The following is a 72,089-nucleotide window of genomic DNA, read 5'->3' on the forward strand; positions in this document are numbered from 1 at the left end:
AGTCCACACAGGTCTTCCCTGCCAGGGACTGTGGCAAAACTCAGGGTGGGGACGGTGGTGAAATCCTGCTAAAAGGGGTCACATAAGTCTGTGCCAAAGAAAAACGGAAAGGGAAACTCTTGGACCACCAGACATCCGCAGAGCAGAACCCCGGGGACTACAAGAAGTCAGTGGGGCAGGTGGCTGAAAGTGCAAGGTGCAAAAAGATGTCTCCCAACTCAAGGCATCGCAGACTCCCAGTCTCCGGGCCTTTGGGGCTGGGGCACTACGATTTACCCTTTGCCCTTCCTCAGATTTCATTGTGAAACCGGAGGGTAGTTCGGGTGACTTCAGCCGCTTTTGCCCGCCACCCGCTAGCAAAGCACGCGCCCAGCGGGGGGGGGGGGGGCGGAGCCTGGAGGATGGGTCAGGGCTTGCAAGGCGGGGCGGGACGGGCGCGGCACACGCACTTACAGCCGCCTAGTTCGGCCTTGGCAGCGGGGGGGGGGGGGGGGCGGGGGGGGGCTCAGCCAGTGGGCAGTGGCGGCGGAGACTCTTTAAATAGCACCAGGACTCAGCGCTGGGCTGGGAGTGGACTGCAGTGACAGCCGGCGGAGCGGCCCGGGTAGCGGAGGAGGTGAGTGCGCCCGCCGCGTGGAGCCTCAGCTGCTCCCGCTGCGGTGCGGGGTCTCGGTGGAGGCGCGGGGCTGAGGTTGCACCCCCGGGCTGATCCTCAGAGGCAGTGCGCAGTGGGGACGCGAGAACAGCTCGCCACTCCAGTAGATGCTCCTCTTTCCGGTCTCTGCTCTGCGGCCTCGCTTCCCAGGGCAGCCCGAGCTCCCAGGCCGCCCCTCTCACCGCCGCTTCCTGTGCTGGAGCCCGAGTTGCCAGCTCGCGGCTTCCCGCTGGTGGCGCGGGCGCGGGGCTGGTGCACCGCGTATCCGAGGGACGTGTGCTGCGAGACCGGCCCCTTGTTGGCGTGGCGGCGGGGACCGGCCCGGCCCACAGTAGGAGGCCCAGCCCAGGTGCGTGGAGGTGGCACTACCCGATCCGGGACCGTGTTCTCTCGGCCGCAGGCATCCCTTGTGCCCCTGGGGCAGGGTCTGTAGGGCGCGCTAGGACCACGCTGGGAGCTAGACTGGACCGGCGCCTGAGTGTGATGATGGCCCCTGCGCGGAATGCTCTCTGAAGGGTCAGAGGCAGCATCAAAAGCAGGTTGCCATATGTAGAAATTCTCGCGGTGTCTCCAGAGGAGTGTACATAGCCGTGATAGAATCATTGATTTAAGGCACTCTGGCCTTTTTTTTTTTTTTAATTAGGCAACAAAAGATGATCTCTATCACTTTATAGCATAGAGGGTCAGCTTTGGTAGATGACTTGAATGAAGGCGTGGATTAGAATCTAGAGACAGACTCCAACTAATCAGCATTGAATGTCAGGGCTTGCAAACCCTATCCGCACTCCACCCACGCTCAAGGTTATGGAGCCTAATTAAGAATAGCCATTATAAAAGTGCCCTTCAAGTGCCCTGGTTAAGACTTTTAAGCTGCATCTTGATGCATTAATATCCAAAATACTCCAACTATCAATCAGTACCATTTAGTTATTGACCTTTGATTAATTTGAGAGAAACTGGTTAAATTGCAGTTTCTGACACACCTTTCACAACTTAACCTGTGATTATTCCAAAGAAACCAAGTGTTGACTTAACACAAACAAGCAAAAAATCTACCAAAAACTTCTTTCAGGTGGACGTTGCCCAGAACTTAACTTTGAGTTAATGATCTGCAATGCCATGGGCTTGAGAAGGTCGAACTAAAAGGAACCCATCATTTTGGAGCATGAAAGGGCAGGATGATACAGTGGAAAACACAGGACCAGGTCTTGGGAGACATTCCTTCTTGTTTTGGCTCAATTGGGAAAATCCTTTCCTACCCTGAAACCAACTCCTCATTTATGAAAAGACTGCATTAGACTAAAATTTCATGAAAGAGCTAAAATTCTATGACTGGAAAAGGGAAAATCTTTCAAAGTAGTATAACTTATACCTCTCCTCTCAAAATAAGTTATGCATATTAAAAACTTCTGTTTTCTAAATTTACTGTAAATATAGAAGATTTAAAAAAAATCACCATTCCCTCATAATTATAAGCATTTTGACATGTTTCCTTCCTGTCTCTGTTATTCATATTTTGGCAGGATTTTTATTATTATTGTAGGCAGCCTGACTCAAAAGAAATCTCTGGGATTTTTAATTTTTGACATTTAAGAAGTGATATGTGACAAATGCAGGTAGGGAAAGGCCATCTATTTATACCATAATGGTACAGTTTTTATAGCTACCTGTTTGCTTCTGAGTCAAGTTCGGGGTAACTCAAAATGTATCAGCATGCCACAGTGTTTTACTTTGCGTCTAAGTCTTCCAGCATCTTTAGTTTTGATGTGACAGTGTTGTGGAATATGGCTGTGTGTCTAGGGGAGGAGCCTGGGAAAAGATCGGGTTCATTTATAGCTGGAGATTTCTCTTCTCTCCTAAATTTCCTCTCGGGAAAGGGCAAGTCTGTAGGAATACTATTAATTTCAAAGTTTATATTTGTAACTTCAAAGGAGCATTAGTTTCCAAGATCAGTTGAAGTTATTGAGCAACTTTGCATTTTAAAACAGATATCCATTATTCCTTTGCATTCACTGTCTCTTATAACCAAACTCTGTTATGTTAGAATCCATTAGCAATGTTTTATGGACAGTCTTGTTTGGATGATGAGTAATTTTGCCTGAAGAGTAATTTTCAGTGAACAAAGCTGATCTGAAGCTGCCCATGGTTGGGTACATGTTAGTTCTTCCAGGGGCTTCTGAGAACTTTAAAGCCCTGAAGTAGCAACTGAATGTGGGGTGAACTAGAAGGCAGAGGCAGTTTTACCAGTGTTTGTAATAGCAGCTCTGAGACTGTTGTGTCTATAAGATGCTGAATGTCAACTCCTAGGAAATTTTAGTTTGTTTAATCCTAGGGTGATATGTAATGGCAGAAGAGATAGTCATGGCAGAGTGAGTTATGTTAATTTTCCCCAGCTCTTGATATCCTGTCATGTGCAAGTTCTTAACAGTATTCAGTCAGTTGTAACCTTAGAGGAATCAAGAAGTGGGGGATGAAATATGATGGCTTCTTTCTTGATGTGTGGCTGGCTAAATGTCACCCTTGGACAGAAACTCACCTGGAGGTAGGAAAGGGCTCTGTGCCCCTGTGACATCTGCCTCCAAATGTATTTGCTGATTCCTAAATCTATGATTTCAAAACTGGTGGCCTGGGTAATTTCTTCAAGAATTATTTGCTGGTCTTCAAGTTTTAAATAAACACTTTGAAATTTATCTAAAGCCATTTTGCCCTCCCCAGTTGTACTTATTTATTTTTTATTATTATAAAAGTAATGGATGCTTATGATAGAAATTTGGGGAAGTAAAAAAAAATAAAAAGGTCTTCTAGAGATGAAGTACTATTATAACATTTAGTGTATTTCTCTTGTTTTTTTTCCTTAACAATTTTTTAAAAACTTAAAGCATACATTGTTAATCAAAGATAAAAATTTTTGCAATTTAATTTTAATAACCAAAGTTACATTGTGAACTCTTCCCTCATGTTGTTATGTACTATTTTTAAAAAATGAGTTTCAAAGATGACAGCATTGTATACTTTATGGAATATGCTTTAATTTATTTACTTCTCCTTGCTGGATATTGAGGAACAGCTATTTTTTTCAAGGCAGTTTACCAATATTTGTTAGTTTTTTAAAAAAATTAAATCAGGTTCTGCTTTAAATCTCTTGAAATTGACAATGATTTGAAAATTGTTTTATTAATGTATGGGTTTCAATGGACTTTTGGGTTCTAATGAAAAACTGTTGAAATAAGGTTTTCATGGTTTGGAAAGATAAATTGGAAGGAGTTGGGGCAACAGAGTAGGAGATGTGGGTTACCTTTTAGACCATTTCCTCATTCTGAGTGGGACGTATGCTGAATGTCTTATCTGTCTGTTTGCACATTTTTGTCTACTGTAGAAATTGGCACTTTCCCCTGAGGTTTGTTGTGGAAGAAATACCCATATCCACTAAGTCAGAAAACCCTATATGTCATCAAGAGAAAGTTGCAGCAGGGACTGGTTTCACTCTCAAGGCACAACTGTCAACTGTGAAACAGGGCTCTGGCAGCCACAAGAGTGGTGGCCGCAGCCAGAACAGGGCCAAGGCTCAGGGATCACAGGGGTGACAGACAGATCAAGGCACTGTTCTCACACACAGATCAAGACACTGTTCTTCGTGCTTCAGGTATGTTAACTCATTAGTCCCCCAATGACCTTGTGAGGTAGGTCCTACTCTTTCTTATCCATACTTTACAAAAGTTAAAGAAACAGGTGCAGAGGCTAAGTTGACTATTCCAGGATTTGAACCTAGACAGTCTGACTTCAGGGCCTGTGCCCTGGTTGCTTGGCTTTGCTGACCCTTGAGAGCTAGAAGGATTCTCAGTGCAGCAGAGGCTGGAAAGTTCCAAGTTATTCAGCTGGTGGCAAAGCAGGACTGTGCTGAGTCTCCTTTTTCTGTATCATTGCTCCTTATTTTTTTCTCCATCTTGTTTACAATCTTCCATGAATTTTCCCTTTGTACCACCACAGTGCTGAAAGAGACAACAAATTTTGATTCATTCAGCTTGGTTCGGTGCTTGATGATATCATTTGCTTTTTAGAGAATTAAAGTGTAAATGGCTTTGTCTGCCCTTGAACTTGGTCTTGGAAGCCTGGAGAACAGTCAGGACACATGATTACTGCATCAGGTATACCGGAGGAAAAGAGCACATTCCAAGTGCGCACGGGAACCCAGGCTTACCACAGATGGTGGAATAATGCCACTGTGTAGGAGGTTGGCCTCTCCATGAAAACATAGGTTTGCTTTCTGCTGCTTTTCTTTGGGCCCTTTTACTGGAAACAGACTTCTCCACATGTTCTAGATCATATCGAAAACTTGTCATAGACAAGAGAATTGTGAATTTTGAGGGCTCAAAGGGCACAGTAGCATCACTAGTGATTATGAGTCTGTTTTTCCCAGTGAAATTTTAGGTGGGACTTCAAGATGTGAAATAAATAAGAACAGATCTGCTGTGGTTGAAATGGGGAGGCTGAGTATGGGTGGGATCACAGATCACATAGATATGGTTGTATCTTCTGTTTTCCCTTGCTGCCTTGGAGGCTCTGCAGAGCAACCCCAAGCTCTGAAGCAGCCCAACTCACCATCTTTTCAATGCAGTAATTATGGTGCAGGGAGAAGAGGTGACTCAGCCAAGGTTACACAACCTGTCTTTGCCTCTGGCCATGACACACACAGGAGTTTTGTTCCTGGGCCCTTTGCCTGTTTGGGGAATGGCTGGCCCTCACTACTGTCCTTGACTTATGTTCTGAAATCCCATCAAGTCAGCAGGTTCTGCTTATTCTAGCCCATTCTCTGTACAATATTGCCCAATACTTACACACTATTGCCAGGTCACTCTGAAGACTGCTCATCTAGTCTGGAGCCTGTCACCTCTGGGTTAGACAGTGAAAGCCTTTAGTTAAACATGGCAGGAGGAACAGTGACTACTTTTTCTGGAGCAGAGGTCTGGTTGTATCCCTCTGGAGCAGAAACGGTTAGGGCCCTTCTCTGTAAGGCCCCACGTCTTTATTTCCTGGGACTTTTTACAGCTTGGCTTCAACCTGCTATTTGCCCTACCTTTACCAAATCATTGTGTACTGTGATTTATAGAAAATAAGCTGGTGGCACAGGGCTGTGCCCCAAGACTGTATGTGAACTGTCTCAATGCCCCAGTGGCCGTCCTGTGTCCTGGTAGGGACTGAAGCTGTGGAGTATCCAGAACAGACCCCCTGTGTATCTACCTTGGCCCATCTGGAATGCCATTCCTCGTCCTAACCCTATTCCTCAGAACCCTGCTCTTTAGAGTCACTCCTGGAGTAACTCTGCCCTTTCTCATACTCCATCACTCACTGTAACCTGAGGCTCAATGACATTCATTCAGCCGGAAGGCATCAGCAGCCTTGCAGGTGGAGAAGATGTTGCATTATTCCCATGCTAGTTTAGAAAACTCCTGCTGCCCCAGAGAGCTCCACCCCTAATTCAGAAACCAAAGGACTCATCCACTGCCTTACAGAGCTTCTGGTCTGAGCAGTGGCCTGAGTCTTTTCTGATTGGTTAATGTCTGGCCATATTGGTTATTAAATATTTTGAATAGCATCCCTGTCTCTATCCTTCATGTGCCTTTTCCTGTGTGTGTTTCTTGCTTCTTCACATAGGCACCCCAGCCACACTCTTAAGACTTGAGCATGCAGGAGACCTAGTCATTGTCATTTCTGTGTTTTCAGGAACTTTTAACATAGCACCTTAGTGCTCTTAATTATGTCATATTATCTGATGTTTGATTCGGACTAGGAAACATTCAGAGAGCCCCATAGAAATGGCTCCTGACAAGAATATATGTTCTTGTCATCTAATGTTGCAGGTTTGTCTATTCTATTTTATGCATAGCTTAGATCTTATAGTTAAGATCAAGTAATTGAAAAATCTCAAGACCAAAACCTGTGTCTTCATGGGTGTAAACTTTGAGCTTAGGAGTACCTCTGAGGGATTTCTTTCTGTTTTGTTTCACTTATGTTAGAAGCAGGTGGCTGTGGGCTTTGCAGGATGTGGGAGGAGAGATTGGTGTCAAATTCTAGATAATCTTACATAACTGTACTATAGTCTTCATTTACCTGGTATTTCTATTTTAAAACTGTACCACATTTCTGTGCCACTAATGAAATGGTCAAATAGATCTTTGTTCTTTCTGTAGGGCAGTCATGCACATTGTGCCTAGGTGTTCCAGCATGTGCAGTGGGCAGGGACCTAGTCTGCTCAGCAGTCCAGCCCCGCACCTCATGAAGCATGGAACAGGAGTCCAGAGGGTGTGGCTGAGCAGCCCCGCCTTATAGGTTGCCTGTAACGTTGCACCGGTCTGTTTTCATCTCCTTTTTCTCTTGCTGGTGATGGCAAGACTTCTCTAGAACTCAGGAAAGGTGAGGATCCTTGGCCTTTGGGGTAGGGTCTGAAGCTGTGGGGTATCCAGGACAGACCTCCTCAGATGAGGCTAGACTCTGAGTCCAGTGTGGCTCCCATGGCTTAGATTCTCCTTCTACCACAACAGCCAGCCCAGTCCATTTGGCTTCTTAAATATGACCTGAGACAGTCACCAGCAGTGCTTGCCCTCTCCAGCATGTCTCTCTTGGTCACTGGATGATGTTGAATCTTTGTCTTCCCCCTGCATATGAGTTTCTTTTGACAGATTCTGTGGTTCTGCCTCTCAAATGTGGCAAGCTCTGCAGTTAGCTGTTTTGTATATTGTCACTCATAGGAGGAAATGGACAGTGACTCCAGCCGGGCAGGTGATCAACAGAGGCCACAAGGAGTGCATGGCACACTGTCAGATACTTCTCAGAATGGGGAAATGTTCACCCTATGGGGACAGCTAGACCATCTATTAGGGTACAGGATAGAAATATTAGAACTTTCATGGATATTTATTTTTTTGCCTTTATTTAAATTCTTATTTGTTTTACAATGTTCAGAAAATATTTATGAACTATACATGTGTATAGATTATGAAAATCATTTAAATTAGGGACATATTTATTACTAATTGGATTATAACATTAACAGTAGTCATTGGATTATAACTATTAACAGCAGTTATTACAAGCTTAGAGAAACAGAGAGGTAACTCTACCACTGGCATGGCAAGAGACTTCTGAATGCCAGTTCTAAAAAGAAGATGACTCAATGTGCCAGTTGAAGGGGAATAGAAACTGAAACTCCTCTCTAAAACTAGGTTGTGATGCATGTTAGAATGGGTCTCTGACTTCAGAAGAACTTAACAATGCAGAAGCCTCAATAAGATTGATTCTCTCTCTCCCCCTCTCTCTCTCTCCCCCCTCTCCCCCCCCCCCCTCTCTCTCTCTCTCTCTCTCTCTCATATCTCCCAAGGCTGGAGCTGTGCTTGACATATAGTGGGTACTCAGTGAATATGTCCACATGGAATATATGGACCTTTTTCTTGCTTGACAATTAAGTATCAATTTGAATTGACTGTTTCCAGTCAGTGTTTAAGTTGGTCTCCTTTGTTTAAACTTTTGGGCAGTTGAGAGGATACAGTATATGTGCCAGTCATACTGTTGCACAAATGATTTCCTGAACTGTAAAATCATAGAACTATTGAAACCTCAGAAGTTTCATCTGGATGACAGGATGTTTGAGACTACTTAAAAAACATTTTTTTTTAAACATGGATAAAATGAAACAGTATTAGCAAAATGTTGATTATGTTTGAATGAGAAGCTCGGGTAATGGAGATATGGTAGTTTTATTACACTTTGTCTACTATTGAATAAGACTTGGAACTTTTCAGAATAAAAATTGAAACAAAGCATAAAAGGAATATAGAGACCTGAAGCTAATGTCACCTACTCAAAGCAGGTCATGATCAAACAGGACAATCTCCTTTCCTCTTCTCTCCTCTGTCTGCTCTCTGAGTGTCATTATTCTATAATCTTAGACAACTTTTTAGATTTGTTTTGTTTATAGCTTTCCCAGGGCCAGTCACTGCTTCTGATAGTTACCTGAAAGCTCAGTGTAATTTTAACTCATGTCCTGTGGTATCAGACAATACCTCTCTTGTCCCTCCACATACAATGAGCAAAATCTTGCTCAACCTTTTCTGTTGCACCTGTTGTCCCATGTTCTTTAAATGCCCTCTTGAGTCCTGAAGAACTTCAGCACATACCAACATTTTGTAGATTTCATTTGCTTCTGCGTTTTACCTGTAAAGTCCTGAGTTTTCAATTCTGTGAATATTTCAACAAAACTGACACAGGTGCATTAAAGTAAATTGGAAATCATAATCTAAGGCTTATATATATATATATATATATATATTATATTGATATTGTGATAATTATCATGTCATAATATAATTATATTCTTATTATAATAATTGAATTATATTATAGAGCATACAATTATATTACATGGTATATGCTATATTTAAGTTTTTATAGGTATTCCATATCTGGGACAATGGGACAAAATGGGTTAAAGGAACCGCAGTTACCTGCTGAAATCTGTAAACACTGAAAAGTGACTTCTCCAACTTTGAGAGTAGCTGGGTTTTTTTTTTTCTGAGTAGAAATCGGTCTTTGTGTCTGTCTGCTTCTCACACCTGTTCTGCTAAGCCATTTCTCTAGTTCATCGGTCACTCTGAAACCTTGATCTATTTTAAGAGGCGTCAGTAACTATACACAACCTTGTGTCCTGTTCAGCCTCCTTATCCAGGTCATGGTATTTGATAGCTTCGACCTCTGGGAGCTGCTAGGCCATGTGGGTTCCTTGAGGACAAGGACTGGGTGTGTTTTCCATCTCCCACACTGGCCTGGGCTCCAGCAAGGACCTGGAGGGATACATAAGCTGTACACCCCTCTATTGACAAACATGTTGACTTGGCCTCTGCCTAAGGAAGCTGGCTTCCCCTGCCCACCTCCAGGCTCCCAGCATGGTCTAGCCTTTGAGGGTGTCTCCCCACCCCCACCTATCTCTGCCTATTTAGATTTGGCCTGGTTTCATCCTTAGCTCTGAGCCCTCCCCCTGACCTCCAGCCCATACACAGTGCCTTCTCTCTTCTCCAGGGAGCACCCCAGCCCCCAGCATTTACTTCTGAGGTTATCACCCCCATCTTATTCTGGTGGGTTTGCTCTTGCGGGTGTGTTTGTCTTCATTGGTATCCTAAACTTGCCGAAGGTAGAGAAAACACTGGCAATGCTTTATCTTCATGGCGATGGCCTTCTGTGTGCAAGGGACTAATGAGATTTCTCTAATCCCCTACAATTTTCAGAGGGTTGTTTGTGTATTTGGAGTGAGATCTTTTACCTGGTCAGTGGCTGAGCTAGGGCTCAACACAGAATAGAAGGTGAGAGCTTAGATATGTGTTTTCTGGGAGGGGTTTATATCCCATCTGTTATTCTTTAACAAGGACAGGTTACCACCCTAAATCCTTTGTGGAGCAGGTGGGAAATACAGGCCCCCTCCTTTTCCAGCTGGTCAGTGAACTTCCCTGACTTGCCATGATATTTAGGCAGAAATCAGTGTTAAAACAGTATTTGAAGACAAATGGAAGAAACTTCCTTCTCTTAGGAATTTTTTGAATGGAAGCTTTCCCTTATAAGTGCATCTCATTGAAATTTAACCTTGTGGTCCTGCACAGTCTTTCACATGACTTGGATATCTTCATCAGGCATGTCCAAACGATAATTATCATTTTCCTAGGTGGACATCCATGATAGTCTTCTTTGTATCTATGTGTTGAGAGGAGGGAGGAGAGCTATATGGTTTATGTAGTTATTTATTGCTCTGGAGCATGTTGGGCAAGTCTTGTCAGCATTCCATACATCTGGGAGACCCACCCACCCAGCATTCTCAGTGTTTTGGAAGCAGCCTCCTCTCCAGAGCCCTCACAAGGCCCTCCAGCTCCTGTGCTAGAAGAAACCTGGCCTTGCTCACTGGCTTAGAGCAAAACTCACTCAGACTTGGCCACCCCTGGTGTGGCTCTCTGGGCTTGAGTTCCTCTGGCATTTGCTTTTCTATCTAAGAAAGGTGCTGGTGGGAGCTCTTCCTCTCCCTGTGGAAAGCCTTGATTCCTTTTAAGCTGATCAGCGGTCATGTGTCTAAATGTGTGTCTGAATGTCTTCCAAGGGGAAGAGAGGACCTTGCCCCTTAGTATTGACAGAGTTCTTGGAATGGTATTACAACGTAAGTGAAACATAAAACATCACGGTACAGGGACAAGAGAATATTTTTATGCAGACTTTTAATCTTTGTCTTGCTAGCTGCCCCTGCCCCCACCCGTTACCCAGGAAATGCTATTCAATCCCTTCTAGTACATGGACTCCCAGCAACTCTGGGGGGTGGGAGGGGGTAGAGGAAGGAGAATACTATAGTTTGGGAATGTTTTAGTTCTCAGCAGACACAACATCTTTGCCTGTATGTGATGCTGAGGATCGAACCCGGGCCGCACGCATGCCAGGCGAGCGTGCTACCGCTTGAGCCACATCCCCAGCCCATAGTTTGGGAATGTTTTAAAGGCCCCCTTCCTCTTTGGAGAATCACTCTTCATTTAAATAACATCCTCCAGGGGCTTAGGGTAGAGAAGTGATCAGAATCACAGAGGGCCATTCACGACTCAGTAAATATTCCTCAAGTATCTGTTTGGGGCTAGGCACTATGTTAAGGCCAATGGCCGCAGGAGAAAGAGAAGCAGCTACAGTTACTAAGCATCACCGACCATAAGCACAAAACAGGAGGTGCTAAGTACCATACAAGGGGTGCAAATAAAGTGTTGCTAGAATTCAGAAGAAGGATTAATTACTTCTCCCTCAGGGAAGTTTATAAGAATTTGTTAAAAAACGTGGCCTCTGCCCTATTTGGCTTGGATTCAGACATTACAAAAAGAATCAGGGAAGGAGGATTGTAGGTGAAGGGGGCATGGGGGAGAGGGAAATGCAGAATAGCCAGGTAGACCTTCTTGAGGAAGGATCCTGGGGGCACCAGGGACAGGGGAGCAGAGGTAAAGCAGAGGCGCATGGGCATTGGTACTGGCCCCTGTAAGTATGTTGTCTGGGAACCCGCCTGCCTGGAGGAGTGCGATATTACAGATCCTTACTTCTTGCACGTGAAGGAAGGGCTCTAAAAGTCGGACTGGTAGCTCACAAACCGGTCTACCCCTTTCCATTTTCTAAGACTATACCCATCCTTTGAGGGCCAGCTAGTCTTGTATCCCTCCATGCAGCTGTGGTGGAAAGTGAATGTGCCTTGGGTTTCTTTTGCATTTACTGCTCCCTTGTTGCTTTTTGTTTTTGTTTTTGTTTTTTTTTTACTCAAAAATCCCTTTGTGTATGTCTCTGTGTTAAATGTTTTACTTTTAAGCTTCAGGAATGGATCTGCCAATTTTCCTCAGTTTTTACTCCCATCTAGATATGAAATAATTTTTAGACTCCAATATAAGAGAAGGGTTCCCCCAAATACTTTGAGTCTTAATATTAAAGTCTTAACAAAGCTCTCACATTATAAGGGCATGCTGTCAGCCACTTTCCAAATGGCCTCAGATAGAGAAAGCTGCTTGTCCTGAAACCATATTGGCCAATCCTAGTCTTGGATCCTTGTAAAGGTTAAAAAAAAAATCACTGAATTTGACCCTTCTTAAGACAAAGAAATTTAAAACTAGTTGGGCAACTAGTTCTTGGTATTTGAACTTACAAAGGCCAGAGTTAGATATTGTTATAAAACCCTTTTTTAAAAAAAATCAGTTGAAACAATGAAGCATGAGATTTAGTTATATAAATGTGGATCTATAGGACAAAATTCTTTACTGTTCTATTTAAATAGGTTCTTGTGATCTGAGAGAATTTTTTTCAGTAGTAGGTACATGCATGATTTTGGAAAATGCTTCAGCTTAATTTACTGCAAGGGAAATATGTGATGGCATCACACAGAAAATGATTAGATGCCTCAGAAAATGACTTTAAAGATAACTAAGACCTTGTTTGAATGTGCATGTTTAAAGAATTTGAGTAAAATATTAATGGAATGTGAATCTTTTAAAAAACGGTATTTTCAAAGTAATTTGTCAGATGACTTAAACATATATGGAGTTGAATGAATATGGAAATAAGGAAATATTTGTCTATTTCATCTACATCTCAAAATTTTTCTCTTCGAGTTGGTCATGTCACATTTGGTATTTTTTATTTTGGCAGTGGCACACATAATAGTTGTTACCTGTGGCCAACCTGAATGGGCAAGGTATGGCCCTGATCTTATTGGTTAAAAAGTAATATTGCAGGGGCTGGGGTTGTGGTTCAGTGGTAGAGAGCTCACCTAGCACATGTGAGGCACTGGGTTCGATCCTCAGCACCAGATAAAAATAAACAAACAAAATAAAGATATTGCATCCATGTATAACTAATGAAATATTAAAAAGAAAAATAGCATTGCATTATGCTTGCTTTTGAAAGTGTTATGTCCCATTCTTTCTCTGATGGTTTTAGGAGGGATGGGCGCAAAGTGGTGTAAGTGTTGGAGTATTTAGATTCAGCTTGACTTGAAGAGTTCATGAAATCAAGTTTGTAAAAACAGGGCCACCTTTGTTTGCTTTGTTCCTCCATTTTTAATCTTCATGGAAATTGAATTGATAAACCATTGAATCCCTTTAATTGAAATTAAAAACCCACTGGTTTAAAGTTTATTGTACTTAGTTGAAAAGAAAAGCCTCAAGGCCGTGGATGGGAATAATTAATTCTCTGTGGAACTACAGGCTTATGTCTAAAAGCTTATTTGTGCATGGGATCCCAAAGTTATCCAAATGGTCTTTGTCCTTCTTCGGCCAAGGGCAGCAGTGCCACGGCATGGGGAGGGTTTGGATAGCAACCTCTGCCTCCCTCTCTAACTGGGAGACACTGGCGTCTCTCTGGAGTGTCTGGGCCTCCCTCTCTCTAGGGACAGCCCTACTGCTCTTTTGGTTCTGGAGGTGGTGGCTTAACAAATCTAGCTTTAGGTGATTTGCCAGCCAGGGTGAAGGAGCAAGAATCCAACAGTTCTGGAGTGGCAAATTGAAAGAACAGCAAATGGCCTGGCTGTTGCTCTCTTGTTCCTCTCAGAGGCCCGAGCTCTGCCAAGCTAGGGTCAAACAAAGGGGGTGCTTTCAGCCTTCTGTAGAGAACCTGTTCTCACGGTTTCTTAACTGGGGCTGGCTGAAGGGGGCTTGCAAGCCCTGCTTGTGAGGTGATCATGTGGGTGTTCATGGTGGATAGGGTCAGTGGCCCAGCAGAAGTTAGGTATCACTTGTGTAGATTGGTCTCTGGCCTTGGTTTCCTCACCATCTTGTGCTATTGTGATGTTCCAGTAAGATGCACCCTCTCTTTCTACTCATGTCTGTTTAAAGGCGTCCTCTGTTCTGGTTCTTTACACTGGGCTTGTGACAGATTTCCCTGATGATTGTTACATCCCATGTCATTTCTGTAGTTTTAGACTTTCATTTTGAATTTCTTCATAGGCAATTCAAAAGACCCAGCTGAGCAAATCCACTTTTTGTAAGTGAGGGGAGAAAGATGCCCAAGAGTAGCTGTAGCAGGAGAAGCTAGCTGTCCGTAGCCTTGTGTGTTCACAACTTAGAAATACCAGCTTCCTAAGCCTTTAAGCCAGTTGAATAATATTCTTAGCAAATAGCAGCAACATGATTTATATGCCTGGGCTATAAACTTCTTTAGATGACAATATGGAAATTTGCTTTTGAAAGAATAAAAAAAAACCTCCAACTAGAACACCATTGAAATGAGAACACAATCCATCCGTTAGTTTTAACCATTTATTAGCAAGTACGTGAATATTTCTTAGAGATTTGTTAAACCTCAGTCATAAGGCATGGTGTTTATGATCACATATAGCACATCAGGGCTATTTATTGCCCCTCGTTTTCTTTTTCTTAATAGCAGATGAATTGAAGGGGAAAGATTATGTTCTCCATTTCATCCATGAGAGTTGTTTTTCACAAGGATCAAAATGGGGTATTGTCTTAGTTCTTTATACATAGTTTTCCCATGTACAGTATTAACCAATTTGTTCATTGAAGTTGGTTTGCAGCTTGTTACCTGGCCACCAGCTGAGCAGAATGGCTTAAAACCTCCAATAGCTTATCGTGATCACCCACTAAATGTAGGAATTTGGCTGAATTTAAATGCTTGGCCTTACAGATTAGCATCTAATAAAATACTCTTCCATGTGAGCCATTCAGTCTGCAGTTTTCTAAAGATTTTTTAAAAACTTTTTCTTCCCAGACTTATTAAACTTTCCTGTTGGTGTAGTGCAGACTGTAGCTTGACTGCTGATGCTTAAAATGGACAAATTAATCTCCTGTGTATGACTGTCTTTGTGTGGAAGGGGATTGTTTGCTCTTCTCACTCAGGGATGGGATTCTATTGAATAGCACCTGTGAATTCACATAATCTAGAATTTGTGGGGAATTACTGAAGAAACTTTGGGGGAAGAAGAGAGAAGGACCTGGGGTTGGGGGGTATAAGGGGTGAATAATTCCTTTTCAGATTGAAGTGCTGCAAGGTGATGAAGACAACTGGAAGGTGGAATGATTTGAGGGCAGTGCAAGTTTGCACATTAGACTTGTAAAGTTGTTGTCTTTGTAGAGTTGCAATACTGTTTGGACAGTTTGCCTGGCAAGACCCTCCCTGATGCCAGGTGGACCTTGCTTGTTTAATTTTGTGTCTCCCCTACAAGATAGCCCATTGAAGGCCACACCCAGCCACTGGCACATTCACCTCAGTACTCCTAGCACAGTGCCCCTACAACCTAGGTGCTCAGATGTGCACAGTGATGGGACTAGCAGAATTCCTATGAATTCACCTAGAATAAGTCTGTGCTGAGTGAGCTCTTAGCAATCTGTTTCTTTCTGGGTATGTCTCATTTTGGTTAGACCAAGCACCCAACTTCCTATTTCATTCCAGTGGTTTTTAAAAAAAAAAAAAAAATATATATGCCCATTGTCTCTTCTTGATGGGAAGCTGAGCAGAAAGAAAACAGTGTCTGTTTGCAGAACTGGTACTGGCAGCAGCACTCACTGATGCCGGTCCCTGCCCATGGGTGGAGCAATGGGGTGACTCTGCTCCCAGCTCCTCATTGGCCCATCCTCCACCCCCTGTTCTCCTGAGAAGTCAAGTATGGATTTTGTCTGCTAGTTACCTTTAGCCCACTGGGCAGCAGTGTATGCCTCGGCATGTGACGAGTGCCCTGAAAGACCTTGGCAGGCCAGGCAAGTGCCAGCCGAGTGCCTCCAGACCCCCGCTCCACCCCCAGCCTGCTGCCCTTTTCTGTTTCTGCAGTGGTATGTCACCTAGAAGTCAGCTGTTGGTGACACAGATGGTGAGTGGTTTTGTGAGTGCTGGAGCTTTCTCTCCAGAGTTTTGACCTGAAGACATTGGCTTATCTGTTCTTTCTCTCGTCATGTTAAACCTTGACATTCCCTCTGTGTGTATGTTGTGTGTTAGTGTGTATGTTGTGTTGTGTGTGTGTGTGTGTGTGTGTGTGCATGCGCTTACATGCATGCACATCTTATCCAGAGCCATAGTAGCCCAAGCATTATATTGGTTCCTGTGACGTTATTGGTTAGTAAAAGCAGCTTAATATTTTGCTACTCTTTGAAAAAATATATATAATAGTGTTAGACCAGGACGCAAGAAAAGACCACTGACTCCAATTAAATCCAAATTAAAGCAAGCTTATTATTTCGACCGGCCGGGCTGCCTTTCCCTCCCAAAACAGCGGGAACAAGACAGCCCCGAGGCTTCTTTGTGGCCCAGTTTTATAGCCCAAAAAGTTACACAAAGGGGGGGTTACAGATAACAACACTCTGAGGAGCATAACACAAGTTTACATTTTTGCTGGCCCCGGCATCAGAATTTATGGAGATCTTAGAGACTCAGAGAGGGTCATTGTCCGGCCAGGGAAGGCCAGAATTTATGAGGTGTCACTAAGGTTTAGGAAAGGGTTGTTATCTGGTCAGGGAAAACCGGACCTGGGTGAGTTCAGGGCACGGGCAGGCATTCCAATCAGCTTTACAACATCAACTAATGGCCAGGCCATACAGACATCCTGATATTTTTAAAGAAAACAGAAATGAATCCTTCATAACTTGTGACAAGCTGGCTTCTAATCTAATGAGAGAACTAGGCTAGGTATATCAATAGTATAGATTTGAGTTTACATAGAAAATGTCTATATTTAAGAGAAGAAAAATCTTTTCAGTCTTGTAACCTAGCTATTTAAGGAAATATATAGTAAGTAGCTCACAAGTACCATCTGAACTTAGAGTGCCAATGTGCATACTTATCGGAATTACCAAAGAAAAGGCTTCCAGCTCATTTACTATTATTTCCTTCCCTTTGCTGCCAATCTTCAGAATAGTTCTTCATCAACAGTTTTCTTACTAGAATTATTCTCATTTATTTATCGGTACTGCACATTTAGTTTTTAGACTATGTATAAATTGTCTGTAACATTAAGTTTGAGGCTTTTGACATCTATCAAGCTATTCATCTGATTTCTTCTGTGTGTTTTGACTTCTTAAGTTTGCAAACTGTAGGCAAGCATCGTTTTTTATCATCTGAGTAACTTACTGTTGTGTCTTCCGGACTAATCACAGACTGTTGGTAGAGGAAATAATAGCAATATCTACCATTTATTGTGTGTTTTCTGGGGTATGGCATTATCCTAAACTGTTTATTTGAAACATTTAGTAGTTATGAAAGTCCAATGAGATAGGTATTATTTTCACCTTCATTTATAGATTAAAAAAAAACTAAGGTACAGAGAGCTAATGTATTTTGTCCCAAATCATATAGCTAACAAGCTGGAGAGGCCAGATTTAATTCCAGAATCTTGGATCCTAATTATTAATCTATACTTTCTCTCAAATACTATATGATAACCTCTTTCTAGGTTTCCAGTGTTTGGCTTAAAGTTTATGGACACCAATTTATTCATTTATTTTAGATATGATGTCCTGGGGAATATAAAAGAAAATGATCTAGTCAGAATAGCCATCTGTGGGTTTCCAGCATTTATATTCCACTTTTGTGGTGGGAAGAGTACCAGCAAGGTCAGAGACATTTTTGAAATTTGGATTGGTCTGTTTTACCAGTTGAGGAACTTGTTCTGAGACTGTAGGTGGTTTGGGCTTGTCTGATCTTTGCCTTTGTGTCCCCATTAGCCTTGCTAAAGGGAGTGGAGTGTATTTGATTAGGTGGAGGAAAGCAGAGATGTAATATCCCGGAAGAAGGTAGAAACTTGTGGTGCCACTTATTTGAGCATCTTGTGGTAAGAATTCTTTATGAGTAAAATCTTTTTAGTGTGGTTAATAAAAGCAAGGTAATGTATTTGTTTTCTTTCTTTCCTTTTTTTAAACACAAGATAATGGAGAAAGGGAACAGAAATTAATTCCTAAATTCTTTTTATAAAAATGAAATTTGACAACCAGGGAACTACCCAGATCATGGGCTATTAGACTGCGGGCTGAATGCCACAGCCTCTGGGGATTCTGGTGAGGCGTCCTTTCTCTCTGTAATGAATGTGACATTTTCTGTTCTGACAGAATTCGACCTAGGGCACCACTAGCACAGGACCATGCAAGCCCACGAATTGTTCCAGTATTTTCGAATGCCAGAGCTGGTTGACATCCGGCAGTACGTGCGCACCCTTCCAACCAACACACTTATGGGCTTTGGAGCGTTTGCAGCCATCACAACTTTCTGGTATGCCACGAGGCCCAAAGCCCTGAAGCCACCATGTGACCTCTCCATGCAGTCAGTGGAAGTGACGGTAAGTCAGGGACCCAGCCTGCCTCCTGGGTTTTCTCTGCATTGCCCCCACTGGTTAAGCCCTTTGAAGGTGATATATCAAAATCACAGTCACATTCCAATATGTGTTTGTGAGGACACTGTGTAAAACAGAAATGTGTTCAACAAACAGGGGTTCTTGGTAATAGTAAAAAGAGAAGCCAAAATTCAGGGCCCAGGGATAGAAGAGGTGTTTGTTGTTAGTCGGTCATCTCTCCACAGTTGCAGAAGAGCATTCCAGAGGTCACACTGTGCTTCCAGCCTGGCTTGGGCTCTGTGTAGGCACGGAGAATTCTATAAGAGTAAAAAGATAGCCTCTGTCCCCAGGGGTATTACATTCCAGCAGGAGAGCGTCAAACCAATGTTCCAGGAAGGAGAATTTCACTTGTGTAACATCTGCTACTGGGAACTCATCCTCACACTGTAGAAAGGGACACTGGGATGTCACATAGCATAGGGCTAGCATGGGAACTTGTCAGAGTAACAGCTGCTACATTTAGGATGGGACAAGAAGAAACGAGAGCATTCGAGAGACACCCAAGCTTGAATCATTGAGTGCCACAGTTGTATATGAGCAGGTCAAAGTGAAGGTCATGCCCTCCCAGTTGTGAAAATTAAATCAGAACATATGCATTTAGGGGCTAATGGGTGGGAAGGTATAGGGAAACCTCAAGACCCTTTCAGGAAGATTCTTTCTTAGTGCTCCTGCTCTGCCTTCCTTGCCTTCTTCATCTCTTTGTAGGGTTCATTAAAAAAAAAAAAAAAAAAAAAAAAAAAACGTGAAAGGTTGAAAGGAAGAAGCAGCCAAGTTCTCAGTGGCACTCTGACCCCTTACCTACTCTTTGCTTTGTGGCTGCTGGCTTTCCTCTCCCTAGGTAAATTTTCAGTGTTTATAACTTTCAACACATAGGCAGAAGGATGTTGTGAAACACAGGATCCCCTCACTTACTGCTTTTAGGTGTAGAGGTAGAATAAGAGGCCTTTCCCATTTTTTCTCAGCTGAGTGCCAAGGAGGAGCATATGTATCCTTCTGCAGAGAGCCCTGGCTGGCTTACTAACATTTTGTTATTAGTATTAGTTTTTAGTTTTAGACAAATTCTTAGATTCATCCATATGAAATTTTCATCTACCAACCCAACTTATGCCAGATCTATAGAAACATAGAATGAATGAACTACTGTAGAGAAAAGTTGGCTTTATATTTTATTCCTATTGAGAAGGTGAAGGTAGCTTAATATTTTACCTCTGCTAATTACATATGGATAAGGAGTAGAATTTAACTTTTCCTAAGAGGTTGGCAAGAGGTTTTAAGCATTCCTCGGTGGCACTGCCATCGCTGTGGCAAGGGTATTGGCAAAGACACAGGGTAGACATTTCTAATTTAGCAAGAAGTGTAAGAAATGCCTAATTCTTATTATGTGAGAAGTTGTAAGGGCATTTACAATGTGGTTTTTAAGTTCTAGCTTAGCATAAAGTCATTGTGCCTTATTAAAATAATTATACAAGTTCTCTGTAGAACAATTCAAAACACCAGATAAGCAGAAAGAAAATTAAAATCTATTATTTTACTATCCGGTATACAGACTTCCTGTTTTTTTCTCTGTGGCTATAGAAATAGAGAGCTGATTTTTCAGAATTCATAGGTCTTAGGAATAGATACTGAACTTGCTTTGCCTTTCAAAAATATGTGTGTGTGTGTGTGTGTGTGTGTGTGTGTGTGTGTGTGTGGTGTTTACCAGTTATAGATGTTTTGATATATGTCATATGGATTTCTATGGCAGGGAAAGAAGAGCTTCATTCATTCATAAGGTAGTGGTGAAAATCCTGTTAATCTGGAACTATTTCAGGGACTGAGGATCAGAAAGAAATGCTGTTGCTTTGTTCCTGCTTTGAGAACCAGGAGCGCCATTTACCAGCCCATTCCCATCTCACCGGGTTTTTATCACTTTCCTCTTCCCATCAGCTTTGCATGCATATGAAAACAAGAAGAGTCTGCACTTTTGGTTTGGCCGCTTCTCCTCACAGCCCACACTGGCTGTTTCCCAGCTCCACTTTTTTAAAGCAGCAGCACAGAGAATCTGTGTAAACTACACCTTTTAAATTTCCTCTGAATGAACGCTCAGGGCCGTAAAGAGGACGTCAGCACTCATGCTGTGGATCCATACGGGAAAGGCAGTGAAGCCCCACACTGTAGCCTACACAAGGCAGCTCGGCTTAGGACCAAGAGTCCAGAAGCCTTTCTTAAATGTTTGAGCATCATCTGATTTTTTTGAGCATACCCTGTCCCAAGAGTCCCATGCCTGTGTATTCTGTGGCAGCTCACCAACCCGTAGCAGTGACCTGAAGCCAGACTGTCCCTGCTGGCCAGTGAGGAGCACCATCCTCTGAAGTTTTGTGTTTACTGCTGCTCTGTAACTTTGAGCAGAGGATGGAAGCAGTCTTTGTGGAGTTTATTTGTTTTAAAAACACTTTTATAATCAATGTGCAAGGTTTTCTGTTTATTTTGGTCTAGTTTGCTTGGTCAGATTAAGAGCCATGACCCCCTAGTGAAGATGTTCTTCCCTGGCGCACCTGGAAACCTTTTGGCATGGTTAGGGCTCAGACCTAGTGGCTTCACTTAAGGGAAGGACAAGAGCATGTTGGAGCCAGAAAGGACTGGAGAGCCAGAGAGCCATGGCAAGGGTGGGCTGTCTCCTCTGCTAGACCAGACAGCCCTGGGCATGTTCCCCTGATCGTGGCCTTCACATCCCTCATCTGGAAAACAGAAGTGATGGCTTCTGCCCTCCTTCAGCTACACAGTGTCTGCCTGGCCCACAATAAGTATTCAGGAAATATTAGCTTTCTTCTTCCCTAAAAGTCTTCTCATTTCACACTCACATTTTATACATGAGAAAACTGAACCCAGAGAGATGAAGTTATGCCATAGAATCAGTGGAAGATCTGGGACTCTTTTGGATTGCCTTCACTGTAGCAGTTTGAAAGTTGTGTAATATAAATAACTAGGGCTCAGGCAAGGGAAGATCCGAGAATAAGAAAAGTTTAGTTCAGTCCAGGTGAATCTGAAGACGCAATTGGCTGGAGCCATGTAACAGGCCTCTCTCTTGTGAAAATGTATAGGTCAGTGCGAAGAACTGCTTGGGACTCCTATCCATGCAGAGAGTGAGAGCCATCCTTGAACTAAGTAATGAGAATAACCTGTTTCATTTCTTAAAACTGATCATTCTCGGGTAAGAACTTGAAAGAAGTAAACTAAATATAGTATTACCCTGTGTGTATTGGTTTCAAAATCCAAAGGTTACAGCTCACTGGAGGTTTTCTCAGGGCCAAGGCCTGCACAGGCCAACCACAAACCTCTCGACTCAGATGCACACCGCAACATGAGTTAGAATTCTTAGTCCACATTGAGCAGATATGTATGGAGCATATTATGGAGTAGGATTTTTTTCCCTGTGGCTGGTAGAATCACTTTTTTCCATATAATCAATTTATACCCAGGTGTATATGTAAAGAGCCACTTGTAAACTGGCATAAGTCATTTCTTCAAGAGAAGAAAACAGGTCATTGATTCATAAGTGTTCATGAAAACTCACACCAGAGGCTTGTAGAGGTAATGATGATATAAACTAAAAAGGTGATGCCTTCCTGGACTGGAGCATCGGGGACCAGCTCTGAGTTGGAGAGCTCTTGTTGAATTGGGCAGGATCAAATACTACTATGAGGCAGACATTTAGGGTCAAGCCTGAGAGGGAGCTGTCAGAGAAGGGCAGATGGATTTGGATGGTGGTATCACTGACTGTCTCTGATGCCATCCTGGAAGTCTACAGGAGTGTCAAAGCCAGCCATAGGATGGGGCATTAGACTAATGAGTTGGATCCAGGTGGAAGGTAGCATGTGAGTACCAACGGAGGTTAGGAACAGTTGTTGCATTGGTTATTTCTGTTGCTGTTTGTAAATGTGACACCATCTATATTTCTGTAGTCATTTGTAAATAGAAACCTCATTCTCACCTTTGGGTGGCCTTGGGTCCAAGTAGTTTTTAGATATATTTTTGATCAGAGGTGCAAATGAGACTGCAGAGGGTTTTCTTGTCTAGTGCTTTGGCTTCTTACTTGGAGTCTTCCTAGTGTCAATCTTATCTATATCTTAGCATTTACTTAGCATTTGTAACCACACATTCCCCATGGCTTATTTCTCCCTTGTCTTGATCATGGTATAATGTTTAAGTGATCAAATAAAGATGTGAGCAAAGATTTAACTACCTAATTGCTGAGGGCCATTACCAAGTAGTTATGATGCATCAAAATCTCCTTGCCAGCGTACCCCATGCTGCTTAGGACATTTGATGGGACATTGCATGTATGCTTTAGTAAGATGACCCTGCTCAAGGTGATCGAGGGTGGATCCAGGTTTGAGGAAGTATCCTGCAGGTTTGAGGAAGTATCCCGGTCCTTGGGTTTAGGGTGTTCCCGGTTTAAGGCGTTTCCCGGTTTAAGAATATGGGTTTTAGGGAAGTTGAGGTTGAAGATTATGGCTGCTGGGATTAGGGTGTTCCTGCTGCTTGTTCCTGTTGAGTTCTCCTGAGATTAAAACGGGATTTGGAAAAAGCCTCGTGGAGTAGGATTTGGGAACGGACATATTGGGAATTGCCCCTGAACGCGTGTGGAAGCTGGTGTGAGATCCGGAATAAAGAATTGCTGTTTGAACCTACAAAGCTGTGTGGTGGCTCGTGATTCAGTGCCAGCCGAGACATTGGCACTTGGCATTTGGCACCTAATTCTACCCTGGGCAATTCCAAGAGTTCTTGGCCATGTTTTCCTGAAAAGTATTCAAACATATAAGGGCATTTTCAGCAAGCAATCCTAGCAGTTGGGATGGTGAGGGTGGATGGAGAGTGTTCTTCGAGTGCTGTTTCTGCTCAGAAGTATTATTCTGGTAGTGTGCAAACTTCAGCGTTTCATACCTTTAGATAACTTTAGCACCTTTTCTAAAACTTAGCAGGCTTCTTAATAACAAACTATATATATATATATATATATATATATATATATATATATATATCCTTTCTAAAATACTTTTTTTTAACTACACTCATAGGAAACTGAGGTAAGGTGTTTATAATATTTTTGTGCGGACTTAGAAACACTCTAGCAAGTGACTAGGGGTTTGATAAGGTGGAGGAAGTATCAGCAGGAGCCCTGGCAGCTGGGTGAGTGCCCTGCAGGTGAGGGGCGGGAATTAGAGAGAGCCAGAGGCAGAGTTTCTGGTCTTCATGCCAAGACCAGGCTACTGGGGAATTAAGTAGCTGTCTTAGGAATTTGAGGAAAGAAAGAGGTTGATTGTTATTTTTAAAGAAGTGTTTGTTTCTGGGTTCCCTTTAGTAGGAAGAAAAAGCTAATGTTCACTGTACAGAAATACGATAAAGCAGGTCTGAAAACACCGTGTGATTTTGAAATGATGCCAATTCTCACAGGACTCCTTAAACAAGGAACACATGTACACATAAATCCCAGAAATGCATGCTGTTAATATTTGAGTTTTAAACAGTCTCCCCCAAATGGGGCCAATCGGGGCCAAATAAAAAATGACAAACATTGCCTCCTGTGTGCCACTTGACAAAATCCCTGTTGCACACCGACAATCCAAAAGGCTGGCAACAAAGGGTAGGAGATATGGTCCCTGTAGATGAGGCAGAGGTGAAGCAAAGTGCTGTGTGTGTTCTAAATGGCTGCCAGGTAAGAATTCTGTAGGTAGTCCTCCTAACATTGTGTGTTTGTGGCCACTTGGATTTTGTGACTTGAAACTTTCTCCTCTTTCATTGAGGTGGGAGGATGATATTGTTCCTCCTGTGAGTGGCAAGACTTTTTCTGGTGAGGAGCTAGCTATTTTGCTAAGCTCGGTCATAACCCCCAACCCACTCCACCTTCTCCCTCAATCAAATCCTCTGATTAGGATCTTGGGAGCTCAGGAAGTTAGAAATTGGAGAATGAACTAGGAGTGGAAAGAACAGAAAGTTCTGAGAATTAGAGGAAAGTGTTGAAGAATCAAAATGCCCAGCTAAGCAATGGTGCTCTGGACTCTGTCTCCTCAAGGATGCAGGTGAGTGACCCATGGGCGAGTCTGGAACCTGCTTGCAACCACAAAGCAAAACTCTTACCTGACCAGGTGTCCCCTTGAGCTAGCTTTGAAGCTCTGCTCTATTATTTCATAGACCTGGGACTAGAAAGGGAAAGTGTCCCCCCCCCAGACTGTTTCTTTATCTGGAAAGTGACTGGCTTTTAATGAGTACTCAGTAAATACTCACCTTCAAGCAGGTGTGACTGGAAACCCAGCATTGACTGTTACAGGGAAGCTTTGTTTGCACTTGAGTAAAGGATCTTGGGAAGTTAGCCAGTAATGTAGTGGATAGCAAGCCCGAGGGTTCACTGTTACCCTGTGACTTTCTGTAGTGAAGCATACAGTCCAGGTGTCATCCAAATGTCCTGCTCATTATCAGAAATTGTTGTGGGGGATGTGGAGGGGTTTGCCCATAGGCTAACCTTTAAAACACCTCGTCCACAGGGGGGTTGAAGCTCAGTAGCACAAGCAAGTCCCTGGATTTGATCCCCAGTACTGCAAAGCAAAACAAAACAAAACTGGTCTTCTACATCAGAATCTAGAGTTGCTTGAGCCTCTGTGGAAATTGATGGCCAGAGACCCCCTCTGAAGGGCCACTGGAGAGAAAAGCAGTTTTGTTCTTTTTTATAAAAAGAAACAAAGGTTGCTAGCCTGGCCAGAGGAAGAGATCTATAAAACGTAAATGCTAGGAAGGATATACTTTATGCAGAAAAAGCGCGGAGTCACTGTTTACCACTCAGACTGGGGTTCCACATGCTGCTTTTTCCCCTAAAGATGGATGTAGTGTTAAAATTAAGTGGTCAGCAATCTCTTTAGAAGTCACTTCTTACTGCTCCTTTTCTTTCTTTTCCTCCTCTCATTTCCCCTTCCTCCCTCGCTGCCTTGTCTTTCTTTTTTTTTCCTGCTCCCCCTTCCAACCCTCCCTTGAGCATGAACAACAGTAGCCCAATAAGGCATTTACCTGATACTAATAAGGCCTGTAGACACGCATTAGGTAGATTGGTATGAGTGAGACCACTATTTATAAAGCCTGGGCCTTTGTGCCTCAGAGAAATCTCAGGTATGTAATTTGCTTTTGCATTTAAATATGAAAATGCACAGAATAACTCGTCAGCAAGTGTTCCTATTTATCAAGTATTGGCAAGAGCCTTAGTCTTGGGAGCAGCGGATCCTTAGATGTTCATCGTTTTTCTACTCCTAGCTTTCTCCCTTCCTGCCTTGAAGGAGAACTTGAACTTTTATTATTCTAATTTAGCCTGAGCCTTTATTTCCTAATTCAGCCTGCAGGGAGACTGACCTCCAAGGCACCTTAGCTCATATATATGTTGGAGAATATAATGGTGACCACTGACTTGGCTGTAGCGTGTTCAATGAACACTGTTTTGTTTTAAAACTGGAAGAACTATGTAACCACATGAAAGGGGCCTATAACAGAAGGCATAAAAACCCCATAATCTCCTTGACTCACAGTCTTCATGACTGGTCAGAGCTGTCTCCTTAGCTCTCTTTAGCTTCTTGAGCACAACTGATTGCCTCCTCCCCCAACCTCCAATCAGCAGGTTATGACAGAAGGCCACACTTAAATTATTTTCCATTTCCATAGATGTTCTGATAAATAGCCAGGTGGACTTGGATAACCTAGTAATTAAATGCCTGCTTTTGAAGTGACTATTTCATAACATGTGAAGACACTGGGGGCTCCAATGGTTCTAGCCATGCTTCCCGGCAGGCAAAGTGCTGTCCTTGCTGCTTGTAGGTGTAACTGAGGTTGCAAATACTCAGTATTGTACAACATTTTTATTCAAGAATGGGAATACTTATGCATCAAATATGATGATTTTTTTTTTGCAAGTTAGAAGCAGCCTTCAGAAGTGTCTGCTGCCCCTAGAGGGGCCTTTATTTTTATACTTTTTTAGAGGTGTCTTTTCAGGTAGTTAATGGATAGCTTCAAAGCTTAAAACTTCTTTAATATAAAATATGATGATTCTTTAACATAATATGTGATTATTTCATAAAGTAACAAATTTCAAAGCACAAAATCTTGTCTGTGCTTGCACCCATCTCACTTATCCTTCTCTGAAAATTCCAGTACATGCCTTACTATTTAGTGGCATTGTAACTTTTTTGCCTGTTTTACCTGTGTCTTAAAGCTAGCCTCTTTTGGGGCATACATCTCATTCACTGCTTCCCTTTCAAGCTTTTGCTAATTAGTTTAATTGATAATTAGAGTAATAAATATCTTGTCCTCAGGTTATAAGGGGATATAATTAACTTCTTTAGCTTTGATTTGGCAGTTTTATCTTCATGTTTCTCAAAATACTAAAGATTATATACCACTCAAAATTTAAACCTAACTAAAGGATTATTTAACTAAAAGTTTGTTATAAAATGATCCTCTAGAGCAGTGATTTTCAAAATGAGAATTGGGGTGGTGACCAAGAAAGCTGGCCTGTCTTGAAGGGATACCATCTCCATGTCCAAGCTAAACCCAGTCTCTTTCTTCAAACCTACCCTCTGGCCCCAGGCCTTCCATTTGTATGCATGGAACTGCTCTCTTCTCAGCCCTTGGATCCCCTTCCTCCTTTTCTACCACATACTGGTGCCTGTCAGGCGCTGTGCATCAGTGCTGAGGGGCTTCTCTCTTTTTGCCTACCAACCTGGTCTAGTACATTGGTTTCTATCTAGTCTCTCCCTGCATCCTGATCTACATACTGCTTGAACTCCCTGCTCTTTCTAAAGCATTGCCTTGACCTTCACCACTTCTCTGTTGGAGAATGGCTCAAGGATGATGCTTCTCAAACTTTTAACCTGGACCAGAATCCTCTGACAAACTTGTTGAGACACCAGTTACTGGACTGCACCCCCAGAGTTTCTGATTCAGCCCTGGTAATTCCCTTTCCTGATAAGTGCCAGGTGCTCGCCAGACTGAGGACTTTGATTGTAGGATGAGCCTGTGCTCCTCAGGTTCCAGGCTTCCTCCTGCCTGTTCATTTTGACATCTTCCAGACTCTTCTCAGCCAAGGATCCTTGGAGTCTCTTTGGTCACTCAAGGGCAAGACTTAGGCTCCTTTAGAACAAGCTTATGTCTTGTTCCCTTGAATCGCATCTGCCCCATTTACAGCCATGAGAACCACTCTGCAGAATATAGGAAACAGTTATGCTTTTCCAAAGATACCTTTGAGAAATGCCATGAATGAGTTAATGTCCTGATGGGAGATACAGAGTGTTCCATCCTAAGCAGAGTGCCAGGAGGACCTCACTGTGGACTGGCCAGGCTACCTGTACTTCTAGCCGAGTCTCAACAGTCTAGTGAGTTGGGTCAGTGGCCAGGAGGCATGAGTTATTGGTGGCAGTTGGCTCTTCTGCACCCTGTAACACTTACTTCTTTTTCACTCTTCCTTATTTTCCCTCTTCTCTGTCATTCTGTCCCCTTCCCTGGTTCTTTTTGGTGGCTTCATAAGTTGAAGACGCTTCTGATGCTTACTATAAAACCACAAATTCCTTTTGATTTTAGTCTATTTGTTAAGGTAAATATATAGTTTATGGAGGATTTGTACTGTAATTAGTGCATGCGATTGGTTATATGATTAATATTCTACACATTCAGATATTTTTAATTTTTTTATTTGTTGTTTTTAGATATACATGATAGTGGGGTGTATTTTGACATATTAAACATACATGGGGTGTAACCCATTACAATTTGATCCCATTCTTGTGTTGCATGTGATGTGGAGTTACACTGGTCATGTATTTATATATGAGTATAGAAAGTTATGTCCAATTCATTCTATTGTCTTTCCTATTCCCTTTCCTTCATTCCTCTTTGTCTAATCCATTGAACTTCTATACTTCCCCTCCCTACCCTCCCTTGTTATGGGTTAGCATCCACATATCAGAGAGAACTGATTTTTTGGGACTGGCTTATTCCACTTAGCATGATATTCTCCAGTTCCATCCATCCATTTACCAGCAAATGCCATAATTTAATTTTTCTTTATAGCTGAGTAATATTCCATTGTGTGTGTGTGTGTGATGTTTTCTTTATCTATTCATTTATTGAAGGACACCTAGGTTGGTTCCATAGCTTGGCTATTGTGAATTGAGCTCCTACAAACATTGATGTGTCTGTGTCACTACAGTATGCTGATTTTAACTCCTTTGGGTATAAGCTGAGGAGTGGGATGATTGGGTCAAATAGTGGCTCCATTGCACTCCATACTGCTCTCCAGAGTGGTTGTACCAGTTTGGAGTCCCATGGGCAATGTATGAGTGAACCTTTTCCCCTATACATTCATTTTTTATAGGAACATTCTTATTTAACTAAAAATAATCCTGGAAGTAGACATAGAATCTCAGAGATTAATATTAATGCATGATACTATAAAGTGAAGATCTTTTTCTTATTTTGGATGCATGAAGAATAACTTCTTTGCTTTATAAAGTAACATGTTATAGTTGATAAGTATATTTAAAGTCATGGCTGTAATTATTAGAAAGTTTCTTCCAAGATATAGAAGGCAGTATTATGATTAGCATACATTATTGAGTCATATTTATTCCATAAAAATATTATAAATCAAGAGTCAAACATGAGGGAAGGCGATATAGCTCAGTGGTAGAGCACTTGACTAGCATGTACAAGGTCCTGGGTCTCTGAGCTCAAGCCCTAACATTAAAAAAAAAGGCTGGGCATGGTGGCACACACCTATAATCCCAGCACTTGGGAGGCTGAGGCAGGAGGATCATGAGTTCAAAGCCAGCCTCAGCAAAAGCGAGGCACTAACATCTCAGTGAAACCCTGTCTCTAAATAAATACAAAATAGGGCTGGGGATGTGGCTCCGTGGTCAAGTGCCCTGAATTCAATCCCTGGTGCTCCCCCTACCCAAAATTAACACCCATGTCTAGTACATAGTAGCGATTGAAAGAATGAATATAAATGTATAAACATAAGAAAAGGTTTGGAGAACTTTATCAAATTATTAGTGGTAGTTAGTAATATTTTTTTCCTTGACATACTTCTGAATCATTCAAATAGTTTTAAAAACAGCATCTAAATTATCAATTAAGGGGAGGACAAAAAAGCAAAAGAGTTTATAGGAAGAGGAGTGAAAAGTTGTAATTTTTAAGAAGAACCATATCTGGGATATGACTCGGTGGTAGAGCACTTGCCTAGCATGCATAGGTCCCTGGGTTTGATCCCCTGCACTTAAAAAAAGAAAGAAAGAAAGAATCGATGAATACAGACTTCATCACCACATTGGTGCCTCCCCGGAATGTCTGGTTCCAGCTGCCTGTCCAGACTGTCTGTTCTTTGAGATCTTGCTCTTTGACCCCTGCTTCATGAGTTTTTTTCTATTTTCTTTCATCAGACCTTAAACCGGAAATGATCTTTTCCACTTGTGGACAGTGCTTTCTTGTGGTACCAGAAGTTATCGTATCATGGTATAATTTCCCTCACGAGTTTCCTGGCCATTGCACACGTGAGGACCTTTTCTGAAATAAAAAAAAAAAAGTCTCCATTATCAGTTGTAGTTGACGTTTTGTTTATCAGTCTATAAAGAATGCTTTGGGGATTCTTGTGGATACCCCTAGCAGTAATGACCCAGAGGCTCAACAGCTGCTCCTGCTACCACATGAGGCTAGGAATGGTTGTCTTATCCTGAATTAGGAGCTGGTGTACATGGTGAATACACTTATGAGCCAGCAGATGAAGACAAATTAGAGAAGGGTTCTCAGCAATATCAAATCTTCACGCCTATTTATGTCGTCAATAAAACCAGTCCGGACTTGTGTCTTCACCTCTAGATATTTTGTAGATGAAAATTTTACCTATCAGAGGCTCTACAAGAAACCAGAGTTCCTAATGGATTGTATTGCAGTGAGCAGATAGAACAATAGGAATGATCTTGAAAAGAACGCAGATGATACTACAGAGGTAACACTGAGTGGTGTGTCGTTTTCACCAGCAGAGTAGGATTCTCCTCCGTCCTGTTGATGGCAGCGCTTTGAGGATTTTCACAGTGCCTGTCTGTGATGGTGGCAGTTTCCTTTTGTCCTCTTGCTCTCTTTAGCTGTGTCTGGCAGGACAGATGTTTGTAGATCTGTGAGCCTCTTGGCTTTTTGCTCAGTTTCCTGCCTTAGCTTTCCTTCCCTGGAGCCTGAACTTACCTCCCAGTGAAAGGCTAATTCATATGAGCACATCCACAAGTCCTGCCTGTCATTCATTCAGCAGATACTCATAAGCATGGATGATGGGGATGCCACAGGGCAAGGGGGTGGGGCATGTGAGCTTTTCATTTTATTTATTTATGTTTCATTGACAGATAGAAATTGTATATATTCATGGGGCTGGGGATGTGGCTCAAGTGGTAGCGCGCTCGCCTGGCAGTAGCCCGGGTTCAATCCTCAGCACCACATACAAACAAAGATGTTGTGTCCACCGAAAACTAAAAAAAAAAAAATTAAAAAATAATTCTCATTCTCTCTCTCTCTTTATATACGATTTCTTTCTTTTTTTTTTTTTTTTTTTATTCATGGTGGACCCTAGAAGGAATAAGTTCAGGAGTTCTGTTTTACAATATGGTGACAATAGTTAATCATGATGTATCATATATTTGGAAATTGCCAGAAGAACAGACTTGAAGTGTCCTCACCCCAGATGATAAATATGGGAGGGAATGTACATGTTAATTAGCTTCATTGAGCCATTAAAACCTCATGTTGTAGGCTTTTTATTTTTCACTTCTAACATGCTCCTCTGCCTGTCTTCTTCAATAGGGTAGTGATGGTGCTCGAAGGTCCGAACTTCTTGACAGTGATGAGCCTTTGGTGTGCTTCTGTGATGACGTCAGGACGCTATATGAAGGTTTCCAGAGGGGCATTCAGGTGTCAAGTAAGCCTCCGCTGCATTTGTGTGATTAATGCTTAAATGTTGTTCACAAAGAAAGAGTTACCTTCTTTTTCCAAAAGGAACATTTTCTATCATCTCTCACCTACTTAGCATTCATTGCTCAAGCCCCTCTGTCTCTTCCTGTAGCTTGTCCAGAACCAGCCCCAAAGCTCTCTAGACCCTCCAGGTGTTCCCTGTGGTCCAGGAGGCTCCACAGCCAAATATGTCCCCTATTTTATGGAGAATCACATGTGCATGAGCTCCTGAAAGACTCTGAGGTCTCCTGCAGTAAAGAGTTTGATGATGTCAAATCCAGCACTTTTCAAGCTTGTGGGACAAGACTGTTTTTTGAGAAAGAAATACTGACATCTCAAGGAAGCAGAGTTCTGTAAAAAGATACACTGGGAATGGGATTACCACATTGGCTCATAAGATTACCCTTAATTATTAACTGTGATGTTAAGAAGCCTGCTTCCTTTCCAACCTCTCTCCCTTGAATATATCCCTCAAGCAAGACCACCTCTATTGTATACCACCTTCGAGACTCTGCATTTTTTTTCTTTCAGATCATAAAGCCTATTCTTTCCACCCCCATCCAGGGTTGATAAGGTATTTTCTCCCTGCAATACTAGCAATTGAATCCAGGGTAGCTTTATCACTGAGGCATGTCTGTAGCTCTATAATCATAATCATTATTTATGTTGAGACAGGGTCTCACTAAATTACCTAGGCTGGCCCCAAACTTGTGATCCTCTTGCCTCAGCCTTCTGACCTCCTGGGATTATAGATGTGCACCACCACACCTAACTCATGAAGTATTCTTATACGTCTTTAAAAACTTTCACTTCACCTGTTCTGTAAAATCTTCCTGGTTTGTTTTCACTCCTTGTGCCCAAGTAAGGCACATCTCCCCTTTTCCCTCCCAGTACCTCATGCTGGTTCTGTAGTAAAAACCTCATGGTACAGAGGTGTTTACTTGGCATCCTGCCCCATCATCCTGTGCTCCTGGAGAACAGGGCAGCCCTCAGTGAGCTCTTCTGTGACCCATGTGTTATTATGTCTGCACACAGTGGACTCTCCATTAGTGTTTCGTCCATGAAGGAAGGAATGCCCTTTTTTGTTTTAGTCATTTCATTTTTTTCTGCTTTTACCAGGTTCCTGTATAGAAATGGTTTCTGGGATCCATGCTTTGTTATTTAAATCTTTTGTTTGTTAGCTAGATTGTAATCTTCTTAAAGTCAGGGACTGGGGGATATTGCTTTCTCTATCCTCTATAATCCCTTGCAAGCAATATGCACTCAAGAAGTGCCTTGTTTGTTTTTTTTTCTTCTTCTTCTTGGTACGGGTACAGTTGGATTGCTCAGCTCATTGCATTGAACCTAGTCCTATAGCAGGTTCACCAAGCTCCACCATAAAGGGAAAGCAGACTTACCTGCTTATTATTTAATTTATGAGATTTTTGAAAGTTAGTGTCAGAGTTTGTCTGTGATAGTAAATATCCACAACAAAAAGAGCAGCCAAGCATAAGACCTCATAAAAGTATGTGTAAAAATATCTATATATTTTTCCAATTGTTTGCAATGAATGGTACTCACTTAGGAGAATGGAAATGCACAGTGTACTTCTGACAAATTGAGTAACTTTTTGTTGTTGTTGTTACTATGCTGTTCTTGGAAAATGAAAGTTCTTCTATATGTGTTTTGGAGAAAAAAGGAAAATAAGTTATCTTCTTCATCTATACTGATTAAAGGAAGCTACTTTGCAAGTCACTCTCTCCCCCTCCCCCAGGAGCTTTTTTTTTTTAAATGAAAGAACTCTTTTTTAAATTTTTTAGGTGTTGATGGACACAACACAATGCCTTTATTTTTATATGGTGCTGAGAATTGAACCCAGATCCCGCCCATCCTAGGGGAGTGCTCTACCACTGAGCCACAATCCCAGCCCCTCTGAGGAGTTTTATATTCTACACTTTAATTTTCTTGAGCTGTTCTAGGATTAAAGTATAAAGGAAGAGGAAAATCCAGCATTTGCATAAGGGGATCAGAAGTTTATGGGGTGATGGAAGAAGCCAGCCTAACATTTTTAAAAATTGCATTTTAAAACTGCACTTAGGAACCTATTTGTAAAGGTGAAGTTCCCTGTTTATAAAAGCTCTTATCTAGCTGGGCAAGGTGGTGCATGCCTGTAATCCCAGAAACTCAGGAGGCTGAGGCAGGAGGATGGAGAGTTCAATGCCAGCCTCAGCAGATTAGCGAGGCACTTAGCATTGATTTTTAGCAACTAAGCAAGACCTTGTTTCTAAAATAAAAATATAAAAAACGGGCTGGGGATGTGGCTCAGTGGTTAAGCATCTCCAGTACCATTAAAACAAAACAAAACAAAACAAAACCAACCAACCAAACAAACAAACAAAAAACACTTATGCCTAGGTGCAGTTTAGTAGCACTTGGGGACACTAGAAAATGGTAAGGCCCACGCCTCATCCTCATTCATTTATATCAAAGATTTTGTTAAGTAGGCCCAATATATAGAACTTTTTTTAAGTTCTGCAGGTGAGCCTCCGGCTTAACCACCACTGTGCTAGAGCTGGAGTTGGCACGCTTTTCCTGTAAAGGGCCAGACAGTAAATATTGTAGGCTTCTTGGGCTCTCTCACTGCAGACGGGCAACTGGAGCCTCAGAAAACATGTAAATGAATGAGTATGGCTGCGTGCCAGGGGCACTGCATTTGCAAAAACAGGCAGTGGCTGTAGTTTGACCTGGCTCTTGGCTGTAGTTTGCCAATCTTGGTTCTTGAGGAATAAAATAATGTCATTTTATATGGTCAGTGTATTTATCCCCTATCTGAAAACAGCATCTGATAGAACTTGTTAGTCTTGTACTGCCCTGACTTTGTTATCGTCTCTGTAAATTGAAGAGGGTCTGAGAATAATCTCTTTCTGTTTTCACCAGGATGGCTTTTAGGGGTTGCAAAGAAGTCAGTGTCCAGCTTGTGTCTGCCCGTCTTCATGGCTGGTACTTCAAACTCCAGGGTATACATCCAGGTCATTGGGACCAGGCTCCTTCCTTCCCTGTGCTCGCTAGTCCCCAAAGCAAATGAAAACACCTTCACACATTCAAACCTGAAGCAGTGAAGCTAGGTGTGTAGTGATCTCTTTCTGCTTCTTTGGTACCTCCGTTGGAATCAGAACACATCCTGATATTTCTTAACTTTTGTTTTCACAAGTGCACCTTTATTGCCCCTCACGTTGCATCTTTTTCATTCATGTTCATCAGCAATGAAGACTTCACCCATGTGATTAGGGTTCCATGTGAGCTTAGCTGATACATTTGGTCATCAGAATTTGGGCACATCAAAAATGGTATTTTCCTTTTCATATTCCGAGTTAGGAGTTTAAAGTTTAACTTTTAGAAAATATCAGGAAGATCTCTTCTTGAAAACCTATAGCAAGAGCTGAGGTTGTGGCTCAGCGGTAGAGTGCTCACCTAGCACGTGCGAGGCCCTGGCTTCAATCCTCAGCACCACATAAAAATAAATAAAAATATTGAGTCCAACTACAACTAAAAAATGAATATTAAAAAAAAAGAAAGAAAAACCTATAGCAAGATCTACTTGCTACTTGTTTACTGACTCCTAGTCTAAACCAATAGGGTGCTTAAAGAGAATTTCATAAGTTTGTCTTTAAAAGTTATATTTGCCTTTTCTTTTCTATTTCTCTCCCTCTCCTTCCTTATTTAAGAAACAAAGCGAATAAACAAGCACACACACACACACACACACACACACAAATCAAAATGCAGGAAGAAAACATTTCTAAACAGAAATCCTTGTTTCTAATTTGAAGGCTAAAGTAGATTCTACCTTATATTTTATAGAATAAGATAAGACGCAGATTAAAACACAGGAATATTTATACATGTAAGCCATCTTGCTTTATTGTTGTTTTTTTCCTGTTTTAGATGATGGCCCTTGTTTAGGCTCTCGGAAGCCAGACCAACCCTATAAGTGGCTTTCCTGTAAACAGGTGAGTTCCACACTAAGAGCTATTCATGCATGCTGTAGAATGAGCTTTCCAGGGCTAGGACGTTTGTGCATGTGCTGGACTAGCTCCAAGCTTTAGGATAAACATGGAGCATTCATGGAGAAACTTGACACAAAGATTCAGTGGGAAAACGTGTTAAGTAATTTAACTGGTGGTCTAAAGCACTTCATTTTAAAACCAGTGCAGATGCTTTGTGAAATGCACTATCATTTAAAAAAAAAAAAAAACCTCTAGAAACTACCTGAAGCATGTGACTCCTCCCCAGACCTCTGGGGAAGTAGGATTACTTCTCTCTGTTTGAGGGGTACAAGTAAATTTAGATACCCCAATAGGGAATATCCCTCTCATTTGATAGACATGGAAATCATGCCCTAGGAAGAGATGTGACTCGCCCAAGGTCACAGCTGATCAGTAGCAGAACCAGGATCAAAAGTGAAGTCTGCAGCCAACTTCTGTAGGGTTCTTCTAGGCATTATACTGACCCTCCAAGCTGTCCTTGGTCATCTCTCTATGAGTGTGGCATTTAGCCCCAGCACTGCTGTAGGGAAGATCACAGATGTTCAGAGAAGACACCTGCCATACTATATGAACACAAAGGAACTGGGGTCTGGGTATTTTTACTCTTGTCACTATCTAGGTGCCGCGGACGGGTGGCTTTAACTGTTCAGCAGTTTGTGAGTATGAGCGACAGGTCACAGAGCAGGAAGCCATTACTTTTTATTTTTATTATGATTGCACCAAATCTAGATGTCATTGCTTTTCCCTGGTCCAACCCCGAGGACAGGCAGGCACAGCTGCGAGCATTTGTTTCCCTCCAGCTGTCCAGGAAACGGCTGTCAATTAATCAGTCCCTGGGCTCTGGGTCCCTGCTCCAGGGCTAGGTCAACTGTGACAATTCATGAATACAAATTAATTTCCTCCCTCTATGTTTTGTGAAAAAGGTGTGTTTAGTAGTTGGTCTGTCTGAGGGTGTGTCTGAAAAAGGGAGTTGTCATTTGGAACCGCAAAGCACAGACGGAAAAAACAGGGTTACTTCCCTCCTTGGAAAGTGCAGGACTGCGCAAGGCTCCTCTGGAGGAGTATTTGTCTCTCTCAAGAGAAAAAAGATGAAAGGACTCACCACACCTCGCCCAAGGAGCTGTAACTCAGGTGACCCAAGGGATTTCCCTGTTTTTATTTTTGCCTGACCAAAGCCAGAAGGTGGTTTCCTATCCAAATTGTAGTTTCCAAGATCCCTCATTTCCACAAGTGGTTGAAAAACTTGGTTTGTGTTGGACGCATAACACAGAATTGGTGAGCACTTACTGGATTGGCTGGAAGAGAGGTGAAATGTCCATTTCAGATTGGGTTTTCAAGGCAGATTGAAAATCACCAGGGTTTCTCAAGGTGTTAATCTCTGATTTGAACATTTCAGCCATAGACTGGTGAAGATGTAAGACTTAACTGAAGCCAATTTGTAGATTTAAATCGTTTTGTTGGTTTTTTTTTTCCCTTTTACTAGCTCATTTAATCTGACCTTTTGAAGTTTAAGAATCCCTCTGATATCTTTTAGAAGATAAGGACCCATCTTTCTAGAAATAAAAATAGATGCATATTGTCTGGATAAACTCTGCCAGCAATTGCAGGCATTTCTCAGGTTCCAAGCCCTTAAATGCAACCAAGAGCTGTGAACGAGGCCACAGAGTAGAAGGTACTAAGCCTGTTCATTGCTACCCTGCTGTCACCCCAGCTGTGTTGGTCTGATTCCCATTGGTAGGGCTGGGATGGCACCATGAGCCAGATCCAACAGGATTCCTGGCAGGGACAGGTGTGGCTACATTTCCTATGGGCATGGGTGTGCTTTGAAAGTACTCTTGAGAATTCATCAATTGAGAATAAAGAAAAGAACGGCAAATATTAAGATTTAAAAAAATATTTAGTTAATTGGAGGTAGGAATAGGGAGAAGACAAGCTTTGTTATATAGCACTGGCTAATTTTTGTGACTCTACCCAGTTTTACTTCTTTGTCATAATAATATGCAAGTTTGTACTTACTCATGTTGTTTATCACTGTTACTAAAACTACCCTGTTTGATAGGTTTCTCATGTATTTACCTAGCTACGTTGCATTTCCTTAGAGATTTACCACCATTTACTTAGCCATCCAGTCACTGGTTTCCCCACCCCCTAGATTTTTTTAATAATATATATTTTGAAATGTATATCTTTGTATGTAAAGCTTTTTAAAACTTCCTTCTAAAATTGAATTATTTACCAAGAATAAATTCTCAAGAATGGAACAACTGAGTCCAGGGATAAGAGCTTGCTGTTATATTTTTTTTTAAGTCTCAAAAAAACTTGCTGCTTCTGTTTAGAACAAAGGACAAGTTTTGGCTACTTTGTTGTTCTTTATAAGCACAAAAAATCAAAAACAAAACTATGTCCCTGTATGACTTCTACAACTTTGTAAAAACTAAAATAGAAAAAAGAAATAGACAAGAAGCTAACATCTCATCCTCTGTGAACCTGCCACAGTTTAAAGGATAATAATTCGCTTTGCAGAAGGAACCTTATGATCAGTTTTTGTATTTTGCAAAAATTTAAAACAAAGAGCTACCTCCCCTTTTCTGCTCAACTCTGCTTTCTGACTGAGATACGAGTCTGTCACCTAGTAAGCTTTGTTCCTTGAGAGGGGACCTTGATTCTCTTTTCTGATTTATTTATTTTTCCTCCTCATTCATTTCAGGTGGCAGAAATGTCAGAGTGCATAGGCTCGGCGCTGCTCCACAAGGGATTCAAGCCCTCTCCAGACCAGTTCATTGGCATCTTTGCTCAAAATAGACCTGAGGTATTAACCGTTAGTCACTTACTGGACAGGGGTTTGAGAGTCCTAAACCAAGGGTAGGAGCCAGAATTCACACCTACTTCTACTCGAGACCAGATTTTGTGGTCTCATTTCTGCTGAGAATATGACATTGTGTAATGCCTTAGAAAGTTAAATGTACACAAACCTAAACCAGGGCTTTCTAAACCTTTAAAAGAAAATATATATATCCATTTACCTCATTATTATTCATTTTTGTCTTTATTTTTCAAAACTGGATCCCCAAACAAAATTCTTAGAACAAATATCTAACAAAGTCTTCTCACTTTAAAGTTTACATCTATGATTAGAAAAATAGCACTAACAAATTATGGAGAAAACTTGAATACATTTTGTTAATAGAAACGTCTCACTTTTTTTTTTTCTTTTCTGAAAGGTCTGAAACTTTCCCTCTGGTCAGATTTCAAAATTGAAAATATTATAGGCCCGGGGGAAAGTACCTCCCTATGAGCTAGCCTTCCTGTAGACACGCAGCCTGTTATTTGGCTATCAAGTCCTGTGCATGGTGCTTCAGGAAACCATTGTATGAAAGTGAATCTAAATGAGAGGCCCTTTTATAGGTGTTGCTTACATTTTTTGTCAACAGAGTAATGGCACAGGTGGCTTGGAAAAATTCAAGCCTCTGGCTTAAATCAAATGTATTCTTATACCTTCTTGGGTCTAAAAGCATATTGGCTCAATCCTTGTTCTACTTCCTATTTTATAAATTAATGGCTTCTTGGGGGTTTTATTTTCTGCCAAGAAGAAAAACAGCATTCTTCGAAATTGAACTGTGGCAAAGCTCATGGAATTTGGTTTCTTTCATTACAAATGAACACATGCAAAATTTTTGTGTTAGTGGAATTTTATCATGAATATGTAACTGCAAAACGTATTCCTTACTTCAAGAAGTAGACTCCTGGGCTGGGGTTGTGGCTCAGCAGTAGAGCACCTGCCTCGCACATGTGAGGCACTGGGTCCTATCCTCAGCACCACATTAATAAATAAATAAATAAATAAATAAAGGTATTGTGACCATCTACAACTAGGAAAATATTACAAAGAAGATGACTCCTTTCTATATTTATGAGTTACTTCAACTACCATTTATTGAACACCTACTATATGCCAGATACTGTGTGAGGCACCAAGGCAACAAAGCAACTTGGATCTTTTTCCTGCAATACCATATAAGGGAACGCAGACCCAGAAGAAGAGGCTTTAGCTGTAATGTAGTAACTGTGGACACAGGACAGGATTATGGGAGGTCAGTCAAGAAGGGCTTCCTGGGGATGATGTCCAAGTAGATACTTTAAGGAAATAGTGGTGAGGGGGCCAGAGGAATTCCAGGAGCAACGCGTGTTCACATCCAGTAGCATGTCTGTGTCAGGGAGTGAAGGCCTTCACAGTGGTGGAGTTTGGAGTAACAGGATAAGAGGCAGGGAAGTGAGGGCCCTGTAAGGCACATGTGCCTGAGGCGCTTGGACCTGACCTCCAGGCTAGAAACTTAACATGGATTCCAGGAAAAAACAAAACCCCCACAAAATCCTACTTCCGGGTCAAGTGAGTGTGAACGCTTGTGTTCCCTTCCCATGCGGCTGTGCCGCCTTCTGTGTCCTGTGTCCAAGTCCTGCAAATAGTTTCATTTGTAATGTACAGCCAGAGGCATTGGGGTGCCCCCCAGGGGTCATAAGTGAAAGAGTAACCATGTTGCACTTGTCTTGAAAGTAGGTCAGCTGCCCTGGGGCAGATAAGTTTAGTGGCAAGATGACCAGTTACTGTATCATTTCTTTCCTTCATTGGTTTTCTGGAGAAATCTTGTCAAAATAAACACACACATGTGTATGTGTGCCCTCCTTCCCCTGTTCCCAAGCACTGCTGCCAGGCAGAACCTCCTTAACCTCCACAGCCACTGTTTGGCCAAGAACCCTTCGTGGCTCTGCAGGGCCTATGGACTAGAGCCAGACTCCGCCAGAGCGCAGACTGACCAGCCAGTGCTTTTGATCATCTATTGAAAGCCTTTGTCATCCTTTGTCCTTCTCCCAACCCGTCTCCAAACTTTGCATCTTTTGCAAAGGGCAGACTCGGGTTCTTCCTGGTAAAGGTCTCGGCAACTTCCTAGAGCCTGTGATAAGCATTCTCCAATGAGTCACTCACTGTCTTGTACTGTCAATGACCTTTCTGCATTAGAAATTAGTAGTACTAAGGGGTAAATATTTGGTATTTTTCCTGAGAAATGAACATTAATTCTTGAGTTTTACTTGGACATAAACTCTTAAATTTAGTATTTAATAAGAAAATATTTTTAATAGGCATCCTGGAAAGAATACCAGATTAAAAATCTAGAGACTTGATTCTAGTTTATCCACCATTGTACAGCTGTGTCATCATGGAAAAATAACTTAAGCTTTCATTTTTCAGTTGTCTAAACTCTCAAATACTGAGTGGTCATGAGATAGTGAGATAATGAAAATAGAAGTGATTGAAGTGGGGAGTGGTGGCACATGCCTGATTCAACAAATATGTGGGGACCCCAATCATGCATTACACATGATATTTGTGCTTCGGGGTACAATAATAAGATATAGCTTGCTGTCCAGAAGGGAATGCAGAAAGTAAAGAAAAAATTGCAGTAAGATATGATGAAGAAATACAAAATATTAAAGGTACTTTTGACAACATGCTCTAACTCAGATGAAAGGTGAGGAAAGAAAAGATGAGTTAAGAGTCAACTAGGTAAAGTAGAAAAAAAGATAGAGCATTCTAGGTGAGAATAGGTACATTCTAGAAATGAAGGAATTTAATCTCACTAAGGTCCAAAGCTCATGTGGAATAATGGAGGTACCAGCCCATAGAGGCATTAAAAGCAGCTATTTTTATGAAGTATGGATTTTATTCAAAAGTGTAGGAACTTCTGGGTGGGGTGGCACATGCCTGTAATCCTAGTGGCTTAGGAGGCTGAGGCAGGAGGATCATAAGTCCAAAGCTGGCCTCAGCAACTTAGCCAGGGCCTAAGCAAGTTAGTAAGACCCTGTCTCAAAACACAAAAAAGGGCTGAGAATGTGGCACCCCTGAGTTAATTCCCTGGTACCAAGAAAAAAAAAAGCTTAGGAACTATTTGTGATGGTCTTCTTTGTGCATCAACTTGGCTAGGCCGAGAAAGTGATTAAATTTCATAATAAATTGATTTTAAGTAAGGGGTGGGCCTGATTCATTCAGTTGAAAGGCTTTAAAAACAGAGCCAAGGCTTCCCTGAAGAAGAAATTCTGCCCATGGACAGAAGCTCAGCTGTTGCAAATTTGTATTGAAGTTGGACATAAGGAATTGATGACCTGGTAGGAGTAATTGTAGAAGAGTGAAGGGTCCAAAATTAAACTTACTGGGTGGAGGAGTCAGTGGAAGTTGAAGGGACAGAAACTGAGAATATACTTCTCTTCCAAGAAATTTAGAAAAGGAGGGAAAAGGAAAGAGAAGGAAACAGGAAGGAGAAATAGAGTTGAGACTGTTGTTGTTATTTTTAAGATGAGAAAAACCAGTACTATTAAATGCTGACAGAGGCAGTACTAAGGCAGAAGTTTAAGACAAGAAAAAAATGAGAGGGAATTATCAATAGAGTGTGTAAAAAAAAGATAACAACAGAAAGGTGAAAGAATACCTCTTTCAACCATAGTGGTACTAAGTAACTGAAAACATGGATTATTTTTGTTTGTATGTTTCCCTTTGTGTTTCTTCTCATGATGGCTAAAGGCAGGATTCTGTTTTTATTTACTGTTCATTCTTTTTAAACAATATTTCATTATAAAAATGTTGGCGATATAGAAAAATATGGAAGGTAATTAAAATCATCTGTAATGATACCATAAAAAATACCTGTTTCACTGAAGCAGAGAAGTAAGGAAGCATGGGTTTATAGGCTTTTAGATATTAGGAGTTTTTAATTTTTATTTTTAAATTTTTGTGTAAAGTAGGCTGCGATGTTTACAACTGAGAATGGGGTGGGAGAGGAAAGTAAATGTGAAGCATGTGGTTTGAAGAAATTGAAAAAGTTCTGAAATAAACCAGTGGAAAATGGGAATGTGGAGTTTCCTAAAAAAAAGTAGCAGGAATTGACAGAATATTTTGAGAGCCCCAGAGAAGTTGACGATTAAAAAAAGCTGATAGTGATATAAATCTATTGATTTATATGATTTTCCCCAGCAGCACTATACAGCCTGGTGCAGGGGAAGACAAGCAGTCAGGTTCAGTCAGGGTTGGGAATATGCTAGTAAGTGTGAATGGAAGACAACAAATCAAAGGAGTTTAGAAATTTACAAGAAAATAGCTATCATGAGGAAAACAGAATCTAAGCTCTGTCCAGCTTAGAAAGGAAAGAGAAAAGAAGTATGTAGTTAAGAGAAATTGAGAGAGAGCAAAGATGTTAATTGACTAGATAGAGCAGGTAGGAGACATTAGTCAGGAATAGTCGGAAGGTGTGATTTCAGAGATGTTATTATTTTGGATGATATTATATTTGGTTTTGGATCATACCCAAAAGAGTTTATATCCTTAAGTACCCTAAAGACCTCCATCACTTAGAGGGTAGAAATACAAATAAAAACTAACATTAACTGATAAATTAATATGTCATTAGCAGCATGCTAAGGATTTTACACATATTATATTCCCCTTTAATTCCAACAACTATAAATTAAACTAAAACTGTCCTAATAAAATCCTTTTTAAAAAAATATTTTATTAGTTGTTGTTGGACCTTTATTTATTTTTATGTGGTGCTGAGAATCTAACCCAGTGCCTAATACATGCTAGGCATGCACTGTATTACTGAGCCACAACCCCAGCCCATCATAGGGTCATTGAGATCTCTGAAGGTCCTAAAGAAGGTTAAAGAAAAATAGTATGAAAATGAGGCCAACGATTGAGGAAGATGTGCTTTCTCTCTCCTTCTTGCTTTTTTTTTAAAAGCAGGAATAGTGAATCAGGCGGTATAGCAATACCAGACTTCAAATTATACTACAGAGCAATAGTAACAAAAACAGCATGGTACTGGTACCAGAACAGGCGGGTGGACCAATGGTACAGAATAGAGGGCACAGTAACCAATCCACAAAACTACAACTATTATATTTGATAAAGGGGCTAAAAGCATGCAATGGAGGAAGGATAGCATCTTCAACAAATGGTGCTGGGAAAACTGGAAATCCATTTGCATCAAAATGAAACTGAATCCCTTTCTCTCACCATGCACAAAAGTTAACTCAAAATGGATCAAGGAGCTTGATATTAAATCAGAGACACGGTGTCTGATAGAAGAAAAAGTTGGCTATGATCTACATACTGTGGGGTCGGGCTCCAAATTCCTCAATAGGACACCCATAGCGCAAGAGTTAACAACTAGAATCAACAAATGGGACTTACTCAAACTAAAAAGTTTTTTCTCAGCAAAAGAAACAATAAGAGAGAGAAACAGGGAGCCTACATCCTGGGAACAAATCTTTACTCCACACACTTCAGATAGAGCCCTAATATCCAGAGTATACAAAGAACTCAAAAAATTAGACAATAAGATAACAACCCAATCAACAAATGGGCCAAGGACCTGAACAGACAGTTCTCAGAGGAGGACATACAATCAATCAATAAGTACATGAAAAAAATGCTCACCATCGCTATCAGTCAGAGAAATGCAAATCAAAACTACCCTAAGATACCATCTCACTCCAGTAAGATTGGCAGCCATCATGAAGTCCAACAACAACAAGTGCTGGAGAGGATGCGGGGAAAAGGGTACACTTGTTCATTGTTGGTGGGACTGCAAATTGGTGCATCCAATTTGGAAAGCAGTATGGAGATTTCTTGGAAAGCTGGGAATGGAACCACCATTTGACCCAGCTATTCCCCTTCTCGGTCTATTCCCTAAAGACCTAATAAGAGCATGCTACAGGGACACTGCTACATCGATGTTCATAGCAGCGCAATTCACGATAGCAAGATTGTGGAACCAACCTAGATGCCCTTCAATAGATGAATGGATAAAAAAGAATGTGGCATTTATACACAATGGAGTATTACTCTGCATTAAGAAACAACAAAATCATAGAATTTGGAGGGAAATGGATGGCATTAGAGCAGATTATGCTAAGTGAAGCTAGCCAATCCTTAAAAAACAAATGCCAAATGACTTCTTAGATATAAGGGGAGTAACTAAGGACAGAGTAGGGACGAAGAGCAGGAGAAGAAGATTAACATTAAATAGGGATGAGAGGTGGGAGGGAAAGGGAGAGAGAAGGGAAATTGCAGGGAAAGGGAAGGTGATCCTCAGGTTTATACAAAATTAATACAAGAGGAAGTGAGGGGTAAGGGAAGAATAATACAAGTGGAATAAATGTTTTACAGTAGAGGTGGTCGAGAGAGGAGAGGGGAGGGGAGGGGAGGGGAGGGGGATAGTAGAGGATAGGATAGAGAGCAGAATTCATCAGACACTAGAATGGCAATGTGTAAATCAATGGAAATGTAACTGATGTAACTGATGTGATTCAGCAATCTGTATACGGGGTAAAAATGGAAGTTCATAACCCTTTTGAATCAAATTGTGAAATATGATATATCAAGAAAGATGTAATGTTTTGAACGACCAACAATAAAAAAAGAAAAAAAATATTTATCTCAGTTGTTGATGCACCTTTATGTTTTATTTATATATGGTGCTGAGAATCGAACCCAGTGCCTCACACATTCGAGGCAAGTGCTCTACCACTGAGCCACAACCCCAGCTGCTCTTTCTTGCTTTTATTGTGAAATAAATTTTTATTGGCTCTTTTTAGTTACACATAACATTAGAATTCATTCTGATACAATTATAAAAGCATGGAATATAATTTGTTCCAACTCAATCCCCAGTACTTCCCCTTTCCCTCTCTTCTTCCCTCTTCTTCTTCCCTTCCCTCTCTGAACTGGTTTTTCTGCTACTTATTTACGGTATTTTTTTAAATTAGTGTCTTGTGGATGTATACAATGGTGATATTCACTGTGGTCAAATTCTTGTATGTACATAGGAAAGTTAGGTCAGATTCATTCCACTGTTTTTCCCTATCCCATCCTTCCTCTCCTCCCATCATTCCCCTTCATCTACTCCACTGATCTTTCTTCTCTTTTTTATCTACCTCCCCCCATATTTTGGATTACCTTCTGCATTATCAGAGAAAACATTTGACCTTTGACTTTTAGGGACTGGCTTATTTCGTTTAGCATGACAGTCTCCAGTTCCATCCATGTTCTTCCTCTTGAAAGTGTCAGGGGAAGCAGAGTCCTTAGCTAAGAGCTGGAATTTTACCACATCAGTAACATTTAGAGAAATTGAGAATGGAGCAGAGTCTGTTCCTCATGGACTGAGTGGGCACAACGGGAAGATTTTAGAAGGGAAAGTGAGAGGTTTTAAAGAGGGAACAGGAAGCCCAGGAGCTCTTACATTAGGATAAAAGAATTCTCATAGGGTGTGTGTGTGTGTGTATGTATGTGTGTGTGTATATATATATATATATATATATATATATATATATATATATATATATAAAACATCTGGGGGTAAGGGTTCCACTGGGTAGGGTGGCAATAAAAGTGGTGTGAGGCCAGACAGATGTAGATACTAAAAGAAACTACAAACATAATCATCTAGCTTCTGTTTTTGACTAGTTACTAACCTGGGTAAGCAGGTCATGGGTAAATAGCTTAAGTTCTCAGCTGTAACAATAATAACCAATATTATTATGATATGAAAATTTTGCATGTGACAGTGGCAGTATGAACAACAAGTAGTCAGCATCATTCCAAACCTCCCAATGAGGCGACTTCCCTTATTGTTTGTTCATTTAGTTTTTATCATATTAAGCTCGAAAAGAAAGGGATACGTAACATCATAGAGTAGTCCTTTAGTTGTATTAACCAGAATGAACACGAGAAAAGGACCTTGAAAAAATGATTTGTAATGACATTTTTAAAATGGAATTTCTTAGAATGAGTTATAAAGTGAGAAGTCTTGGACTTCGGTTCTCAGTTCTGCCACTTACTTTGTGGGAGACCTTGACAATCTCTTAAATCTCTCACAGATTGTTTCTTCATTTATAAAACAGGCCAGATAGTTGTGCTCAATTGACCTCACTAGGGTCAAGTTGGCTAATAAACATATCATAAACACATAAAACTACTTTATAAATTCTAAATTCTTCATGTCAGACATTCGTAATATTAACAATACAATTGGGCAAAGTTTGCATACACCTGAACACTATGTAGGGAAATAGTGGATGGTTAGTTTCCTCACACTCCCTTTGCATTCCTTGTTCCTCCAAGGAGTAAAACTCGATTTCTGCAGAATTTTAATCCATTTGAGTTACTGGAGAACAAAACAATTAGACAATAGGCAACAACCCAGACAGGACAAAGCTGGAGATTTGTGCAAAAGAATGAAGAGGAAATGTTTTGATCCTGAGCAGGTGTTCTCCCTAGATTGTCTAACATCGATCTGACTTCTGAAAAGGCAGTTTGCATCTAGGTGGGTTTGCCTGGGGGTGGGGGGCACTGTTTGTTCAGGATTGTGAAGGTCACATGGGATGCTGTGGGAGGAGGTTAGGGAGATTTTCTAAGCATTAAGGGAGTTCGTGGAAATCTGACCTTGAAGAATTTTTTTTGCAGCCACACAGCAAGGCCTTTACCTGATCCAGGGGAAGGAATCTGAGTGTGAGTTGTCCACAGTCTGCAGCTGGCGCACAAGCACTCACAGGCCTCTGGGAAAGTCCACAGTGGAAGTGGCAACTGGGCATGCCGGGAAGGCTGTGGGCAGGCCGAGGGACGAGGCTTGCTGGCCCATGTGCTGAGGGAGGAAGGAAACCCTTAAGACAACCGGAGAGGAAATTTTGGGCCTTTTGAAGAGCAAGTGACCAGGAAGCAGGGTTAGTTGTTTTAAATTTCCCTTGCGGTGACTATTTTCTTGTAAGAACAAGATGCATTATATTGTTTGCAGCCAGTACCTCTTCTCCAGTCAGAGATGTGTCACCTCTATTGTTTCCCAAGTACCTCAGTTTGGTCCAGATGGTGCAGAAGGGGACTGTTTCCTTTGGCCTCTTCATACTGTCCCGAGTGTTAATGATTCCCACCTGGACTGATTTCCTCATCCTGGCTTTTTAATTCTTCGCTGACTGGCCTGTAATTTTTTACGGTACAATGGGGAGAAATGTCTCTGAACTTTTACTTTTCTCCCACCCAAAATGGATAATACAGGCCGTCAGGTTTCCAAAATCATATTTTAAATCCCAGTATAAGTGTTTCTATCCTAGACAATTCATTTTATGGGCACATTAATTTAAGAGAGAGCACCAGCTCTGTGTAAGTGAGTTATTGATGAAATCCTATTAAATGTAACCCTATCCGACCTGACTGCAACATGCAAACTAATTGGAACATAGCTCCTGGGTAATTTTGAACAAATAAAAGATTTACACTCTTTTGTTATGCCTGTAGCTAGATTTTACAATGCCCTAGATAGAAACTCTTGGTCTGATTTTACATAGGCGGTTTTCCTAAATGATAGTGGAAGAATATCCAAAGTCCCAGTTGAAATTATTATTGCTCTTATTTTTCATATATAACCTAGTTATTTTGAAAGTTATAGCCAATGAACTTATCTGTGCAGACTGACTATTGTAGTCAGCTTCTATATCTTGCTATTTTCTAAAGATCTGATTTTAAATATTCTGGTAATATTTGGAAAATTTTCTTGCTCTCCCTTTCCTCTTTGCTCTGTGAATCTCTTGTAAGAGGCACTGCCTTTAAATTAAAAGCCATCAGAGTGGGTTTATGATATTTAAAAAATATAGTGGAAGAGATGAATGTAATTAAAATTAATCAGAAGAAAATAATCATTGAAAAATATCTGTTAATCAGCAGGTAAATTATGTTGCTATGGGTTATGTCATTGTTGTTTTGTTGCTAATAAAGTATAATATAGCACACATTTGTAACCATAATCATTGCCTTTTAAAGGCTTATCACTTGTGTCATTTTAAGACTAACATTCTTTAACTGAAATTAAAACTTTTACTTTGGCATCACCATTTCATAAATACAGATTGGACAAACTTGTATATAAATTAGTTTTACCTCAAATTATAAAATTTTTGTTTTTCCACTTCATAATGTTTCTTCTTTGCAACACAATATTTCTATATTGTTGATGTTTTCTTAATATACAGTGGAATATGAATTAACACAAAAACGCATAATATGAAACATAGTCCCCTTCTATAATAATTGTTTCTTTTCCTCTCTCCCTTCCTTCTTCAAGAATAACTACCTTCAGATGCTTCAACTCCAGATGATTTTTTTTCAATATACAGAGTAAAGTATTATTTTTAAAATAAAATCATATTTTTAATTTATTCCATCATTTTTGCCTTCAATTAATCTTAGGATTCTGCAAATAATTGTATAGTTATTCTTTCTAAATATATGTGTGGCTATGCCATAATTCATGTCACCACCCCATTACTGATACATGTGTATGGGTTGTGTTCAGTTTCTCCTCACAGCTTACCTTCTTGAATTGTGTCTTTTTCTGCACCCCACATTGCTGGCTAAATTTTTAAAAAGAGATGGGTTTCTAGTGACCTAGTGCCCCTTTCTTGCTTATTCCTTTTTTCATTTTGTCTGTTTTCTGAAATGCCTTTCTGACTTTTAATTCTTGTCTTTTTCTTTCGAATCTTTTCTTTTCATTCCCCCATTTTTTCCCCATTAAGGATAAAGGTTCTCTTCACACAAGATCTCTTCTGAGTGGTACCAATATGCCCTCCTCACTCTTTCCAATCCCAGCAGTGAGAAGAGGCACAAAGTATTAGGTTTCTGATAAGAAACAAGAGTCTGTTGCTGGCAGGGAGCCTTGTCAAGATCCCTCGTTCTGAGCACTCCATTACCACATGAACAACAATGAATGGAGATTTCACCTGCCCACCCCACATTGTTCAAGTTGTCCTTTGCCCTTTCCATCAAATCTTGGAACCCAGGAGACAGCAGACCATGTTCTGAATTCAACCCTGGGGAGCCACTGATCAATATCACTTGACTCTTCTTACCCATTAGTTGTTCTATTTCTATGCCTGATGTGAGGGATGCCTAAGCTATTCTTTGTCATGGCCCCTTCTCAGTTGGCCCAGCTAACCCCTTAGAGGGTGGGATGGCTATCTACAGCACCTAGACAGAGCACCAGGGACAGAGTAGTAGGATATGGACAAAGTGTAAAGCCAAGTCATGGGACATAGATTCTCTTTCTGCTTCAGCTTTAGACTCAGAAGAGATGGAGAAAGTTACTGTATTTATCTCTTTATGATCTTAGCTATCAAATACCAAGAATGTCAGCTAAACGTTTGCTTAGTTCATGGAATACTCTAATGGAAATTTATGAAACACTTCAAAAATAATATTTTTAAAAAGTTATTTTATATCTCATCTTTCTTTTTGAACATGTTATATCTGACTTCCTTTTTTATATCTGAAACTCATTTTCCCTGCCATACTTACCTATTCCTCCCTATAAATTAGTTATTATTTATGAAGCACAAATATGTTTATATTTATCTCTAATAAGAACTTCTTTTCACAGAGTTCTTGGGGGAGGTGAAGAGGGTAAGATTCAGAGAAGGGAGAAAGACATGACTTGTCATTTTTTTGAGTCCTGATTTTAAAAACTATTGCTTAAACTTATATGAGACACATTCTCTGGAATACCTTTGTGTTTATTGAGACCTTAATTTTAAGTAGCAACAATCAAGTAAGCATGAAAACTATAGGGAGGCTAAATTCCTGTCTGATAGTAGGTTACAAACTTAGAAAATCAGAGTGATTTTTCCAAATCATAGATAAGTTGATCAGGAAAACCAAATCCCTAAAGCAATTCAGTGTCTGATTGACTGAGCAAACTCTTCATTTGTCTATATTTGAATCTTCCAGCTTCAGTATTTAATCAGTGTATTACAGCTTTGCTCCCAAGTGCCAATTTTCTTTAGGAATCAAATAGTGGATTGTGGGGGTACCAGAACAAATGAAAACATGTTAAACCCTTTAGGATATTATGTTCTTTTTTAAATATTTTTTTTTAATTGTAGATGGACACAGTATCTTTATTTTTATTTCTTTATTTATTTTTATGTGGTGCTAGGGATCGAACCTACGGCCTCACTCGGGCAAGGCAAGCTCTCTACCACTGAGCTACAACCCCAGCCCTAGGATATTATGTTTTAATGCTTTTCGTGTTTAAAAATAAGAAATACTTACCAGGCACGATGGCACACACCTGTAATCCCAGTGGCTTGGGAAGCTGAAGCAGGAGGATCCTGAGTTCTAAGCCAGCCTCAACAACAGCAAGGCACTAAGTAAGTCAGTAAGACTCTGTCTCTAAATAAAATATAAAATAGGGCTGGGGATCTGGCTCAGTGGTTGAGATCTCCTGAGTTCAATCCTTGGTACCCCCCCAAAACAACCCACTTACTTCATTTTAGAATAAAGCCTTAATAATCAGAAACTTCCCTGAAATTCATCAGTTGCCTATTGGTTAATATTTGTAATTTTTTGGTGGCAACAAAATAGCTATAAAAGTAATTGAAATTCACAGAATAATCTTTAAATGTAGCCTTTTTAAAATTTAAGCTTCTGCTTCTGCTCTTTAAATACCACTGAGAAATGAAGAAGTAAACCACAAACATATGTGTCTAAAAAAGGATATATCCAAAATACATAAAAGAACTATCATACACTAATAAGAAGATAGACAACCAAATTAAAATTAGACAAAAAATTCATCAGATTCACAAAAGATGGACAGTTGTCAGTAAACTCATGATAAGATGTTTGACACCCTAAATCATCAGGACATGCAAATTACAATCATAATAAAATGGCTAAAATTAGAAAAGTTGAAAATACCAAGTGTTAGGCTTTAGAGAAGTTGGATTCGCATACATTGCTGGTATGTATAATGTTTGGAAACAGTTTGGCAGTTTCTTACAATTTAAATACATGCTCACCACCCAGCCCAACAATTTTACTTATAGATATTTCCCTACAACAAACGAAAACATATGTCTACATACAGACCTATACATGAATGTTTTTAACAGTTTTGTCCAAAGTAGACCCCACATAGGAATATCCTAAGTGTTTAATAGGTGAATTAGACAAATTATGGTATATAGGTACACTACCTAGCACTAAAAAACTACTAATACCATGACTAAATCTCAGAAACATGCTGAATGAAAGAAAACACCAAATAATACATATTGTATGAATCCAGATGTATATATAAAATCATATAAAAGGAAGTCAGCCAGGGACAGAGGAAAGCTTACTGCAAGAGAGCATGAGAGAACTTTCTGGGGTGATGGAAAGGAAATAACTTATGTCTTGATTGTGGTGGTAGTCACATGGATATACACATTTTTCAAAACTCATGGAACTTCTCATCTAAAATATATTGAATATTTATTTAAACTTAACTCAAAAGAAGTCTGTCTGGCCTTTGACCTCAGCTTCTGGGAGTTAACATCTAAGCCCTTGGTTGTCATAGGAGGTAGGAGTGTCTTTGTTTATCTGGGTTTTTGGGTTATCCTGGCATCTATCAATGTAATGTAGACCCAGAGCTGGTCACACTAGACAGTATTTAGGGTAGGGATGACCCATATCAGAAAGATCAATAATGTTATATAGGGTAAGGACTGTGGGTCACAGAGTATCATCTTGACCAGAGAAGCTGACAATAGATTATACTTACCTAATGGATCCCCAATAAAAACTCAGAGCATCAAGGCTCAGGTGAGCTTCCCTGGTGGGCAATCACCTGTGTATATTCTTAGACACAGATAGTGAGAAAATACCATGACTGGACTCAATGGGGAGAAGACAAATGAAGTTCCAAATATAATATTTTTCCCTGTGTAGCATTTTTCTTAGATGCTGTCCTGTGTATTCCTACCTTCTGCTGATTTTAATCTGAGACTTTTGCCTGTGATGAACTCTGTGAGTATAATAGCTCTCAGTGAGTTCTGTAAGTCCTAGTAAATTACTGAACTCGGAATGGTTGGAGACCAGCCTGTCCTCCTCCAAATTTGTAATTGGTATCAGAAGTGCAGGTGGTCTTATGGAGGACTGTGTTTCTTTTAACTTTGCAATTGCCTAGACTTCCAAGGAATTGGCTCTAAACTTCAGCATCAGGATATCTCCATAAAGATAACTTTTCATTCCTATTATTGACATATGTGTGTGTGTGTACATACCTGCCCCCAGTAGAACACTGTACTTTTAGTGTTAGGAAAGAAAGAATATCTTAAACATGAAATGTCGGAAGCCATATTAATGTTTTATACTCCAGATTTTAAAGGTATAAATAGGACTGTTCAAACTTAGAGAAATAACAGACATCAACTAATTAGCAGACATTATCTAGGAAAAGTGGGATGAGACAAAACAAACTGCAATTTATTATTCACTATAGCTATTATTTAAGTAATATATGTAAGGGTCATTTTGTCCTTTTTATATTTTTAGGTAAATAATACTAGGAAAACTTACGAATTTCATTCTTTGGATTTCTATTGGTTAAGAAAACTGAAAGAGTGCTAAAGAGAGAAGTACTCTGAAGACTTCAGCTTTCTGGCTTTGTGCATGCTAGGTAAGTGCTCTATGACAGCTATGGCTACATCCTCAGCCCTCAGCAAATTTAATTCCGAGTCCAAGACTCTTTTTTTGATTCTGTCTACAGCCGATTGTGTTTTTCCTTCCCTCCTTTTCATTTTCCTTTTATTTCCACAAACATTTATTGAACACTTGGTAGGTTTGGGGCTCTCAGCTGTGTTGGTTTAGGAACAGAGTGGTTTAGCAGTATCCCAGTCCTCTGTTTACCAGATGCCAGCACCTTGCTCCCAGCTGTCACACCAAAGATGTCTGGAGACGTTGCCAAATATCCCCTGTGGAGTGAAATCTTCCCCAGTTGAATGCCACAGTTCTAAGGAAACTGATTTCTAGATTTTCAAATCATATGCTTATTTTTCTTATAAAATTAATCTGCCCATATTATGTTAAAATTAACAGACTTTCTTTATGTTGGATCTCTTTCCCCTTCTGTTACAGGACTTCTACTTTCCAAAAGAAAGAACTTCTTCCTCATTCAGAATTTTAACTGTGACTCATTGCTTGGGAGAAGATAAATCCTTGGCCCCCCAAAAAGGAATAATTAAAACTTCTAGCCTCCCAATTTGTCTCATTCAGAGATGCATTTACAATTAATTTTGCTTTTTGATATAGCCATTTATTAAAAGTAATAATGTATACAATGTTGGATCAACTGCATGTTAGTGAAAATTTGACACTTAGCATCTTATGGTCACAAGAATAAAAACCATTTAATTCCATTTATTCATATACTCTTGTTTGAGACATATAATAAAGTGACCAAAGCTTTTTTTTAAGATTTAATGTTTAATCTGTTAATGTTTTTTACTTGACTTGTTTTTTATACCACCTTAACACAAGATGGTTAATTATGAAGACAAAAATAATTTTATGATCACAGCTTTTTAAGCATAAAATATGTTAATAAACAGTTCTGTAGAGGAAATAAAATGGGTAATAAGATTTGAAGGAGAAAAAGCAGTAAAATTTCCAACTGTAAAGGATGAGCTTGTTTGAAATTTTAAAAAATAGATGATGATAGTTATCAAACCCCTTTCAGATTCATTTAAAAAGTTATATACAATTTGATTTTAACATTTCAATATTTTCAGTATACGAGAAGTTACTACATCTCTCAGTTATATAAATTTTTATTGAATAATTTTAAACATAAACTTCAAATATTTGGGTACTATACATTTTCAAAATGATTTTAGGGTTACATGAGTGAAAGGCTTGAAGGCCACTCACAGTAACTGTAAATCGTGTTTGGCAATCAGGGTTAGGGTGGCTAAGAGACTTTCATGGCACAAGGCAAGAATAAAGCTTTGTTCCAACCATGCATGAACTGACTCATAAAACAGTATCTAGAATCAGAGATGAAACAAGACATATAGAAACAGAGAAGTAACAATGGTTGATTGTTAATATTATTATTGCAAATTCAGAAAATTCTCATTGGTGGTTTTTGTTGTTGTTGTTTTGTTTGTTTTTGTTTTTTATTGTGTAGGATAAAACCTGAAATCTCTCACCTAGAATCAACTAATTCCAGTATTTTTTTTTAATGATAGTTCATGTGGCTTTATATCATAAATGAAACAGAAAACTTTCTCTGTCATTTTGTTGTGAAGAGACAGAAGATAATTTTGGTGCCCCATTTGTGTACGCTATAGAAATGTAAAATCACCAAAGTTTACATTATTTGTAGAACTTTATTAAAAATTAGCATATATGTAAATTCTTACCACCTGTTTCCAATGGCTGTTTGAAATTCTTGTTGACTTATATCTTCTTTTAATTTGTTATTCTTTCTGTCAGAAATAAGCAAAAGATGGGAATGAACCTTGTCATAGTAAATCCAATAAGTGAAGTTCTAACCTCCTGAAAATCAACCAACCATTCCTCAAATTATAAAATAACAGAACTTTTTAAAAGGTTCCATTTCTAGAGTAAGTGATTTCAAATTTTATGTGTGTTATTTTGTGTTTTCTAGACAACTTGGCATAAGCAGAAGAAAAAATATCTTTTCCAAATGCAGCTTCACAATATTCAGAGTTACTAATAACATACGAACCAAACTACAAATTGTTCCAGAACGCTCCATCACTTTAATAGAAGTGCCAGTTAAAGTATATTTCTCTGTATTATGTCTCAGTCCAAAAAACATTACCAATTTAATAAATACTATAAATGATGGCAGGTTTTTAGTTCCCTTAAGAGTAATCAATATAGAAACAAAATAGAAACATAAAAACAAAAATGGAATATTTGAAATGCTTACTTGAAAATAGTTAAGAATAAGAGGAAATCAGATCGAAATAAATTTGCTGATTTTTCTTCAATTCCAGTTAAAGTAAAGGTAGGACTGATTCTTCTTTTATTACAAAATTCTAAAAAACAATAACACTAAAACCATAATTTAATGTCTCAGGATGAAAAGAGAAACCAAATTCAGCTCTTTTTTTCTTTCCCATTGATTTAAAACTTATTTTAAAGGTAAATACCTTGATTAATTTTCCCATCATTTGGACTCTTAATGAAAGCAAGAACTCTCTTGCAAGAATTTGGGGGTTTTATTTTTCTTGCATTACAGCAAACACTTTTTTTAAAAAAAATATTTAAATACATTAATAAAATGATTGTATGTGTGTTTGTACATGCATATAAGCATGTAACTTTAAGTCCAAAGCAAGCCTAATGTTGGTATTAACTGCTTGATATTATAGGTCAGCTTTAAGAAAGTAAGCCTATCCAGGGAAGGTCTCATGTCTTTTATTCTTTTCTCCTTACTGAGCTGCCACCACTTTGGGTGTAGTAAATACTCAGTAAATAAATTAACAGACTAAAATGAATTTTCAAGATTATGCCCAAACAGGCTGAGGAAGTCATTAGAGAAATATAATTTGGTCCCCTAAGGTCAATATTAACATTGCCCAGTAAAACTTTATATATAGCTTCTTCTGAGTTATTTTAGGTTTTAGCTATTTATTTTGCTTAGTATTTGATTTGATCAATTGAAAAATGACAGTTTAAAATTTAACAGAAATAAAATTAAATTTTAATGGCAATACATAGGGCTAATTCAGAGCTTAGTAGCTAGTGGGTGGCATCTGACTGTCAGATGTATTTAATATTAATATTTTTGAAAAAGGAAATTTATATAAAACCTGGATTTCTGGTTCCTCTGTAAAAAAAAATCGTAATTATCTATAATCCACAACAGCAACAATTGCCAGGGCTGCATGGCCACTGCTCTCTCAAGAAGCAGCATGTTGATCTCCATCACCACTACTGTTCTCTAAAACTGAGGCCAAATGTTGGATGCAACTTACTATCTACTTGGTATGGAGAAATATTCCCTGCGTACCATGTTTCCATTGAAAGAGATTAAAATGGCTAAATAGTTAAAGAAAATGGGAGAAAGACTGATTCTTCTAGGAAGTAACATGTATTACTACATGTTTAAGCTTTGAACTAGAACCTGCTGCAACTACTCACATTATTTGTGAGTAGTTGAAGCTGTGATGCCCCACCCCCTCATACCCCCCCACCCCATCAGGATAGCTGATGAGCTTTGTCAACATGTCAATATGTGTGTATATGTAAATATGAATATAATCAAGCTTTTAAAGAATATATCAGCTCTAAATAGAGACTAACATTACCAAAATAAACCCTGAAAAAATATTTTTAAAGATTTTGAAGGCCAGGTGTGGTGGCGCATTCCTATAATCCCAGCAGCTTGGGACGTGGACCCAGGAAGATTTCAAGTTCAAAGACAGCCTCAGGAAAAGCAAGGTGCAAACCGATTCAGTGAGGCCCTGACTCTAAATAAAATACAAAATAGGGCTGGGGTATGATTCAGTGGTTGAGTGCCGCTGAGTTAAATCTCTACTGCCCCAAAAAAGATTTTGAAGACTAAAGATGCCTAACTCTATTGGATAGTAAAATATGAAGTTTTATTTTTGTGTGTTTTTTTAAGTTTTGTGTGTCACTCACACAAGACCAGATACCTCAGAAAGTCCAGAATAGACTATAGTATGTATAGAAATTAGAATGCAATCACATTAGCATTGTTGAATAGAAAAATCAAAATGCAAAAAAGTCATAGCTATACCCAACTCAGGAGGCTGAGGCAGGAAGATTGGAAATTTAAGCCTCAGCAACTTAGCTAGACCCCATCTCAAAATAAAATAAAAAGACTTGGGGATGTAGTTCAGTAGTAAAGTGCCCCTTGTTTCAATTCCTAGTACCACCAATAAATAAATAAATAAATATAAGGGGTAATGTTTTTAAATTAGTAGTAGATTCTGTATTTCACTGCAGAATTGTCAGATTTTTTTAACTAAGTTTTTGTTTTTTGCAAAAAAGTGGGATGCAACCATTATGTGAGGTTTTCCTTTAAAAAACTGTGCTTGTATTTCTGTAAATTCATTTATTAATAATCCATCTTTTATGCAAAATTAGGATTTATAGAGTACTTGTGAATATACGTTAATGTGGTGGCGACCATTATGCAGTGAAACGTGGCTCTTCTGCCTTGTTGAATAGAAGCCGAGAGCATTTAAGGCATCTACCTGCCTTATGGGCACATATATAGGTAACAATTTAAGTCCAAAGCAAGGCTAATATTACCTTGGAGGAAAGAGTGTGGTGTGTGTGTTTTTTTTTTTTTTTTTTTTTTTTTTTGTGGAAGGTGCCATTGTTTACTTAACTGTTTTTTACCTCCTCCTCCTTCCATGGTGGCAGGTCCTACTTCTTACAATAGAGGATTTGGAAATGCTTGGCACTCTTAATTCCAGTGTTTCTTTCAGCTATGGTTATGTGACATGGCTACTGATAAAATGAAATGAAGAGAAATCTGTGGGAATGACTTCTGAAAAGATGTTCACCCTAATCAAAAGAGGCACATGGGAGATGTCTTTCTGCTTGGAATGCGCTCCTCTTTCCTGGTGTTAAATGAAGCTGTCTGCTAAAGTGAGGTCCAGAGCAGCTATAGCTTTCCTTGAGGTGAGGAACCTGGAGATGAGAAGGCTATGTACTGAGATGACAGAGCACAAGGGTGGACAGGTCTGGGCCCTTGGTGGCACTGTGGAGTTCTCAAACCAACACTGAAGCTCTTACCCTCAGAGTTTATTAAATGACTTCATTGTTTAAACCATTTTCAGTTGAATGTGGTCACTTGCCCTAAGAATCCTTCAAACGTATACATTGTACAAGAAATGCCAAATAAGGACTGAGGTAGGAGTCAATACTGATACATGAAGATAGAGTTTTACTAAGAAAAGTTATCCACACCCCTTATCTGCTCCTTGAGGATATAGCCATCCACACCCAGAGGGACCCATGCTCATCAGATCCTGTCATACAGTAAAGGAATTAACATACCCATTTGTGACAGACCATGTTTTGTTTGGACTTATTTTTAAACATATCATGTGAGGGAGTAGTGGGGGAGGTAAGTGCAGGTTCCATTGAGGGAAGAGGGAGTCCTTGACCCTCTCCACCACCACTCAGTCTAGGACTCTAGCAAAGGCCACCTTGGGGGATGTCCAATTCCAACCTGGGCACAGACATTAAAATAAACTTGGTTGTGCAACAGGCAGAGGAGGGACCCAGGTTTAGCTTTCCTAAGCTGATCCTGGGTCTCATGTGCTAACTATACCCAGAGGCCTGCCCTCTGCCCTCACTGTTACCTGCACTTATCTGAAAGAACATTTGCATAGGTTTCAATGGGCATTTCAGCCAAGAGTGAAAGGGCCACTGGGATGAGTTTGGAGCATCAGGGAGAACCAACAGAAACATTGTCCCACACCCAAAGGCCCCTGACCCTCCACACACAACTTCAGCACCAGAGAGGTCTGAAGGGTATTCCTGAACATTTGGATTAAAGTGCGTCACCCACAGGCCAGGACAGCCACAGGATGGCAGATGGACGCTGCAGGGCCACAGGATTCCTGCTAAAAGTCAAACAGCTTCACCTCTCCCACTCCTCCTCCTCTCTTGTTGAAATGAGCAGGGTGATGGACAGGCTTTCTGAGAGACTGGACCTCTCCATCCAAGAAAAGGTAAATAACCCCTGGAGAGACAGCTTGAACTGCCTGGTTGAGTAAGGTTTGAGCAAGATTGGACCCTGAGTTCATATTTTTTTTTTCTTTTTTTCCTTTTTTCCATAGCAGAGAGGTGGGGTGGGGCAGATGACAGGAAGGAAGCTACAGACAAAATAACACATTTATCAGCACATTTAGGTTGTGAACTAAATTTATGAACTTGTCCGACATAGTTTTTCACACACACACACACAAAAAAAAACTAGGAAAATGACAGTAGTTAACACTGGGGGAGGGGAATGGGAGAAGTGGTTAGTAAAAACAAAGTAAATGGCATGAAAGCTATAAATAAATAGTAAGTAGCTACTAACCTATTAAGTATAGGTTAACCTATTACGTATAGTTGCTATAAGTAGCAACTAATCCTAGATATGTGGATTTAAATCTGAAGAAAAAGAATCAGAGCAGGGCATATAGATATGAGGACGGTTAGCCCAGAGGGGATGCTGAAGCTATGTGTATACATGGGAGCATTTCTAGGAACACACAAATGAGAAGAACCACTGGACAATATTGGCATTTGTGGAGCGAAAACAGAACCTGCCAAGGAATCCATAAAGGAGCAGTCAGGATAGAACCCACAAGAATATGACACAGAGGAGCCCAAAATGAATATATTTTTAGGAAGGAGTGGGTAGACAGTAGGATTAAATGTTCCAGAGAAGTCAAATAAATTAAGGAGTAAAGAGTATACATTTTATTTGGCAATACGGAGGTCAGCGGAGACCTCAGTGAGAGCAACTTCAAAGACTGTAAGCACCAAGCCAGAGGACTGAGTGGTGATTGAGAAGAAGAGTGGCAACTCTTCACAAAGAGCTTTCCAGAAGGTAGAAGGTAGAGAGGCCAGACAAGGAGGAGACTTAGCAGGAGAGTTCTTTGAGATGTAGGACCTAGAAAATGTTTATACCAGGAAAGAAGCATCTATGTTTGAGGAAAAGAGATCTTGAGAAATGAAGAGCCACAAACTGAGACTCAAGAAACTTTAACTCTGGCCCAGGTCCTGCCATTAACAATTTGTGAGATTTGGAGAAAATCACTTCATCTCTCTGTGTCTCAGTATCCTCCTTTGTCAAATGAGAGTGGAACTAAATCAAGTCTCATTTGACTGAAATATTTTCTGATTCTGGATCTGCTCCAAAGAAAAAAACTGAGGTGTATATACCAGTGTTTTATTTAAAACTTTTTATGGCTAAAAAGCTGTTACTGAAATCAAACCATTCTTTCACCTGCCCAGAATTCTGGCACATAAATCAGCACAGCATGATACAATTACAAAAGTAAAATTGGGAGATAGAAAGTTAATGCTGTTTAAGGGTCTTTGCTCCTTTGTGGAAATCAATCATTAATATTTGATCATTAATTTTTCTTTAGGGGACACTTATGAAAAGATCATCAGTCATTTATTTCTGGCTTCCTGCTCATCCACTTTAACTGTTAGGGTGAATTTCACTGAGTAGGCCTTAGTGGGCTTCTCCTTCTACACGTTGTAGGCAAGAAGATTCATGTCAGCTCCTGTCTCTGGAGAGAGCAATTCAGAAAACAAGGAGCTGGTATGTTCCTGATGCAACGTGACATTGATCTGGAGGCCACAACACTGATAGACACAGAAACCCTGACTATTCGTTAACAGAAGTAACACATACAAAATCATTTCTGGCCAATAAAGAAGAACACTTGGGTAATTCTGAAACTACAGCACCTATCAAGGGGCTATTGAGGGTGGCAGGGATTCAGCAACATCAAGTCCCATTAGACTAATCACTATTAAGTACCTAAATCTATACTACTGGTTACATTATTTAACACAGGTTACATAGTATATTTCCAAAAATTAGTTTATATAAATTCAAACACTTTCCTCATTATTATGGATATTCTGCTCTATAATTTGGGATACTAAATTACTGTCTAAAGACTATTATTTGGCCTATTTCAGCCCTACAGAACAACATGTCATAATGATATAATGATTTTCCCCCCAATTATTTTAGTCAGATTTTTTTAATCTATGACCAAAAAAACCTTTAAAAGACAATTAAAAGGAAGACAAGTTTATTTGGGCCACAGTAAGCTAACTCCATAGCTCTGAGCCCAAGATGAAGCTGAACATCATGGCAGAAGGGCATGGAGGAGGAAAAGAGCTCAGGACCTGACAATCAGAGAGAGAGAGAGCACTCTGCTTCCCAGGGACAAAATATAAACCCCAAAGTCACATCCCTAGTGACCTTCCTCTTCCAGCCATACCCTACTTGCCTATTTAATCCATATCAGTGGATTAAAGACTCTCGTAATGATTAAGACTCTCATAATGCAATTATTTCACCTCTGAAAATGCTTACATTGTCTTACAGATGACCTTTGGGGGAACACCTCATATCTATACCATAGCACTAATATTTCAGAGAATTGCCACCAATCATCTATTTGTATAATATCCATCAAGTTAGAGCTGGAGTAACATAAACCTACGAAGTCATTAGTACAGAATGTGAAGCAGTCTGCCATTCAATCAAAATTTCTGAAATTACTTTCATAATATATTTGAATATTCTATGAGCGAATTCACAGTGAAATATTTAGAAGTCTATTACCTTCAACAAGTACAATGTTGTGTTTATGTTACAAAGGTTGCCAAAGGGGCCTGGGCATGTGGCTCAGTAGTGGAGTGCTTGCCTAGCATTCATGAGGCCCTGGGTTTGATCCTCAGCACTTTAAAAATGAAACAAAGGATGTCAAAGGTACCACAGCGTCAGATTTAGATGGAAAGGACTCCTATATTCCCATCATAACTAAAACCCAAAGCACCAAACAAATATCCCTCACAAAGCAGAGTTTGGTCATTTTTAAAAAATCTTAAACCAAGGTATATACATTTCATATCGTAGGCCCAATCTCAGTTGAGGTTCATAATTCCTTTTCTGGTTCTTTCTATTGGAAGGAAAAAAAATCCTTCCATGCTGGAGTGTACTGTAAAGCTATTCTAAATCACTGTGGACTGGAAATCTACAGAATTTTCTCATCAGTCAAAACCAAAACTGAAAATCATGTTGACAAGTAAATCAGAAAAAAAGAAAAAATGAATGAAACAGTAGCAAATGCAAGCTAAGTGAAATGCTTTAATCTCCCTTTCCAAATCAGGCCCCCATCTAATCAGTAAGGTTATTAACCCCTCCTTGAACAAAAAGCAACAATAAGTAGGAATTTCAAATCCCAGCTCCTACTGACTAGATGTTGGATCCTTCAGTTCTTCTCTATCCTTAATTCTCCACACAAGAAATAAGGTGTCAGGGGACACACACCCACTTGTAATTCCAATTACTCAGGAGGCTGAGGCAACAGATCGTAAGTTCAAGGCCAGCTTGGCAATTTAGTGAATCCTGTCTCAAAATAAGAAATTAAAAGGCTGAGGATGTTGCTCAGTGGTAGAGTGCTTGCCTAGCATGTGCAGTTCCCAAGATGGAAAAGAAAGAAATGAAGGGATTTTACATCGTGACTACTGGGAGCCCTTGCTGTTGAACATTTTCCTGAGGGCAATAAGGAGTCACTGGAGAGCAATAAATGCAGAGTGAATAAGATTATGTTCAAATTTAGGAAGACCTCTCTGGCTTCAATTTAGAGAATGGATTGAAGGAGGCGGCTCTTGGTTAAGAAAGCCCACTTAGGTAGCCACTGCAGAGTGTCCAGTGAGATGAACACAAGCATAGCCGAGGACATGTTGAATTTAGAATTTTGGACTTAAGTCTTCTTACTCAATTTTCCTTTATAATGTTTTCCCTTTTGCTTTGGTTGGAACACTTGTCCTGCAGAATTCATGTGTTGGAAACTTAATCCTCAACTTATTTATTTTTCTTAAAAAAGAAGCAAAGTATCTTTATTATTTTTAAAGCCATTCTTTAAAACAAATAATTAGGCATTAGGCTAGCAACTGAAATAATTTTTGCAAATTAATATGTAGCAATTAAAATTTAATAGTACATTATCATATTATTTATATAAAATAACTAGTTGTTATTATACCGATGCTTCTTCAGATTAATAGAAATAAGAAATTCACAGTAATTTATTATATGCATTTAAGGCTTGCTTTATCAAAATAATTTTAATAAGTTTTAAGATACTGGAATAATTCTTTTTTTCCTATGTATCTATTTCTTTTTTTATTAATTTTTAAAATTAATATATGACAGTGGAATGCATTAAAATTCATATAACACATATAGAACACAATTTTTCATATCTCTGATTATATACAAAGTATATTCACACCAATTCATGTCTTCATACATGTACTTTAGATAATGGTGACCATCACATTCCACCATCATTTCTAATCTAACATCATGCCCCTACCCTTCCCCTCCCACAGCTCTGCCCTATCTAGAGTTTGTCTATTCCTCCCATGTTCTCTCTCTCACTATGAATCAACCTCCTTATATCAGAGAAAACATTAGGCATTTAGTTTTTTGGGGGATTGGCTAACTTCAGTTAGCAATATCTCCTCCAACTCCATCCATTTACCTGCAAATGCCATGATTTAATTGTCTTTTTTTTGCTGAGTAATATTCCAATGTGTATAAATGCCACAAATGCCACATTTTTTTATCCATTCATCTACTGAAGGGAATCTAGGTTGGTTCCACAGTTTAGCTATTGTGAATTCTGCTGCTATGAACATTGATGTGGCTGTGTCCCTATAGTATGCTGGTTTTAAGTCCTTTGGGTATAGACCGAGGAGAGGGATAGCTGGGTCAAATAGTGGTTGCATTCCCAATTTTCCAAGAAATTTCCATAATTATTTCCATATTGACTGTACCAATTTGCAGTCACACCAGCAGTGTGTGAGTGTATTTTCCCCCCACATCCTTGCCAACACTTATTGTTGTTTGTCTTCATAATAGCTGCCATTGTGACTGGAGTGAGATGAAATCTTAGAGTAGTTTTGATTTGCATTTCTCTAGTCTCGAGAGATGACGAACATTTTTGCATATATTTGTTGATTGATTGTATTTCATTTTCTGAAAAGTGTCTGTTCAGGTCCTTGGCCCATTTGTTGATTGGGTTATTTGGTTTTTTGGTGCTTAGCTTTTTGAGTTCTTTATATACCCTAGAGATTAGTGCTCTATCTGATGTGTGGGGGATAAAAATTTGCTCCCAAGATGTAGGCTCTCTATTCACTTTGCAGATTGTTTCTTTTGCTGAGAAAAAACTTTTTAGTTTGAATCCATCCCATTTATTGATTCTTGATTTTAATACTTGTGCCACAAGAGTCTTATTAAGGAAGTTGGGGCCTGATACCACATGATAGAGATTAGGGCCTATTTTTTTAAAGTTGTAGTTGGACACAATACCTTTATTTTTATTTATTTGTTTTTATGTGGTGCTGCGGCTGGGACCCAGGGTTCACACATGAGAGGTGAGTGCTCTACCACAGAGCCATGACCCCAGCCCTAGCGCCTACTTTTTCTTCTATTAGATGCAGTGTCTCTGGTTTTATTCCTAAGTCCCTGATACACTTTGAGTTGAGTGTTGTACATGGTGAGAAACAGAGGTTTAATCTCATTTTGTTGCATATGGATTGCCAGTTTTCCCAGCACCGTTTGTTGAAGAGGGCTCTTTTCTCCCTCAATGTTATTTTTAATGGTATTGGGAAAATGGGACCTTTGGGAAGTGGTTGGATCATGGGGACTCTTCCCTAATGAATGGATCAACTGGTTATGGAAAGAGTGAATTAGTTATCACAAGAGTGGGTTTGTTAATAAAAGCCAGGTGGGCTGTCTTTCATGTACTCCCTTTTTGTGTGAGGCCCTGTGCTATCTTGAATCTACAGAAAGTTCCCATCAACAAGAAGCCCTTCACCTTGGAGACCTGGCTCTAAGTCACCAGAACTATAAGAAAAAAATCTTCTCTATATAAATTACCCAGTCTCAGGTATTCAGTTATAGTGGCAGAAAACGGAGTAAGACCATTTCATTAAAAACAATTCTTGGTAATTGTTTTTAATTGCTACAGAATATTTTATTGTATGAATATTCTATGATTTATTTGACTACATCTTTTATTTTTGAAGGTTATTTCCAAGTTTTTGTTACTTTAAAATGAGAAGGATGAGGGCTGGGGATGTGGCTCAAGCAGTAGCGCGCTCGTCTGGCATGCGTGCGGCCCGGGTTCGATCCTCAGCACCACATACAAACAACGATGTTGTGTCCACCAATAACTAAAAAATAAAAATAAAAAAATGAGAAGGATGAATATTTTGGTATAAGAATGCTTATCCACATTAAAAATTATTTTTGTAAATGTTAATATTATACTAACTTCTTGCAGCACATGGCAGACAAGATGAAAATAAAAGATCCTAAGGTATACATGCAAAACAACATTACCAAAGGGTTGAATATACATGTGTATGTGCACACATTCATGTGTGTGCATGTGCATAAGGAATTTTATTTTGTCATAAATGACCACTCTGTGTTGCAGATCTTCCAAAGAAAGCACAACCTAATACCTACCCCGCCTATGTTGCATGGGACAGGAAGGCTATGAGTTTAGCCTCCACAGTATATTGCTCTATCTAGGCAAAAGGGCAAGTGCTGCAAAAGACCAAAGCTAAAAATAAAGTGTGACCCTGAGAAAATCAAGGAGTTATTTCGGGGGAGGCAGGGTCATCCCAAATTAGTACTTCTCTATCTTCTCCAACTACACACTGTGAATAACTTCCTCAACCAGTGAAGGCAGATTTTATTGAAAGGGATTTTAACAATAATACTAATAACCTTAGTAGCAACATACTAGCCCTTCCTGAAGCACTTTTGTTCCCAAAGGCCAACTTTTCATAACTCATCTGTGGATCACTTGTCCATTAATGCAGAGTTTCCAGGAAGACACAGCACTAAGTTGCTGAGTCTCCCAGAAAGTTAACACATGCATTTGCTGGACTGCATGAATTATAAGAATGGCAATACCAACCCCCAGAGTGGAGAGGATTTTGTGCATGATCCCTTCATCACTGCCAGTCAAACTCTTCATAAGTTTGTATCTCCTCCATCAAAACGTTGTTCTCAAATACAAGTCAAACTTTTTCAGGACTGAATGAAAATCTTCCTTTTCAACCTCTAAGAGAAAAACACCAGTAGTGTCTATTACTATTTACAAAGTTTTTCACATAAATCATGTTTGGGTTTTTAATTTTTTCTTCTTATCAAGAATCTCAGGAGGCTGGGCTTGGTAGTGCACACCTGTAATCCCAGCGGTTTGGTGGGGGCGGGGGGGTGAGGCAGGAGGATGGCAAGTTCAAAGAGAGCCTCAGCAATTTAGCAAGTCCTGTCTCAAAGCATAAGAAAGAGCTGGGTATGTGGCACAGTGGTTAAGCATCCCTGGGTTCAATTCCTGGTACAAAAAAGAAAAAAATTCTCAGGAAAGGGGGGAAAATTAAATGGAGAATTTATTCAGTATTTTTTTTGTTTGTTTTAGAGTAACTACTAAGTATATAGAAGGCACAACAGTGCTATCAAGTATAATGACTGATTCCCTGGATCTTACATTATATTTAGAATGTTAAAATTCCATATTAATAGTTATTGTACCTATGTGTACAAAAGAGCAACTACACACAAACTGATACAACAGTTCAGAAAAGGGAGAGCTTGTTCTTGCTAGGACATTCAGAAAGAGGAAGGTTGCAGAGATTTTTTTGTGTGGTACTGGGAATTGAACCAATTTACACTCTAATTTGGGGCCACATTCCCTAGTTCTTTTGGTTTTGAGACAAGGTCTTTGCAGGGAGGCAATAAACTTGTGATCCTCCTGGACTCAGCCTCCCAAGTCACTGGGATTGCAGGCATGCATCACTGTGCCCAACAAACAGAGAAATTCTTTTTATTTTATTTTATTTTTTATTTATTATTTTTAGTTATACATGACAACAGAATGTGTTTTGACATATTATACACACATGAGTACAATTTCCCCTTCTTGTGGTTGTACATGATGTAGAATTATGCTAGTGGTGTACTCACATATGAACATAGGAAAGTTATATCCAATTTATTCTACTGTCTTTCCCATTTCCATCCCCTCTCTGTGCCTCAGTTTCCTTATCTGTAAAATGAGGTTAATGACAGTGCCTACCTGATTAGATTGTTGGGAAGATTATATTAGGAAATGTGTATCCTAGTACTTAGCTTATAGTAAATTCTTAATAAATACTAGTTTATGTTATGTTTTTGAATGCCCTCCCTACCCCCTCAAAAAAAAAAAAAACCCTCAGGTTGAAATTTAATTACAAGGCTGACAGTATTGGGAGAATAATGTTTAAGAGATGGGTCATTAGCAGAGTCCTCATTAATTATCTAATGCTGTTACTGAAAGAATGGGTTCGCCACCCCCTACCATCATTCTCTGGCTTGCTCTTGACCTCCTCCCCTTTTACCAAGTTATGATACAGCAAGAAAGCCCAAACGGAATGCTGATATCTTTATATGAACTTCTTGGTCTTCATAATTGTGAGTCAATAAATTTCTGCTCATTATACATTTCTAGACTTAGGTCTTCTGTTATAGCAGTACAAAATGGACTAAGTCATCTTACTAGATAAACTAGCTTATTAGTAAATGCACCATATAGTCAATTATACAGATAATCAAATGTGACCTAATAAAATAAAACTTGAGTTGTTCCTTTTGGTAAAACTTTATATTAAAATGAAAATACTGTAATAGGCAGCCTCCGAATGGCCCCAATGACCCCACATCTCTTGGTATTAATACCATGTGGTCAGTGTGATGGTGGCTGTGAGAACTGATGGGATGCCAAAGCAAAAGTGGACCTCAGGGGAACAAAGGGAGACCTCAATCAGGCTGTCCCGGGCTCACCCAGGAGATTTTCTTTTTGATATTCCCTCTGGGAATTCTGGGTCTCAATCATCAAGAAAGATGGCTTGCTGGGTGCAGTGGGCATGCCTGTAATTCCAGTGACTGGGGAGGCTGAGGCAGAAGGATTGAAAGTTCAAAGCCAGCCTTAGCCACTTAGTGAGGCCCTACAATTTAGTGAGACGCTGTCTCAAAATAAAAAATAGAAAGGACTGGGGATATGGCTCAATGGTAAAGCATCCCCAGGTTCCATCCCCAGTACCAAAAAAGAAAGAAGAGAAAAGAAAAGGGTGGGTTTTTATTATATGTATGTCTGTAATGTCAAGGAATAAACACGGATAGCTTTCCCCATCTATTCAGCTTTTACTTGAAAAGGTTGCATTTTTTGACAATCCATTGTGATCTCTCTTAAGATCAACTATTCTGTTCTCATATCTGCATTAGTAGAACTGAGACATGGGATTTAATCTGTAAGTTTTATTAAACTATAAGTGATAGCAAATGTGAGACATATGGGCCACTAATTTCCCCTCCCACACCAAGCAAGCATTCTGTAGAGCCTAGATACAGCCTCAGCAATTGTCTCAATTTCTACCAAATACTTAACAATGTTGTAGAGCATGAGGTATATTTAATTATGCATATGTACACAGATGTGCACACTATACACCTATATCATAGATTTGCTTATTCTTTTCATGTTAAAAATGAACAATTCCTTAAAAGTACTCTTCAGGTCATGTGTACTGATTTTGGTCTTGAAAAATAAAAATATTGCCATTGTATGCACACCACATATGCCCTTAAACATACATAGTTATGAAGAAATACATCAACCATTCATACTTTGCCTTGAGAGGATAACCAATAAAACTCTGACTTGTTAGTTGGTTATTTCTGCTCTTCCTGATATCCAACATATATGGTTCAATTTTAGCTTCAGGTAAAGAACAGAAATGAAGCAAACTAGGACATAGCATAAACACCATGGTTCAACACCATGGTTTAACAACACAGGCTCTGGAGTTTGACAATGAGTGAGCTGCACCTATGTCCTAACTCCACAATCTGTAAGTTCTTGTTCTACTTATAGCTCTCAAAGTCTCTGCTGCTGCTTCTAGAAGATGGAGGAGATAACATCTACCTCAGCAGTTGTCAAGGTGTAAGTGATATATTTTATAAAAAGCCTAGTACACTGTGTGGCGATTAGGAAAAATGGCCTTCTTGAAGGCTGTGTTGAAACTAGACCAGAGTTAACCAAAACTCAAAGCAGGGCCAGAGCTCACAGCTGAGGAAAGATGACACCGAAGGACTGGGACTTCGTTCTAGTCAACAAACATTTACTGTGTGGCCACTGGTGCCAGCCAGGCCTATGGGAGGCACTGGGTCAGAAATGAGAAGGAAGCAAGGGGTAAGGGAAGAAGGCAGACTCCTTGTCCCCAGATTCTTCCTGCTATTGCCTTACATGGATGGTTCCCGGCCCTGCACACTCAAAGCTTGGCAAATTTAAGGTATAATGTGTGCTTTTCATATCTAATAATATCAATATTTAAGAAATTAAGGTGAAAATTACCATTGCCAAAGTTCTTCAAACTCCACATCTTTCACATGAAAACCTAGTTTGTTAAGAATTTCTTTCAGTTCTGGCCTAAGTTTTTTGTTTGTTTGTTTTTTTGTCTTCTGAATTTATCCATGGTGCAAGATCCAGAAAACTGTTTTCAATAAAAGGAATTAAGGATTGGCTAAAATGTAAAATATACTCTTCTACAGATATCTACATCTAGATTTCCACTGGCTTTTTCTTTAACTAATAAAATATACATATTTGTGCCCTTAGAATTATATTATTTGTGTTATCAATGTGAAGGCATGCCACAGTCTGGATGGGCACAGAATCATGAGCTACTCACAGCTTTGTAGATTCAAACAGCAATTCTTTATTCCCGAACTCACACCGGCCCTCTACAAACACTTTCTGGGGAAATTCAGGTTCTCCACCAGGCTTAGAATCCAAAAATCTTTCTGAATTCCATGAGAACTCAACGGGAACTCAGGCAGCAGGATACGCCCTATTCCCAGCAGGAAAATAACCTTAAACCTGGAACTGCCCTAAACCCAGATTGTCCTAAACCGGGAACGCCCTAAACCCAAATTGTCCTAAACCCAAGGAGTGGGATACTCCCTAAAACCTGCAGGATACACCCTGGTCCTTGAGCAGGGTCACCTTTCTCAAACATACATTCAATGTCACAGCGAATGTCCAAGGCAAGTCCATTTCCACGAGTTCTTCCTCTAAGCAACATGGGGTACACTGGCAAGGAAATTTCGATGTGTCATTCCTACTTGGCAATGGCCCTTAGCAAAGGCAGAGAGGAAATAACCAATAAATCACATCTGCATGCATGTCCATGATAAGAGCCATTGATAAGAGACATTTATCCCTATGGATTCCAATACAAGCTCTTGGACATTCTGAGTCAGTTTGCAAATCCTTCTTTAAAAGGCATGTATTAACTTATTTATTAAGTTCAAAGCATGCGTAATGTATCTACTTATTTTATTTTATTTTATTGGCTTTCTTTTTGAAATCTGTCTGAATCTGTGAAATGGTCATCAGTGCATTCCACCTCTGTTAAAGGGGTCAAACCAAGCTGGGCATGGTGGCACACGCCTGTAATCCCAGTGGTTTGGGAGACTGAGGCAGGAGATTCATGAGTTCAAAGCCAGCCTCAGCAACTTAGCAGGACCCTAAGCAACTCAGAGAGACCTTGACTATAAATAAAATACAAAAAAGGGCTAAGGATGTGGTTCGGTGGTTAAGTGTCTCTGGGTTCAAACCCTAGTAACAAAAAATGGGGCAGGTCGGGGGTGGTGGTGGGAGATGCTCAAATCAGATAGGAATTCCTGAAGGAAGAGGTTCCCAAACAGTTGCATAGGATACTTCAAGGTTATAATGATCTTGTCTTGGAACTTCAGCTTGTGAGAAATTAAGAATATATGAAGACATGAATTGGGTGTCAACTTAACTTTATATACAAACAGAGATATGAAAAATTGTGGTATAGATAGGAAGGGCAGCAGAATAGAATAGACATTATGATTGATGTATGTACATTCCATGTATGTATTATATGTCAAAATACATTCTGCCGCGTCCGGCTAACTGGAACCGAGTCCGGCGAGGGACGATGAGGTTAAGAAATACACAGGACACCAAGGTTCTTCATCCAGGAGTCTCTCTTTATTACTAACATCCTCCCCTTATATCCCCCAAGCAGCAGGAGTGGAAAATTACTCAGGAAAGGGAGGGAGAGGGGAGAAATTTGGCTACAACATCTGCCATTGTTAGACACTGAAACTTCTCTTATCAGGGAGTCCACCAGAGCAGAAAAAGATCAAGACGTTCCTGGCGTTCCTGTGGAACACATATGTCTCAGGCAGACAAGCAGGAAAACCGCAAGCCTGCTTTCATGGCCTAGTGAGCTGGCCACTTTGACATGCATTACAAAGAACTGGGCACTGGGCCTCAGGGGCCTGGGAAAGGCCTGCTACCAGCAACATTCTGCTGTCATGTATAACTAAAAAAATAAAAATAAATAAAAAATTTAAAAAATGTGGTATATATGTGTAATAAGAATAGTAATGGAAAAAAACACAAAGTACATGTATAAAGACATGAATTGGTGTGAACATACTTTATATACAAAGATATGAAAAATTGTGCTCTATATGTGTAATAAGAATTGTAATGCATTCTGCTGTCATGTTTTTAAAAAATTAAAATCAATTAAATGAATAAAAGAATATAGGGAAGGAAAATGGAGATACAATTTTAATTTACAAATAGAGCACAGTTATAATCTGACTAAAAGCAACTAGATCCCTTCCAAAACTTTTACGCTTTTTTTGCTCAGATGATGCTTGAGACTTTGAAAAATGAGGTTTGAAATTTTCTAATTTTATTCAAATTATTACAGAAGAAAATTAATGATCTAAGTTTAAAAAATAAAAATGAAAAC

At 39.8% G+C, this 72,089-nt stretch overlaps 1 protein-coding gene across 6 annotated transcripts; it reads left to right on the forward strand.

Annotated features, from left to right (window-relative positions):
- The first annotated feature begins 524 nt into the window (after window positions 1-524).
- On the forward strand, window positions 525-58,248 carry LOC144255741 (long-chain-fatty-acid--CoA ligase 1-like). 6 transcript variants are annotated; one of them, XR_013343909.1, is made up of 8 exons: window positions 525-616; window positions 18,247-18,473; window positions 31,386-31,500; window positions 35,457-35,521; window positions 38,265-38,366; window positions 52,968-53,091; window positions 54,909-55,039; window positions 57,905-58,248. XR_013343909.1 is itself a non-coding variant. In XM_077800564.1 (7 exons), exons 2-6 carry the CDS (start codon window positions 18,279-18,281, stop codon window positions 53,040-53,042), a joined length of 552 nt encoding a protein of 183 aa, XP_077656690.1. In that variant the 5' UTR covers window positions 525-616; window positions 18,247-18,278; the 3' UTR covers window positions 53,043-53,091; window positions 57,905-58,248. The 6 variants fall into 6 exon arrangements, 5 of the variants coding, with proteins under 5 accessions (XP_077656690.1, XP_077656689.1, XP_077656693.1 ...); XM_077800564.1 differs by lacking the exon at window positions 54,909-55,039; XM_077800563.1 differs by lacking the exons at window positions 54,909-55,039; window positions 57,905-58,248 and adding an exon at window positions 53,550-53,633.
- The last annotated feature ends 13,841 nt before the right edge of the window (window positions 58,249-72,089 follow it).

This window comes from Urocitellus parryii, chromosome 7, assembly GCF_045843805.1.
Source record: "Urocitellus parryii isolate mUroPar1 chromosome 7, mUroPar1.hap1, whole genome shotgun sequence".
Classification (NCBI taxonomy): domain Eukaryota; kingdom Metazoa; phylum Chordata; class Mammalia; order Rodentia; family Sciuridae; genus Urocitellus; species Urocitellus parryii.

Excerpts from the sequence above, each read along its gene's own strand:
- LOC144255741 (XM_077800564.1), top strand. The coding sequence starts at position 18,279 with ATGCAAGCCCACGAATTGTTCCAGTATTTTCGAATGCCAGAGCTGGTT. Across the intron at positions 31,501-35,456 it reads GAGGGGCATTCAGGTGTCAA|ATGATGGCCCTTGTTTAGGC; the intron begins GTAAGCCTCCGC and ends TTCCTGTTTTAG. Across the intron at positions 38,367-52,967 it reads TTGCTCAAAATAGACCTGAG|GTAAATAATACTAGGAAAAC; the intron begins GTATTAACCGTT and ends TTATATTTTTAG.